We start from the raw sequence: 71,334 nt of genomic DNA, 5'->3' as shown, positions 1-71,334 counted from the left end.
TTTAAACAAACTCCGGATATGAAGAATGATTGTGGTATACGCGATGGTACGTAACCACGATGGTTCTCAACAAGAACTTTTGTACTTTATGTTATCATTGTGAAGGTTTTGCTTATTATGAATTGTTTGATGTTTAGCAATATTTAGACCCACTACAATAATTATTTTTAAATGTGTTATTTCAGATTGGATTATACTTAGAACTAGTTTCACAACAACTTTTGCACCAGCAATTGAATTTGCATGCAAACTCTTTTTTCAATATTGACTTAAAATTCCTTAATTTGGTATGATTTTTTATCATCAACATTTTTATTTAATTTTAATTTTCGTCTTTATTTTCAGATGGTTGGAGCTGTAACTACATACCTAGTTATTTTGCTGCAATTCAATGCGTAATATGTTCAACATAAATATCTGAATTAGCTTTTCTAGCGTGATTAAAAATGCTATAAACTAAAAAACTAGCCTTGGTTTTGATACTATATACCAGAAAAGCGTTGTAACCATGTTGGTAACATTGAATGTAAAAAGACTACAAAAAACGAGGTTGCCTTCATAGCTGGCGAGCTGTTCCGCGGGCAATTCAGGGCATGATCTCCTAGATGTACTGAGCCCAAATCCCAAATATGAGCTTGATTGGTTGCGAAAGGACTTGGCGCTTTGACTTTGAATTTCAAATGGAATTTAATCCGTAAAATCGGTGCGTTTTCTCTCTCTCTCTCTCTCTCTCTCTCTCTCTCTCTCTCTCTCTCTCTCTCTCTCTCTCTCTCTCTCTCTCTCTCTCTCACTCTCTCTCTCTATCTCTCTCTCTCTCTCTCTCTCTCTCTCTCTCTCTCTCTCTCTCTCTCTCTCTCTCTCTCTCTCTCTCTCTCTCTATCTCACTCTCTCTCTCTATCTCACTCTCTCTCTCTATCTCACTCTCTCTCTCTCTCTCTCTCTCTCTCTCTCTCTCTCTTTCTCTCGTCCGCTTCTGCCGCCCTAAATAAAATACGTCGTTGCTACTGCGATCCGCATCTACAACTGGTTGTCCTCGTAGAACGCCACTGGTTCAGTTGTTGCATTCTTGCTGCTGTTTTCACTGGCGCTGGATTTCCCGACACGACGACGATGGTCCACTCGCAGCGCTTGTCCATAAGTTCTACTGTGCGCGCTGCGTTCTCGCCGTTTCTCCGATTCTACCATCAGCAAATAAACTTCGGAAGCCTTGTCGTGGTAGGCTTTCAAAGCATTCCATGCTTCTTTTGCTATGGTGCAGTTCCGAACCAGGCTTGTCTGGTTGTCCTCGATGCAAAGTCCAATCGCCGCCCGAGCATAGGGTTCGGTGGATTCTCGGAAATGGTTTTCCACGTTTTCTCCCGGATCAGGTGCATCTCCATTTTGAATTTCCACGCTTGATAATTGTGGTTATTTAATTTAGGCAAACTTGGTCCCGCTAGCCTGGGCCCATAACCTATGGGCAGGTTACAGCGCAGTAGACCAAACTAACCGGCGGACAACAGAATATCCGGACAAAGTAAAAGAACGCAAGCTACTTGTTAAACGTACGTTTAACACGTGTTTTATTCTTGTGTGTCTCTCGCACGAATGCAAGTCGGAAGTGACTACTGTCACTGCTGCAACGATGCATTCGCGAACGACGTTACGGACGTAATATCACAGACATCTGTGTCTGTGGAGATGCTGTGGATTTAACGGTCTCAAGCGGTATCAACAAGTATATAGCGAAAAACTATGTGCTTGATGAGTCTGCAACTTCAACTATCGGACTAACATTCCTCCCTTTCGTTGAACTGCAGGCTTCTTGGGAGGGCGTCGGTATTGACCTGGGTGCTGAAAAGACAGAATGCGTAACGTGATTTTCGAATGCTCCCTACTGCTCCTCACTACTACAAATGCAACACAGCTGTAAACATAAACAAAGTAGAAGGCTATGTTCAAGCTCAAGCGTGACATATTTTTTGCTGCTGAAGTGACTTGTTTTGAAACATTTTGGATCTGTTGAGTTTTTGCTGAAAAATTAAGTGCTTCGCGCTTTTTTTTGTTCGTAGACTAAACGATGGGCGGCCAAAAGAGGTATTTTTTGTTTTCCACGTGACGAAAAATTGCGTCATAAGTGGGTGAAATTTTGTGAATCAGAAGAGGAACCGAATGGAAGTTCCGAGATTATGTATCTTTGATGCGCAGCGATAATATCGGAGTAAGATTATTCAATATTATTTGGCAGGTGCCATTTATAATTTTTGAAAATCCGTCGCTAAAATTTTAAAATTATTATTGAAATGTTAGCTACGAATTATGCCAATCTTGATTTCAACCCTCTTCTTAAGATTTAAATTTCCCAAATATAAATTAATTATAAAATCAAAATAAATTATAGATCGATTACAATACTTCCCACTTCATGGTATCATTTTGCGAACAGTAAATTGGTTCCGCTTTGACAGTTCTAAATTGAGGCCGCTTTGCGAACCACTATTCTGCACCCAGGTATTGACTAATAAAGTAGGGATCTTCAGAGGTTAAACAGTGAACGGATGGTTGGCTCCCACTGATCATTTTTGATTCATTGTTTAACTTCAGCTGATCCGTCAATAACGGAGTAGCAGCTCATTGGCAGTCAACCATGCTCATGCTCATGCTCATGCTCATGCTCATTTTTCCTTCGAGGCAACACTCACAACCGCTGTTGGAACCGCAGTTTTCCACCTTCATTCCGTCGGCCAAATGCTTCGTGATGATCTCGCGCACCGCATCCGGATCCCGGTGTCCCAGCCGCCGATGCCAAGTATGCAGACAACACTATACGTGTGCGGCGACTCGACGCTCACCATCGCTTGCTTCGGAACGCTCAATCGGTACAGGTTCCCGTACCACTCAGCAACAGCGCAAATCAATCCTCCAGGTCGTTGAATCAGACACTTATTTCCATTGACCACAACCTCAAAGTTCTTCGCTAGAGTACTGACTGACACAAGTCCACTCGTCAGTTTCGGCACAAATAACACTTCCTTCATCTGGATCTAAACTGCATCCCCAGCGCCATCCACTCCTACGAAGATTCCGCGGCCAACTCCGGCCACCTCCGCCATTTCGCTGTCCGCCAACAGCACACTTGTTCGCCGACCTGCTCCAGCGCCGTGAAAAACTGTCGGTTTCCCGTCATATGCCAAGAAGCGCCACTGTCGGCAAACCAGCTGGCCGGTTCGCCGTTGCTCACCATCCACGCGACTGGCTGATCCGAAACATCTTGGACCTGCTTCGCGTTCGGTGCTCGATGGTACTTGCTCGGCTTCGACTGCGGGCAATCATTCTTCAAGTGACCAGGTTGTTTGCATCCGTAGCAGGTTCTCGTTTTCACCTTCTTGCTGCTGTTTTCGCTGGCGCTGGATTTCCCGACACGACGACGATGGTCCACTCGCAGCGCTTGTCCAGAAGTTCCACTGTGCGCGCTGCGTTCTCGACGTTTCTCCGATTCTGCCAGCAACTTTGACTTCACCAGCTGCACGGTGAGCTCCTTTGTCGGCCGCTGCTCCAGGGCCGTCGTCAAATAATCGTACGAATCCGGAAGAGAACAAAGCAGCAGGGCTACTTGCAGTCTCTCCGGAAGTGCATCAGCAAACCTTCTGAAACATGGCCCAGAGATACTTGACAGTCATATGAAGCAAAAAACCTTATTATCTCGAAATGCATATTTTTTAAAGTGCTGAAATTGTATCGATTTTATGGATTTTCTTTGAAAAAATCGGAAATAACATTTTAAAATGGCTGTATCTCGAGAACTACATCAGCAAACCTTCTGGAACTTGGCCCAGAGATACTTGACAGTCATGTGAAGCAAAAAACATCATTATCTCGAAATGCATATTCTTTAAAATGCTGAAATTAAATTGATTTCATGGATTTTCTTTGAAAAAATCGGAAATAACATTTTAAAATGGCTGTATCTCGAGAAATACATCAGCAAACCTTCTGAAACTTGGCCCAGAGATACTTGACAGTCATATGAAGCAAAAAACATCATTATCTCGAAATGCATATTTTTTAAAGTGCTGAAATTGTATTGATTTTATGGATTTTCTTTGAAAAAATCGGAAATAACATTTTAAAATGGCTGTATCTCGAGAACTACATCAGCAAACCTTCTGAAACTTGGCCCAGAGATACTTGACAGTCATATGAAGCAAAAAACATCATTATCTCGAAATGCATATTTTTTAAAGTGCTGAAATTGTATTGATTTTATGGATTTTCTTTGAAAAAATCGGAAATAACATTTTAAAATGGCTGTATCTCGAGAACTACATCAGCAAACCTTCTGAAACTTGGCCCAGAGATACTTGACAGTCATATGAAGCAAAAACAACTTTATCTCGAAATGCATATTCTTTAAAGTGCTGAAATTGTATTGATTGTTTTGGTTTTCTTATTAAAAATCGGATGTAACATCTTAAAAGGGCTGTATCTCGAAAACTACATCAGCGAATGTTTTTATTTTTTGCACAGAGATGTGCTATGGTGTAAGGAATCGATAGACCCCAAAATCTCGGAGTGCATATTTTTTTTCATAATAACGGTATTTTGTGCATGCCCCGGAGGGCGTAGTGCCAATAGTTTCGTTTTTTACACGCAATACATACGCACGTAGAATGCTCTATTTAGCTTTTACGTGTGGAACACGTAGAACAAACGTGAAATGATCTGGCCAAGCAAATTCCGTTTCTGCTGGAGTCTCCTCGTAGAAGTTACTTGAAAACCTCGGTGAAAACTTTAGTGGAAAAATACATAGTGTTTCACGTAACTTCATCCTGAATGTTTTTTTGAGTGTTTGTAATCTTCTTGCTATAGAGTTATCTACGTGCGCATGTATTGCGTGTACGTACACGAAAAAGATTGAGGTTAAATTTTGTACCCGCCAGCAAAACAAATGGTGCGCTAGTGTGCGTGAGATCGGGCTTAGATAACTCTATATATACAATAGGTAAACAAGACACAATACTTCGTAAAAATGATAATTAGGTTTTACAGCGTGACGTCACGAGCGCACACGCACACACATTTTTACAGAGACACACGTGCAAAAAATGTAAACAGTGCAGCCAAGCTGTCAAATTTCTAACCTCAAAACCGAGTCGGCGTAAAACCTAATTTCGCGAAAGAAAATACTTGGTGGGACAATTATGTTTTACACCGTGACGTCATTTGACAGCTCGTGTGCACTGTTTACATGGTCCATGTAAACAGTGCACTCCTTCTAACCTCCAAATCGAAATGTTTGACTTGGTGTTGTTTTCAATGAGTTTCTGAACAAAGTCTAGGTCTTGCCTTAAACCGGATTCATTCCGGCGTTGCAGAAATAATTTTTCTCATGGTCCTGCCGGTCCTGCCTTACCTTAACTAATCTACATACCTTGGACCATACCTTTGCTAAACGTCGTAGGCTGCCATCACAATAACAAAAACAACAGCTGCAGCAGTCGAAATTTAATTCGGTCTAAGAAAAAAAATATCAAAATTTGATTAATTTTTCAAAGGTTTAGAAAATATTTTCGGTGAGTATTCAGATATTCTGGAGCAACAACTGCGCAGTTGTTTTTTGGCAAAGTTCACGCTCATCTCCATGTTTGTTTACATTTTTCGCAGTAGTACGGAAAGGCAAGGGAATCGATTGGATATTACGCAAAAGGAAAATGTCGTTTCGGCTGCTGACGACTCGATTCTTCAAACATGGTCGATTGTTGGTTCAGAACTATCTTAAACGAGACATCCACGTCAACATTTTGGACAACGGCCGAAACCGGGGCATCCTGACAGCTGAGCTGAAATCCGTGGCCCAGCAGCAACAGCTCCGAACATCAAACAGTTTCCTGCGGAATCTGGGACGTCGCCTCTTTGTCGACAATGTACTGAACAGAGTCACCAATCCGTACTCGGTGAGTTTCGAGAGATGTAACGGGTTGGATCACGATAACTAATTTCAAATGCTGTCCTTTTAGGCGGAACTCCGAGAAAAAACCAAGAGGTCTATGTTTGGTGGTGACGCGGCACCATTTTTCTCGTTGATTGGAGTCAGTCTAGCTTCCGGCGATGGAATGCTCACTAAGAATGACGAGCTCGAGGCAGTTTGCTGGGAAATCAGGGTAAAATCCACAGCTCTTCAGGTTTTCAGGCACTTTAATCAACTTTGACCACACTCTAGAATGCCGTTTCGCGCTTCCAATCCAAAGCTTGTGAGCTGGAGATAGAAAAACGTCTGGACGAGAATCTGGGATTGGACAAGCTTGATGTTGGTCCCCCGTTGGCAAAGGGTTGCTCCGCCGTGGTGTATGCCGCGGCTTTGAAAGACAACAGTGCCCATCCGGAAAACTCTAACCAGGGAACGACCACGGAAGAGCAGTTCAATTTTGTTGCTGAAACGGGACAGCTTCTTTCTCCGAGCCATAATGTGGATCGATACATGCAGCACTCCTTCGGGGGCAGCGTTGATAATATTCACAAGTATGAACCTCGGGTTGATTTGCCCATGCAGCGAAATTTGAGAGAAATTGCCATCGACAGTCTGCAGCAACGTGCACGATCGACCGAATCACTGGCCGAGGCCAAGCCCGAGAAGAGGAAAGCAGGACGAGTGCGGTTCGACAGCGGTTCCTTTGCTGTACAGCAGAGAAGTAGACTGCTTTCGGACGCTATCGAAGAATATGTGGATACACAAACGTCAGACAGCGATGTTGCGACCACGGTATGACTTTCCAATGAAATACATAACTGAACATCACTCAGCTAATGGGTTTTTTTTTTTCTCAGCTTCATCAGTACAATGCTGAAGCTAGTATTGAGCAGTACCCACTAGCCCTCAAGATGATGTTTAACTATGAAATTCAAAGTAACGCGATGGCCATCTTAAAGGCCATGTACAAGGAAACAGTGCCAGCCAAAAGACGGAATTACTCCGAGATGGACGAATGGGAGAAAGTGTAGGATTGTGTTTAAAGTTACCATCTGAAATCATTTCTAATTATTTTATTTTTATGTTTCAGTCTTATGGAGCGAACGGCATTTTTGCCACCCCATCCGAGCATTGTGGAAATGTACGGCGTCTTTTGCGACCAAATTCCTGATTTGCACATGTCGACATCACTGTATCCGATGGCTTTGCCACCCCGTCTCAACCCGCAAGGTTAAGTTATGAACTAAAGTTTACATTATTTAGCTTCAACAACTTATTTTCTCCAGGTTATGGACGCAATATGAGCCTATTTCTTCTGATGAAAAGATACAACTGCAGCCTGAACGATTACGTTACGCAGACAACAAACCTGGACATGCGCTCGCGGATCCTCCTCTTCACCCAGCTGCTGGAGGCAGTTTCTCATATGAATCGCTACGGTGTGGCGCATCGCGATCTTAAAAGCGACAACATTCTGATTGAAATTCGTCCCGACATGCCCCCGTCGCTGGTGCTGTCCGACTTTGGCTGCTGCATCGCTGACAAAGTCAACGGGCTCAAAATACCGTTCACGTCCGGTGAGATCGACAAGGGCGGCAATACGGCGCTGATGGCACCGGAAATTATCAGCAAACAGCCGGGAGCGTTTTCCATTCTTAACTATACCAAATCGGATCTGTGGGCGTGCGGTGCAATCGCGTATGAAATTTTCGGATCTCGTAATCCTTTCTATGGCAACAAAAACGATCCGAACATCTTGAAGAATGTCAACTATCAAGATTGCGATCTGCCACCACTCAATGAAGACGTGCCTCTTTTGGTGCAGAAACTTGTCCAAAATATGCTCTGCAGGAATCCGAATGAACGCCTCAGTGCGGACGTTGCCGCCAACGTAATGCAGCTCTACCTGTGGTCTCCTTCGTCCTGGTTAAAGGCCAGCTTCAGCCCATCCAGTAGCGAAATTCTGCAGTGGCTGTTGAGCCTCACGACCAAGATACTCTGCGAGGGACGGCTGCAGCCCACCGGCAACGAAACCATGGGTCGCCGAACCTACATGGAGTATCTGCTTATTTCGAGCTTTCTAGTGCGTGCCGGAATTCAACGAATCAAGCGGGCTTTGAATTGGATTCATGCGCAGCAGCAGTAAAGGGAGCATTCAGTGTGGCTTGTATATTTTGTAAATTTATGCGTTTATTATATATTTGGGTTGCATACATTGTTACAGAAGTGTTAATTGTCCTAAATATTTATTTTAAAATTACTCCCACATTTAGAGATTGCTGCTTGAAATTATCATATTTACTGTATCAATGTAAAATACCTGGCTGAATGAAGATCAACCAAGTTTTCTTTATTTAATCTAGCTTTATACAAAAAAAACCTGGAGAATGAATTTAATCCTATTTGTACCTACCTGTTCGGCTTTTTTGTATTCCTCGACTTTTTTTTATTAGGTCCTATAAACCAATGTAAACATTTTTATTAGGTCCTATAAACCAATGTAAACATTTAGTATCCCTTTCATACCTTATGTCAATGTCCATCGGAGTAAGCGGGATAAGTCAACGTGCTTGTCGGCGGGTTCTGTGAGGTATTTATAGTACAGCGAATGGTTCAGAGAGACCGATTGCGTTAAGGCTCTCAGTCGCTAAGTCGAAATTGTTTGCGATCTGCTTTGTTATTCAATTCAATTCGATTCGGTTTTATTGTAATTGTAATTTGTAATTTATTGGAAACGATAGCCTGTTAGTATAACACTTTGTACCAGGTTAAGGAAGGACGTTGTGATGATTACTTTGGATCCAAAATAAAAGAAACAAATTAACACCTAAATCTAGTTTTGTAAATGACTTCTCAAAGCACTTTTGAATGCTGATAAAGTTGGTTTGACCTTAACTTCTGTTGGTAGATTGGTTACAATTACTTCATTCGCAGTAGGGGAGAGTGGGGAGACTTGATCCCCGGGGACAGTTGATCCCAAGCCTGTATCTCGTCAGCATGTGGGTAAAACAATTAGCTTTGTTCTAGAAAGTTGTGCGAAATTGACTAAAACTCATTGTAGAAAACAAAACAAAAATGTTTAGATTGAGTTACACACATTTTTCGAAGAATTGCTGCAAAAAACTTCCAAGAGATCTTTTTTCTTTGTTTTGATAAGTATAGAAAACACTCAAAAATTATTCAAAAAAATATTTTTTAAACATGATTTGTTTGATAAACATATCAACTCCAAAACCTTTACGCATTTGATGTTAAATTTATCGTCATACTATTTTTTCAATCAATTGTTTAAAAAGTGCGTTTAGGGAGACTTGATCCCTGCATTTTTACAGTCACTCGAATCAGCCTCAAGATTAAATAATTGGGCTGGGTTTTCGTACATAGTTTCCCTTAGTATAGTTGTTCAATTTGCAAATTTCAATCCTTTAGTATAGTTGTTCAATTTTGCATTAAAAAATAATGTCAAATTGTTTTTGCATCAAACTTCGATTTTTTCCTAAAATCACTATTTTTTCAAAAAATTATGAATTTTCGGCGGCAGATTTTTTGACCATGTTTCTCTATGGCTCAAAAGTTGCGGATTTTTGTCCCCTAAAACATAACAAAAAATCTTGAAATCTAATCTAATCTAATCTAATCAGACCCTAGCGCAGCCAATCTTTCGAAGGGATCCTGGAGAGTGCCTTAGGTTAGATGACGCCTAGCACTCTTCTTGTCATTTATTAACATTTGTAGTGCGCCATTGCATTAGAATGCATTGAAACATCACAAGCGTTAAAGCGGCCAGGCCTACTGCGTAAAGCCGTATCGCAGAGATGACTCGTAATTGGGTTGAGTTTGAGCACTGAGTGTTCGAACAACAACACAATTCTGAATCGACAGGGAGGAAGAAGCGTGGGGACACACCACCATACGCTCCGAGATTTTGGTAGTATTCGTTGGGAGCACCATGCTAAGAAGGTTTGGTACTCCGGGACCCTCTGGGATGGGACATTGTATTTCCACGAATGCCCTGGACACTATTTGCCGTGGTTATAGCGCCACAACTCGCTCTCTGTAACAGTATTCCTAATTCTAGTCTACGCTCACCAAGTCGTCATGGCCTAGTGTTTAGCATTTTTGCTTACCAATCCAAATGACGGAGGATCGAACCCCGCCTCGAGCGACTTTGATTTTTCGTTCATATTCATCATTTCAATTTTCTGTGTTCTTAACTTTCTCGTTGGAAGCAGATGGGCATCGAACCCAGAACCATTCGCTTACAAAGTGAACACCGTAACCAGTCAGCCACGGTTGCTCCCACATAACAAAAAAAATCTTGAAAATAAAAAAAAATACGTATTTTAAGAAAATGAGTTTTAGTGAAAAAAAAAGATGATTAAAAAATCTGCAAATTTACTTTTCCGTGTACCTATTTTTTCTCAAAAGTCCTCAACAATACCTACAACTTTGCCGAAGAAAAATTAACTCAAAAGTTACAGTTGTTTGAATATTTACAGTATGTAAAAAAAGTATTTACACCCCTTGGGCACTATGCACATTTTGTGATGAAACATGTAACAATTTAAAGTTTGACAGGAACCTAGTACTATGTTTTGTTCAGAAACTCATGCCGAACATTTTGCTACAAGAAGCTCATGAAAAGATGTTTTCTATAAAAAGTTATATAACAATAACTATTACAAAAATAAAAAAGGTGCAAAAAAAGTTTGTACACCTTTCGAAAAATTAACATATATAAAGTTATTTGTTGACAAATCACCATAAATCCAGTCTCCCAACTCCAAATAGGCTTCCTTGACTGATTAAAAAAATAATTTGGATTAAATATAAAGTTTACTAACTACTTAGTATAAAAGTTTATATAACTCTGGAAATTCTATATAAAACTTATCTAAACTTAATTTTGCAAACTTTCAATTTTACTAAATGTCAATATATTACCATAAAATTGCTATTTAAACATTCTGGAGTGGGTATAACACCGTTTTGGGGGTCTTTGTATCGCTAGAATAGATTTTTCGTTGGAATTTCGTACCAACCCGGAATTACGTCGTCGGAAAATCCGCCGGCATCCGAACCGGTCCACAATACACAAGTCAACCTATGTGGCATCGGAATGGGCATAAATGGGCCGATCTTCTGATACCCATACATCCAGGTTTTGTATAAAACCTACGTTTTTAAATACCTAGGTAAAAACGTTGTTATGGTTTCGTTTGAGCAACCTGCCAAAAATGTATGGAATTTCGTAATTTTTGTTCTCGTGGATCAAACTTACTTTTTGCCCAGGTATTTAACAACGTGGGTTTTATAGAAAACCTGGATGTATGGGTATCAAAAGATCGGAAATCTTATGCCCTTTCCGATGCCACATAGGTTGACTTGTGTATCGTGGACCGGTTCGGATGCCGGCGGATTTTGCGACGACGTAATTCCGGGTTGGTACGAAATTCCAACGAAAAATCTATTCTATCGATACAAATACCCCCAAAACAGTGTTATTCCTACTTCAAAATGTTTATTTAGCATTTCTATGGTAATATATTGACATTCAGTTGAATTGAAAGTTTGCAAAATTAAGTTTAGATAAGTTTTATATAGAATTTCCAGAGTTATATAAACTTTTATACTAAGTAGTTAGTAAACTTTATATTTAATCCAAATTATTTTTTTAATCAGTCAAGGATGCCTATTTGAAGTTGGGAGACTGGATTTATGGTGATTTGTCAACAAATAACTTTATTTATGTTAATTTTTCGAAAGGTGTACAAACTTTTTTGCACCTTTTTTATTTTTGTAATAGTTATTGTTATATAACTTTTTATAGAAAACATCTTTTCATGAGCTTTTTGTAGCAAAATGTTCGGCATGAGTTTCTGAACAAAACGAAGTACTAGGTTCCTGTCAAACTTTAAATTGTTACATGTTTCATCACAAAGTGTGCATAGTGCCCAAGGGGTGTAAATACTTTTTTTACATACTGTAGGGGAGAGTGGGGAGACTTGATCCCCTTTTTTTGTATCGCACATAACTCTGTCAATTTCTCACAAAACTATGAACTTTTTGCATGCATTGAAAGCTTAAACATTCATCTATGTTTGGCTAGTAAAGGTATTTCATCAGATGAACTCTTCGAATCTTGCCAAGCGTTTTAAAAAAAATTTTAAACCGGCATTTTAAAAATCTTAGGGGTAACTTGATCCCCCTTTCAACATTTTAAGCAAAATGTTTCTTATTCATCCAAACTTTTAATTTTCTATGAGTTACAACAATTTCACATAAAACCTGAACGTTTGTGTTCAAAATATAACAAGTTTAGTATGTAAAATATTTAAAAACTTAAAATATTATTTTTGAGACCAAAATTAAGCATGTTTACAAAAGCTGGAAATTTTTGTTTACAAAACTTTTGAAAAATGTTTCTAACTGCAGAAAGTTATGTACAACTATACTAAAGGAAACTATGTACGAAAACCCAGCCCAATTAATGAATCTTGAGGCTGATTCCAGTGACTGTAAAAATGCAGGGATCAATTCTCCCCTAACGCACTTTTTAAACAATTGATTGTAAAAATAGTATGACGATAAATTTAACATCAAATGCGTAAAGGTTTTGGAGTTGATAAGTTTATCAAACAATTCATGTAAATAAAATATTTTTGTGAATAGTTATTAAAACAATGAAAAAAAGATCTCTTGGAAGTTTTTTGCAGCTCGTTTTAGAAAAATGTGAGTAACTCAATCTAAACATTTTTATTTTTTTCTTTGTTTTGTACAATGAGTTTTAGTGAATTTCGCACAACTTTCTAGAACAAAGCTATTTTTTTTTTACCCACATGCTGACGAGATACAGGCTTGGGATCAACTGTCCCCGGGGATCAAGTCTCCCCACTCTCCCCTACATACCAAATTGTATGGAGACTTGTATGGATGAACCAATCACACAAAATAGTTTATTTGGTCATAGGGAAGGCCCTCAGAAAGTATGAGCCAAATCTAGAAAAAACAAATAAAATCCATTTCTTGTTTTGGTAGAGAATTGCTCAAATAACCTCTCCCGTGTGATGTCGATCATACTTCTCCCGTCGAGCCGATTCCGCGCTTTTGATCTTAACATTCCCATCAGCATATTCCTTCACCATCAATTGGTTCATTTAGATTCTACGTGTGAAGCACGTAGAAACGATGTGAAATGATCTCGCTAAGCAAATTCCGTATCTACTGTAGTTTACCCTAAAGGGCCGCCTCGTAGAAGTTACGTGAAAACTTTATTGCAGGCCTGCCCAACGTCCGGCCCACGACGGCTTTTCAAAATAGTTCTATGGCCGGCCCTCAAGCCTGTTCATGAAATATTAAATAAATGAATTGATTGTCTGAATTTAAAAAAAAGTAAGCTTGAGATTACTTTTTAACATATTATAACAACATTCTTCAAATTATTCGCTCTACAGCATTGCCTTGGCGTTCTCGATTGCGAGATTTCTACTCGAAACTAGGCGTCCGAAGGCTTTATTGTTAAGGCAATTGCAAACCTCTTTTTACACCTTAGCTTCCATCTACCCCGGAATTCGAACTGACGACCTTTGGATTGTTAGTCCAACTGCCTACCAGCAACTCAATCGAGGACCCAGGGAGACGACTCTTACACCTGGATTAAGCTAACGACCTAACCTTTTTAGGTTGGCCAACATTTTCTTCCCCGTCCGACAGAAGGCGTGATCAGACAAATCTCGTCTCAAAATTTGCCACCGGGACCTTCTGGGATCGAACCCAGGCCGACTGGGTGAGAGGCAACCACGCTTACCCTTACACCACGAGTCCCGGCTTCATGTTTAATTTAATTCTTATAATTTCTATACTAATATTTTTAAACTGACAATGGCGCAAGAAAACAGAATTGTCCATTTCGTAAAATTGTGAAATTTATGAAAAAAAAAACTTGGATTGTTGTCTAAAAATGTACAAAATGTAACCAAAATTTAAATTTCTTTCAGTTTTAACTGTGTACACACACATTGTCACATTGAAGTTTTTTTTCTATTTTTTTTTTGCCTTCCTGTTCCTCATCTTACTGAGGAATGGCTACAAAATCACTCAAAAATGAACTTCTTAATTAAACCTCCTAGACCCACCTTATTGTATACCTATCGACTCAGAATCGAATTTTGAGCAAACGTATGTGTGTGTGGTGGGATGTTAATTAAAAAATTGTCACTCGAATATCTCGACACTGGCTAAACTGATTTTGTCCGTTTTGGCGTCATTCGATCCGTCTTGGGGTCCCATAAGTCGCTATTAAAAATTATGCAGTTTAGTTAAGTACTTGAAAAGCTACGCTAAAAAAAACGATTTTGACTTAAGTTCGGAAGATTGTAAAAGGGTGGTTTTTGTAAGAACAGAAAAGTATTTTCCAACGCGTCCAACGCGTCGTTGAAGATCTAACAACCCTATCAAAAGCTATAATTAAGCCCTTAAGTGTCATTTATGCACTTTTAAGAGGTCGGATCACTAAATCGCACATGCTGCTTGGATACGCTGACGACATCGACATCATTGGTATCGATCGTCGTTCAGTGGAGGAGGCGTTCGTACCTTTCAAGCGGGAAGCTGCGAAGATCGGACTGACCATCAACACTGCCAAGACCAAGTATCTGGTTGCTGGCAGAGCGCGCAGTGCAGGTGATGGTGTTTCGGAGGTGAAAATAGATAGAGAAAGATATGAGGTACCGTCAGTGGGGGTGACTTTGGGTCAAAAAACGATACACCTCTCGTATTTTCTTAATAACAAAAACAATTTAAATAACATCGAAAATCTTTCAACGTAGAATTATTCTTGGATAGTTTACTAACATTTTCCCAAAATATGGTGGATTTTTATGAACACTACCCTAAATGCCAATAGTTTGAAAATTGACCCAATCTCACCCCTTAGAGGGGGTGACATTGGGTCAAATGAAACTAAAATGATTCTCAAATACAACGATATGGTAAAAACAAGTCATCCAACAGTGTTTCTTGTTCGAGAGAATCGTATTGACACGCTACAATGTTCGAAGTGGAGATTTTCAAACATTTGGGTAGTTTTCGAGCAATTCCAACAAAAATATTAGAAAAATGATTTTTCGAGAGGTCATTTGGTCACATGGTATCTCCCGTGTTGGAATATTGTAACCGGATGAGAGTCTAGTGCTATTATACGTTTAATTACAGAATATTTCTAGATTTGTTCTAGGAACGAGATTTTTCAGCGAAGTGATCTCAAGATGTCCCCTACACAACCCTTTTAACAGAATTCAGTTTCATTGAGAAGAATATGAGAGTTGGTAAAATCCGTAAAAAAATACTTTGACCCAATTTCACCCCCCAGACCCAATGTCGGTAGTGGATGAGTTTGTATATCTTGGTACACTTGTGACGTGCGACAATGATGTGAGCTGCGAAGTGAAACGGCGGATTAGTGCTGCAAACAGGGCTTTCTACGGTCTTCGTACCCAGCTAAGGTCCCGCAGCCTAAGGAACGAAAACGAAGTTGACTTTATAGCTGTCGGCCACCATTGCTAGGTACCAACCACTAGTGTCTTCCTTTTATCTACAAGGACTTCGCCGCCCTGGGCTTCTAAGTGTATGAAAGTATGGCACGGAGCGACGGCGCCGAATACCCATATTTACACAAAGAATTTTAGAGCGCCCGCCGCGGGATTCGAACCGTCGACCTCTGGGTTGTGAGTCCAGTGCGCGGTCCGATTGATCCACACGGGCGGGACAGCCTAAGGACGCCTACGAAAATCACGCTGTACAGGACCTTGATACTCCCTGTAGCTCAGGGGTGACCAAAGTATGGCCCGCGGGCCAAACGTGGCCCGCGAGGTTAATTTTTGTGGCCCGCGGACCCATTTCGAAAGATTATGTAAAATGGCCCGCTGATCACTTCTAAAGTGATTTTATGCTTTTTCAAAATTAAGGTTTATTTTAACTAAACTTTTTTTTATTTGTTTTCAATAAAACACATTTTAGGGCACAAATATTTTGTTCAAAAATCTTAATAATTAAAACAATTTTACTCGTTTCAATGTGAGTGGAACTACTAAATATCGTCAAAACTTTCTTCAAACATTTTTGGAAATATTTAGAAATTTGTATTAATTGCAAAAAATATAACTATTCTATATTAATTTGAAAGTCAAAATGACCCTTTTACGAACTTCAAGCTTATTGAGAAACCTTCCCTCGGGATTCGAACTCATAACAGTTGGATTACGAATTTGATTGACTACCATCTTATTCAGGCAGACAAACTGTTGAAAACGAAGAAATAAAGCTCTTGCAATTATTTTACAATGCTTTTGTTAACCAACCCTCCCTCCTTGATTATTAAAAAGTGTGAAAAATTAGGTAAAAAATATTTTTTCAAAAAACTTCAAAATATTAATAAAAATTTATGTGGATTCAGCTTTATTATTTTTATTACATTTTACATTTAAAAAATATGATTGATATTCAACTTCAAGGGGGGCTTAAAACCTTTTTTTACATTTTTTTTCATTAAAATGAGGAAATTTGGGCTCTCAACGATTTTTCATTAGTCACAATTTATTTAAAGATACAATTACGCGGTTACATAAATTGTCACCATTTTCGAAATATAAAAAAAAAACTGTGAAATTTTATTGAAAACACAAGCACTTTCAGTTCAAAACATTTTTTTCTCAAATACTTTAAGCAATAAAATCAACAATACCAATAGAAAACTGCCATTTTGTTTTTCTTTTATTTTTCTCATTCAGAAAATAACAGATATTTCAAAAAACTTTTGCAGATAGATGTATTTTCTAGTATTTTTTAAATTAAAACAACGTAATTTTTTTTTAAATAACCTATTTTGTAAATTTGGCCCACAAGCTCATTTGAGCTTCAAATTTGGCCCGACCCTTAAAAACTTTGGGCACCCCTGCTGTAGCTCTTTACGGTCACGAGTCGTGGACGCTAAAGGAGGCTGACCAGAGAGCACTTGGGTCTTCGAGCGGAGAATCCTGCGTTCTATCTTCGGCGGCAAGCAAGTAGGAAACCGGTGGCGCAGGCACATGAACTTCGAGCTGTACCAAGACTACAAACATGCTGATATCTTAACAGTCATCAAGCACGACAGGCTAAAGTGGGCTGGAAATGTAGCCAGAATGTCGGACGATCGGGCGGCTAAAACGATATTCAGCAGCGAACCTGGACGGGATCGTCGGCTTCGTGGAAGGCCTCGTACGCGTTGGCTGTGTGCAGTCGACGAAGATGCAAAAGCGGCCAACATTGTGGGCGACTGGAGACGAGCGGCCCAAGATCGAGCATCCTTAAATCTTCGATTAGTTCAGCGTTGGGTCGATAGACCTGTTGCTGATAAAGTAAAGAGGTCGGATCTCAGATATTTTGATGAAAACGTTGTCCGGATCTTTTATGCGACCTATCGTTGGATAGGTAATTAAAAGATCTTTTCAATGAGTACGAATTGGATTGGAGATCTGACTACCCTATAATAAGTTGTAAGTGACGGACTTTTGTCCGGAGTGCACAACGGATTACAGCGACGAGACGAGAATCGGCGAAAGGAAAAACCTCGGGAAAAACACTCGCGTTTAAGGTGAAACGCCTCATCATCGTGAGGCGTTTGTGTTAGTGTGGTGTAAATGTATTGGTTACGATGATGATCATAGAGTTATCTACGTGCGCATGTATTGCGTGTACGTACACGAAAAAAAGTGAGGTTAAATTTTGTACCGTCCAGCAAAACAAATGGCGTGCTAGTGTGCGTGAGAGCGGGCTTAGATAACTCTATTGAAATATACATGTATTAGTCATCACGTCAATCGAGTATAAATGTAGTAGTGATGTTATGTTCTGTTTATTTAGCAAAGTAAACAGTAACAATTTTGGAAAAAAAAGTTAGAGCTAATAAATTTCTAGTTATCTTCCCATTAATGTCGCAGTGATGCATCGTTAAATGAACAACTTCACATTGTTCGATCACGCAGAAAAATGTTTTGTAGAATCAGCCTGTACGAGGTTTGAATCAACAAAATATTTGTTGAATAAAATCAACAACAAAATTGCGTAGAAACAAATCTTGATTTTCTCAATTCCACAAAAGTCTTTTGTTGTTTTGAAAAAGCTGCTTTGACGTTTAGCGTTGATTCAACAAAAATCATGATTTTCAAATCAACAAAACGTTTTGTTGATTCAATTATGCCTTATTTTTCTGCGTGATATTATTTTAGAAATTTCAGACTCCTCGCTTTACAAATTTTCGACTCCTCGCTATCCGGCGCAAATTTTTCCCTTTTCATATTTTGAGAGGGCCAGTCCGTAGATCTTGAGCTGCTTCCCGATGGATCGTTCTCCTTGCTGGCCACATCCGGGTCGGCCTGATCTGGCTGCGACGCAAGCTTTTCGGTTGACGTGAGTTGATGAGGGAGAGGGAGGATGTTCAAGCCGTGGATTTAGAGCTGCTGCTCGGAATTGAATTCATTTAAATAAGTCGAGGGAGTCCTGAGATGTTCGGTGCAAACTTTAACTTAACTTGTACACACAATATATAGCTCTAGAAAAATCAATTTTGATAGTGTGTGTGGTTCTTAGAAGGAACATAACTGTAATTTTAATGGTTTGTTTTGCTAACCGATGTAAAAAAAAAAAACTTAATTATTTTGAAAAAGAAAAATAAAGACAAGGGCAATGAATCCATGGCGCAGAAGTGATAAGAAAAACAGTAAAAAAAACATAGAAAGATCGATGGAATCAGGCAAAGAAGTGATTCAATGAAGAAAACAGTTTTACAAAGGAAAACTAGCCAAAACGAAAAAGCAAGGACACAAGAAATAACAAGCCAAAAAAGAAACGGCGATTAACTCAAAAAAAAACTAGCCAAAAAAGAAAGGGCAAGGACACAAGAAATACAAGCCAAAAAAGAAACGGCGGTTTACTCAAGAAAAACAAGTCAAAAAAGAAAGGGCAAGGACACAAGAAATACAAGCCAAAAAAGAAACGACGGTTTACTCAAGAAAAACAAGCCAAAAAAGAAAGGGCTATCAAAGAAGAGATTGAATAAAGAACAAAGTTACACAGTAAAGTAAAGATCAAATCTAAAGTGATTTTTTTATAAACACATATGCGCCATGGGTTTTATGACTCTATAAATAATTAGTTATTAAAAATAGGTAAAGGTAAAGAAGTGTAAAAAAAAAATAATAAAAGCAATAGAAGAGGCATCATATTTGTGGTTATGATTCGTGTTGATGATTGAATTTCTTGGGAATCTGATTAAATGTGTAAAATAAGTACAAGTAGTTCAAGAATGGAGATTTTAAAAAGAAATTTCAGTCTATTTCAAGAGCAATGAGTTGAGATGTAATTGGCTTGCTACCGTATTGCCTCATATTCGTGCTTATGATTGAGTTTCTTGGGAATCTGAATAAATGTGTAAATTTAGTACAAGTAGTTCAAGAATGATTTTTGCTTGACGATTGATTGATTGATGATTTTTTATTCGGTAGGAAAAGCCACCAAAGCAGTAGCACCAAAAACCTACATCGTTTTAATCAAATATACAATAAATTTTAGTGTTTACAATTATCTTTTAAATATCCGGTCAAACTCCATTGGTTTCCACCTGTGAAGGAGTTTGGTTGATCCTGGCAAGAGAAATCTGAAATGATATAAAAAAAAGTGCATAGATTATGGCGATAAAGGCAAAATTATAGAATAAAGATAATTGTGTTGGAAAACTAACTTTTTAAACTGAGTTTTAGAAGGAAGCAAAAGTGAAAAAAAGAAAGAAAAAAATAAAAAAAAAAGATTGAAGATTTTTAGAGGAATTTCAGTCTATTTCAAGAGCAATGAGTTGAAATGTAATTGGGTTGATACCGTATTGCCTCATAGTCGTGCTTATGATTGAGTTTCTAGGCAATCTGAATAAATGTGTAAATTTAGTACAAGTAGTTCAAGAATGGAGATTTTTATAGGAATTTCAGTCTATTTCAAGAGCAATGAGTTGAGCTGTAATTGGCTTGCTCCCGTATTGCCTCATATTCGTGATTATGATTGAGTTTCTTGGGAATCTGAATAAATGTGTAAATTTAGTACAAGTAGTTCAAGAATGGAGATTTTTAAAGGAATTTCAGTCTATTTCAAAAGCAATGAGTTGAGATGTAATTGGCTTGATACCGTATTGCCTCATATTCGTGATTATGATTGAGTTTCTTGGGAATCTGAATAAATGTGTAAATTTAGTACAAGTAGTTCAAGAATGATTTTTGCTTGACGATTGATTGATTGATGATTTTTTATTCGGTAGGAAAAGCCACCAAAGCAGTAGCACCAAAAACCTACATCGTTTTAATCAAATATACAATAAATTTTAGTGTTTACAATTATCTTTTAAATATCCGTTCAAACTCCATTGGTTTCCACCTGTGAAGGAGTTTGGTTGATCCTGGCAAGAGAAATCTGAAATGATATAAAAAAAAGTGCATAGATTATGGCGATAAAGGCAAAATTATAGAATAAAGATAATTGTGTTGGAAAACTAACTTTTTAAACTGAGTTTTAGAAGGAAGCAAAAGTGAAAAAAAGAAAGAAAAAATAAAAAAAAGATTGAAGATTTTTAGAGGAATTTCAGTCTATTTCAAGAGCAATGAGTTGAAATGTAATTGGGTTGATACCGTATTGCCTCATAGTCGTGCTTATGATTGAGTTTCTAGGCAATCTGAATAAATGTGTAAATTTAGTACAAGTAGTTCAAGAATGGAGATTTTTATAGGAATTTCAGTCTATTTCAAGAGCAATGAGTTGAGCTGTAATTGGCTTGCTCCCGTATTGCCTCATATTCGTGATTATGATTGAGTTTCTTGGGAATCTGAATAAATGTGTAAATTTAGTACAAGTAGTTCAAGAATGGAGATTTTTAAAGGAATTTCAGTCTATTTCAAAAGCAATGAGTTGAGATGTAATTGGCTTGATACCGTATTGCCTCATATTCGTGATTATGATTGAGTTTCTTGGGAATCTGAATAAATGTGTAAATTTAGTACAAGTAGTTCAAGAATAGAGATTTTTAAAGGAATTTCAGTCTATTTCAAAAGCAATGAGTTGAGATGTAATTGGCTTGATACCGTATTGCCTCATATTCGTGTTTATGATTGAGTTTCTAGGGAATCTGAATAAATGTGTAAATTTAGTACAAGTTGTGCAAGAATGAGGATTTTTGAAGAAATTTCAGTCTATTTCAAGAGCAATGAGTTGAGATGTCATTGGCTTGCTACCATATTGCCTCATATTCGTGCTTATGATTGAGTTTCTTGGGAATCTGAATAAATTTGTAAATTTAGTACAAGTTGTGCAAGAATGAGGATTTTTGAAGAAATTTCAGTCTATTTCAAGAGCAATGAGTTGAGATGTAATTGGCTTGATACCGTATTGCCTCATAGTCGTGCTTATGATTGAGTTTCTAGGCAATCTGAATAAATGTGTAAATTTAGTACAAGTAGTTTAAGAATGGAGATTTTTATAGGAATTTCAGTCTATTTCAAGAGCAATGAGTTGAGATGTAATTGGCTTGCTCCCGTATTGCCTCATATTCGTGCTTATGATTGAGATTCTTGGGAATCTGAATAAATGTGTAAATTTAGTACAAGTAGTTCAAGAATGGAGATTTTTAAAGAAATTTCAGTCTATTTCAAGAGCAATGAGTTGAGATGTAATTGGCTTGCTACCGTATTGCCTCATATTCGTGCTTATGATTGAGTTTCTTGGGAATCTGAACAAATGTGTAAATTTAGTACAAGTTGTGCAAGAATGAGGATTTTTGAAGAAATTTCAGTCTATTTCAAGAGCAATGAGTTGAAATGTAATTGGGTTGATACCGTATTGCCTCATAGTCGTGCTTATGATTGAGTTTCTTGGGAATCTGAATAAATGTGTAAATTTAGTACAAGTTGTGCAAGAATGAGGATTTTTAAAGAAATTTCAGTCTATATCAAGAGCAATGAGTTGAGATGTAATTGGCTTGCTACCGTATTGCCTCATATTCGTGCTTATGATTGAGATTCTTGGGAATCTGAATAAATGTGTAAATTTTGTACAAGTAGTTCAAGAATGGAGATTTTTGAAGAAATTTCAGTCTATTTCAAGAGCAATGAGTTGAGATGTAATTGGCTTGCTACCGTATTGCCTCATATTCGTGCTTATGATTGAGTTTCTTGGGAATCTGAACAAATGTGTAAATTTAGTACAAGTTGTGCAAGAATGAGGATTTTTTGAAGAAATTTCAGTCTATTTCAAGAGCAATGAGTTGAAATGTAATTGGGTTGATACCGTATTGCCTCATAGTCGTGCTTATGATTGAGTTTCTAGGCAATCTGAATAAATGTGTAAATTTAGTACAAGTAGTTCAAGAATGGAGATTTTTAAAGAAATTTCAGTCTATTTCAAGAGCAATGAGTTGAGCTGTAATTGGCTTGCTCCCGTATTGCCTCATATTCGTGATTATGATTGAGTTTCTTGGGAATCTGAATAAATGTGTAAATTTAGTACAAGTAGTTCAAGAATGGAGATTTTTAAAGGAATTTCAGTCTATTTCAAAAGCAATGAGTTGAGATGTAATTGGCTTGATACCGTATTGCCTCATATTCGTGATTATGATTGAGTTTCTTGGGAATCTGAATAAATGTGTAAATTTAGTACAAGTAGTTCAAGAATGGAGATTTTTAAAGGAATTTCAGTCTATTTCAAAAGCAATGAGTTGAGATGTAATTGGCTTGATACCGTATTGCCTCATATTCGTGTTTATGATTGAGTTTCTAGGGAATCTGAATAAATGTGTAAATTTAGTACAAGTTGTGCAAGAATGAGGATTTTTGAAGAAATTTCAGTCTATTTCAAGAGCAATGAGTTGAGATGTAATTGGCTTGCTACCGTATTGCCTCATATTCGTGCTTATGATTGAGTTTCTTAGGAATCTGAATAAATTTGTAAATTTAGTACAAGTTGTGCAAGAATGAGGATTTTTGAAGAAATTTCAGTCTATTTCAAGAGCAATGAGTTGAGATGTAATTGGCTTGATACCGTATTGCCTCATAGTCGTGCTTATGATTGAGTTTCTAGGCAATCTGAATAAATGTGTAAATTTAGTACAAGTAGTTTAAGAATGGAGATTTTTATAGGAATTTCAGTCTATTTCAAGAGCAATGAGTTGAGCTGTAATTGGCTTGCTCCCGTATTGCCTCATATTCGTGATTATGATTGAGTTTCTTGGGAATCTGAATAAATGTGTAAATTTAGTACAAGTAGTTCAAGAATGGAGATTTTTAAAGGAATTTCAGTCTATTTCAAAAGCAATGAGTTGAGATGTAATTGGCTTGATACCGTATTGCCTCATATTCGTGATTATGATTGAGTTTCTTGGGAATCTGAATAAATGTGTAAATTTAGTACAAGTAGTTCAAGAATGGAGATTTTTAAAGGAATTTCAGTCTATTTCAAAAGCAATGAGTTGAGATGTAATTGGCTTGATACCGTATTGCCTCATATTCGTGTTTATGATTGAGTTTCTAGGGAATCTGAATAAATGTGTAAATTTAGTACAAGTTGTGCAAGAATGAGGATTTTGAAGAAATTTCAGTCTATTTCAAGAGCAATGAGTTGAGATGTAATTGGCTTGCTACCGTATTGCCTCATATTCGTGCTTATGATTGAGTTTCTTAGGAATCTGAATAAATTTGTAAATTTAGTACAAGTTGTGCAAGAATGAGGATTTTTGAAGAAATTTCAGTCTATTTCAAGAGCAATGAGTTGAGATGTAATTGGCTTGATACCGTATTGCCTCATAGTCGTGCTTATGATTGAGTTTCTAGGCAATCTGAATAAATGTGTAAATTTAGTACAAGTAGTTTAAGAATGGAGATTTTTATAGGAATTTCAGTCTATTTCAAGAGCAATGAGTTGAGATGTAATTGGCTTGCTCCCGTATTGCCTCATATTCGTGCTTATGATTGAGATTCTTGGGAATCTGAATAAATGTGTAAATTTAGTACAAGTAGTTCAAGAATGGAGATTTTTAAAGAAATTTCAGTCTATTTCAAGAGCAATGAGTTGAGATGTAATTGGCTTGCTACCGTATTGCCTCATATTCGTGATTATGATTGAGTTTCTTGGGAATCTGAATAAATGTGTAAATTTAGTACAAGTTGTGCAAGAATGAGGATTTTTGAAGAAATTTCAGTCTATTTCAAGAGCAATGAGTTGAAATGTAATTGGGTTGATACCGTATTGCCTCATAGTCGTGCTTATGATTGAGTTTCTTGGGAATCTGAATAAATGTGTAAATTTAGTACAAGTAGTTCAAGAATGGAGATTTTTAAAGAAATTTCAGTCTATTTCAAGAGCAATGAGTTGAGATGTAATTGGCTTGCTACCGTATTGCCTCATATTCGTGCTTATGATTGAGTTTCTTGGGAATCTGAACAAATGTGTAAATTTAGTACAAGTTGTGCAAGAATGAGGATTTTTGAAGAAATTTCAGTCTATTTCAAGAGCAATGAGTTGAAATGTAATTGGGTTGATAACGTATTGCCTCATAGTCGTGCTTATGATTGAGTTTCTTGGGAATCTGAATAAATGTGTAAATTTAGTACAAGTAGTTCAAGAATGGAGATTTTTAAAGAAATTTCAGTCTATTTCAAGAGCAATGAGTTGAGATGTAATTGGCTTGATACCGTATTGCCTCATAGTCGTGCTTATGATTGAGTTTCTAGGCAATCTGAATAAATGTGTAAATTTAGTACAAGTAGTTCAAGAATGGAGATTTTTAAAGAAATTTCAGTCTATTTCAAGAGCAATGAGTTGAGATGTAATTGGCTTGCTACCGTATTGCCTCATATTCGTGCTTATGATTGAGTTTCTTGGGAATCTGAATAAATGTGTAAATTTAGTACAAGTTGTGCAAGAATGAGGATTTTTGAAGAAATTTCAGTCTATTTCAAGAGCAATGAGTTGAGATGTAATTGGCTTGATACCGTATTGCCTCATAGTCGTGCTTATGATTGAGTTTCTTGGGAATTTGAATAAATGTGTAAATTTAGTACAAGTAGTTCAAGAATTGAAATTTTGAAAGAAATTTCAGTCTATTTCAAAAGCAATGAGTTGAGATGTAATTGGCTTGATACCGTATTGCCTCATATTCGTGCTTAGGATTGAGTTTTAAGGAAATCTGGGGAAATGTGTAAATTTAGTACAAGTAGTTCAAGAATGGAGATTTTTAAAGGAATTTCAGTCTATTTCAAGAGCAATGAGTTGAGATGTAATTGGCTTGATACCGTATTGCCTCATATTCGTGCTTATGATTGAGTTTTTAGGAAATCTGGAGAAATGTGTGAATTTAATATCAATATCGCAAAAGTGGAAAACAATGAATTTTTATGCAATTTATGATAATTATCTTATTTGAAATAATAACAGTGGATTTTTTTTGTCTAATTTTATTTGAGCGTTACAACACAACAAAACAAAAGAAAAAAAAACATATTAAAGAAATTAAAAAGAGTAGTGGCAAGGGAGATTGTAGGGAATGAGTTGTGCTAATGTGAAATAAAAGAAACCGAAAATAATAAGGAAAAGGTAAATGCAAAATAATTAAATAAAGTTCGACTTTTTGTTTGGTCAAACCTTCTTTACTCAAATTTGGGTAGAATGCCTAGAAGAATGAGTTGCGTTCGATAAAGGTGAGAACAAGATTGTCCGTTCGACGCAGTGGTGAACGCAGAACGCTGTGCCAGTTCGATTTTTCCATCAACTGTCAGTCGAACAATCTGCAGAGGTTGCTTTGTTCAATGGTCGATGACTGGCAGGCTATGATGACAGGCGCAAAATTTTGCGTTTGCGTTCAGTCCTGACGGACAATCTTGTTCTTACCTTAAGAATTACATTAAACTTTTGAATGAGTTGTCGCGTTTCAGCGTGCATGGTTGAATTTTGACAGCTGCTTGCTCGAGAACGACAGTCATTTGACGAACGCGAAAAGAGTAGGATGTACGCGAGAAATCGAGAGGTGGATTTTGAAAAAAATAAACTGTTTTGTTTTGTTCCGTCACCACAGCATTCATTCGGCCAAATTGCGATCTTGGCTCGGAGGAATTTTACTAAGTCACGGAAAGTGAAAAGCTTCCACCGGGTGGCAGCCACATCAATCCTTTCTCGGATGCGGCCATCAAGGACTGACAATCTACGGTCTGGTCCCCTCAACTCACGGCAAATGAGAAGCTTGCGCCAGATAGCAGCCAGTTAACACTAGAGATCCTTAATAGGGAGACTGGTCGAAGTGAATTTGACGTACCCAAACAGACACGAGTTTGACGTATCCAAACGAGCATTTGCCTTTACGCCCAGCAAAACTTATCAGTGTTGCCAAGCTCAAAACATACGTTGCCAGATCGATTTAGCCAGCTTAGACCAGTCTCCCTATTTAGGGTCTCTAGTTAACACCCCACTCAACCACGACTAGTGAGATCAGGCCGTCTCAGATGTGGCCAGCAAGGAGGGCAATTCGCCGAGCAGCAGCTCAAAATCCACGGGTTGAACATCCCCCCTCTCCCTCATCAACTCAAGACAACCGAGCGTCGGATGGCAGCTAGATCAAACCGACCCGGATGTGGCCAGTAGAAGAACGATCCACCGAGAAGCAGCTCAAGATCTACGGAATGGTGCTCGACGTGTTGTATTCCTCACTGGCTACATCCGTTCTGTTCTGGCTGGCACCCGGCATAAGCTTTTCATTTGCCGTGAGTTGAGGGCAGCAAACCGTAGATCTTCTGCTGCTGGTTGGCGGACGTCCCTACCTTTATGGCCGCATCCAGAAAGGCTTGATCTGACTGCCACCCAGCGAAACCTTTTCACTTGCCGTGAGTTGAAGACTCGTCCACTTGTCGACTGTCGGGGCCACTTGTCCTCTTCGTCGGCCAAATCCGGAACGTTCTGAACCGACATTTTTCCGGCAAGATTGCAAATCTTTGCTCGGAGGATTTTGTTTTCTCGGTTTCGGGACCAAGTTGCCTGCGGGTATGGGGCAGGGGTGCCACAAATACAGATTTATCTGTATTTTACAGATTTTGAGGTTATGAGGTCATACAGAATCTGTATATAAAGAAATACAGATTTTAAGAAAAACATACAGATATACAGATTTTCCCGATTTTTTATTTAAATCAAATAATTTTAATTCTTTAAATATTGTTTTTTTTTCAATTGCTGGATGAGCCCAAACATTAAATTTTAGATTGTATAGCATTTTTATGCATTAAAAAACAATTAAGAATATTTTCAATTCAATTCAATTGGTGTTTATTAGAATTTAACAGTTCTGCTCCAGGATGTTACATTTGCAATTCAGGGATTTGGAGAACCTTTCAACTGAGATCAATTCATAAGCCTTTACAGGGAGGGTACATGTTTCTAAGTTTAGATGTTGCTAGCTGCATGCTCTTTTAGGGAAAATAAATTTTGAGAAAAAACCCTAGATCTATGTTTGGCCGTGGGCTTTGATGATGAAAGCTAGTCTTAAAGTCTTTACGCTTAGGGATGATAAGATTGGTTTTCCCAGGTCCTGTGGGTCGTCAGGACTTTGGCAGCCCTACGGCGCGAGCCTCCGGGTGGCGGATGGAGGATAAAGGGATGAGTTAACTGGAGTGACAGGCTGCAAGGGATCCGGATCCTCAGCAGTCTTCAAAACAGTAAGCTATCCTATGGGCATTGCTTACAAAGATGTTCTCTTAAGAACAAAACGACCTCTTTGAAGAAAAGCGCTCACGCGGACCGGATCATCACTCGATGGAAAGTGCTTTTACTCTGTAGTACTAGCGCGAGTACTCACAAGATAAGCTACGTTGCGAGATGATATTATTTTCTTTTCATTGTAAAAATGCTTAGCTTTTGAAGGCCCTGGGCATGAGTAGAGATCTCAACGCCGTTAGCAATGTTGGCTTAAAAATAAAATTCATTGGATAATATCACCCTCCCCCCAGCCAACATTTTTGCCATGCGAAGCGGGCCTCTAACACTGTGTCTAGGTAACACCTAGCTAGGAGCGATCAGTGGACAAACACAAGAGGTGATCCCAGGGTCGATTAGGAGTTCATGAAGCAAATTAGTCGTCTCCCACCCCTTTTAAATTGAAAATGAACTCTGAAACCAGCGTCTACTCACAACAACAGAAACCGAGGCCTCTTCTAGGCATTCTAGGGTCTAAATTACTGCTTGCCATACAATTTTGAAATCAATGATTAGAGTATTTGGGATAATTATTTTCAACATTACAATATTTATCTGTTTGTTATCTCCACATTACTTTCTATAACAGGTTTTAAAAAGAATACTTTCTGTTGTTACATAAGCCTTTTGCTTGTTCAACAGACAATTTAGAAATGTTAGGTGTTAAGCGGAATTAAGCTAGACCATTTAGAAATTTAGAAGTGCATTTAGGTTTAGGCACACTTATTTTAACCATGAGCTTCAGTTTTATTTTTATTATTATTTAGAGAAGATTTGTAGGGTTTATTCTCCCTAATGAGTTCGTTCCTTAGAAATTAGGAGAAAAAAGATACTGCCGCCACCTTTGTTTAATATTTGCAGGTACCCAGCCTCATCAGCGGAGCTGGTCAAAGGATGACCAGGTCAAATTCGTTACTGACCAATTCCGACATCAACTGGCGAAGGTGATCTAGGACATCTGACGGCGGTTGCGGGGTCCTCTCAAAAGCTAAGTAACAAATCAGTAAAGTAATCGTATTACAGGCCTGCCTATTATTGTCATGTTGAATACGATTAACTACAACACTAACCATTTAAACTTTCAGCAAACAAGACTTATGACGGACGTGACAAGACGAGGGCCTGTTAAGCTTTTAACCATTGTTTCCTGTTGTTTTCTTTGCTTCTGATAATTAATTACTTTCGTTGATTGATTGTAAACCTCAACATATAAATTCATTTTGATAACTTTGCGTTTGTTGGGATGGTTTAATAATCGGTTAGTAAAGGTCCATTTGTGCGTGGATAGTGTACTCCGTTCGCTAGGGTTCCTTGGAGTCAGTTCTGTGGGGTTTAACAGTCTCGACAGTTTAAACCTATAGCGCTGATTTTGGGAAGCTCGTGCGAACGGGGTTTTTAATGAACATTGGGGGCGGCGATTGAGCACGAAGTTTCGATTTAGCTTATTTACATCATTACACGATTACATACTCTCACAAACACAATCTCATTTTAACCTACCCAATCATGTCCTCAATCCCCGCTCCCATGGAGTGCGAGCGATCCGCATGTGATTGACACGACCATTACCGTTCCTTTACACAACCGGACTTGGACTGACTTGATCCTGGCTATCCCACCTCGATCCGCAAAAAAAAAAAAAACCCTAGATCTATGTTTGGCTTAAGACTAATATCACAGTTGTTGACGGAGGAGTAAAGTGGTTTTCGGAATGGCAGCGGAAAAACGAAATTAAAACGAATTTAAGTTCGACTACAAAATTTCCGCGTGTTTATTCGAGAACGTTTTACTTGAGAATGATGTTTGACAGCTACACTCGCGCCGTCAGGTTGGTACTACTTCCGGGGTACAGGGTTGGTTTAGTTGGCAGAGGTTGCCTTCCTAACAAGGAGTGCTTCGATGAGCGGATTCGTTGACATCCCACAGGAAGTCCTGAAGGTTCTCGTTGCTTTTTCGATGCTTGCGTCGATGGTGTCGACGCCGGCCAGCTCGTGTAGATCGTCGGTCGGGTACCACGGGTCCAAGTTGTGCACCATCTTGAGCAGCTTGTTCTGCTTCACCTGGAGTCGCTTACGGTGCGATTTGCCGCAGAATATTTTGTTTTTTGAAAAATGTTTAAAAATGTCAATACAGATTCCAAATACAGATTTTCTTCCCCCTGATACAGATATATAGATTTTTGACCCTCAAAAATACAGAATCAAATGTGGCAACCCTGGTATGGGGATCATTCATACATACATACATACATACTCGAAAAAGCTTTTGGATAAGGCTTTGTGACTTCTGTGATTTATTTGTTTATGTACTTTTTAAAAGTTTCCTTAGAAAAGTGAAAAAATGACAGTTGGCAGTGTTGCCAGATAGAAACTAGCGCCATCTGCGGGCGATTTTTTGTTTCTGGCAACAATTTCCCCCCTCCATCAATTTGGCAACACTGCTATTTATGACAGTTGTAGTTTTGTTTTTAATTTGAATTTGCGCCGTTTGCTTGCTGCTGTTGATTGCAAGTTTTATTTCTTTTTCCTTCCTTTGATATTTCGTGAAAAGCCCAGCGATGGAAGACCTGGAAAACCAAGGAGAATATTGTCCCGTTGAGAGGCGGACGAAACATGGAACAGCTTGAAATGGTTCTGACCGCTTCGGAGGAGCAGTTGAAGGAGGGCCAACGGTAAGCCAACGGATTCTTTTGTCTCGCGTTAGAGTAATTTGATAACCTTCCTTTAGCACACACGAAGAGCGTATCCAGCAGTATGATGGGCCGGACCCGTTGCAACCGTGGTACGAGTACATCTGCTGGATCGAGCAAACGCATCCGGCCAGCGGGAAGCAGGGCGCCAACAATGCAATCCTGCTTAAGTGCATCGCCAAGTTCGAGAACGACGAACGCTACCAGCAAGACCATCGGTTCATAAAGCTTTGCATGAAATATGTAAGATTATTTTTTTAAATAAATAATTTAAAAAAAAAATAAAGAATATAATTCATTATTATCGTTTTTTTTTTCGTCCACAGATTGACACCCAGTCATCCCCGCAGGAGTTGTACCAGGAACTTTACGATCGTGGCATTGGAACGCTGTGTGCCGAACTGTACATCGGTTGGGCGTACTATTACGATGCGGAGGATAATTTCTCCCAAACGGATGCCATCTACCAGAAAGGATTGGATGCTGGGGCAGTACCAAAGCAGGAGTTGGAACAAGCGCATAAGCAATTTGGATTTTCCATGTCTCAACGGTTGCTTCACAAGGATGAATGTTCGAAGCAGAAATTTCAGTCCACACTGGTCGAACGGAGGAACGCGCTGACGTCGCTCAAGGGTCAACGGAACATACACGTCGGAAGCATCCGAACGGGGCTCGCCGTACGAAGCTACAACCCCGGAATCGTCAAGCAGGAGAATGTGAGTCCGAATGAAAACAATTCATACGCCGTTCCGGTCTTTACGGGTGCAGGAAACAGCTCAAAGAGTAACGGCGCATCGGAGAATCATTCGATTGTGCGTTCGTTTGTGAACGCCAGCCGCGATCGGGAGAACGTGCGAGAACCAGGGCCGTGGTCGGATGCGAAATCCAGTAAAAGCCGAGGCCCACTGTTTGGGGCATCGCACGGGCCGCGTTTCGAAATTTCGGAAGATTCAATTGAGTTTATACCGATTCCGGTGCAGGTTGAAAACTTAAGCCGTGGAATTCAGTTGGAATCGAACCACAAGCGGACCAACTACCCACAGAAGCCGTTCGAAATTGCCCCCTGTGACGACGATAAACCATCCGGTTTTCCGCTGTACGACAAAACGTTCCTGTATTGCCGCGGCACGAAGGAGGATTTCTGTCCGGAAGAATTACGCGGATATCGCTATTTTAAGCGTCGGGGAATTCAAAACCAGATGACCGCTCGCTACGATCCGATCTGGGCGAACGGAGCGGAGGCCGGAATCCGATTGCATCCGTATCACGTGCGCGAGTTCAAGTGTGATCTCAAGAGTGACCTGAAAACGGACCGACCACCAGTCGACAGAAGCTGGGACGATATGCAAACTAGAATCAGAGAGATTTACGCTTCACCAGCTGGCGAAGAGTTGTCAATGGAGGAGCTGCGTCTGCAAAAGTGGAAGGAGGGCAAGATCAAACGGTACATCGACAAGAAGCACGACGACGACATGTTGCGCGTCGATATGGATGAAACCGTGGTCCAGAGCAAGCGGGTCTCGTTTGCCCCTGCCCGAGGTAGCATAATGCCACCGGCTCAGTTTGACAGGAAACCGGCCACGCCGCCCGTCATCCTTCCTCCGGGCATGTTGATGATCTACGAAGAACAGCCGGATGAGTTGAGCGTAGCTCTGCCAAACAGTCCGCCGAAAAGCACGGCCACTGTCCGGAAATCAGATAAACGGCGTTCGGAGGAATCGCCGGCGTTGAAATCTGCACCGAAAAAAGCATCGATCGACGAAGACGATGACGAAGAGAAGGGCTTTGCAGTTCCCAAACCAAAATCCAAGGTGACGATCCCAATTTTCGTGGACGACGAAGCAGAACCGGTCGAGAGCAAAGAATCCAACGACTACTATCCGAATGAAACGTGCTCGACGCAGGTGTTCAACATGTTTGTCAAAAGCCAGAGCACTCCGCTAGGAATGAAAAGTGGCGCTCGCAGTTCGGTGGCCCCACTACCTAGGCAGCATCTGATGCTCGAAGAAATGGAAGAACCGGCGGCCCCTCTGCAGGATGAGAACCTAGCACAAATTCACCAGATGAAGACTAGCAACGAAAACGCTGAGCCTGAGTCGCTCACGCCGTCAACATCCAACTCGACGCAGGTACAAAAGCAGCTGTCGACGATCATGGAACGAACCGAGACGAGTACCATTTCTGGGGCGTGTAGCACCAAATCATCCGTCTCGTCGCCACCCCTTGGTGAACTCGCTTCCCCAATGATCCCATCCGAACAGGAGCAATCGGTGAACCACACAGACGTAAACATGAAACAAGCCGTTAAAAATCTGGACCAACCATTAACGTTTAAAATTCCTGAAACATTTGAAAAACCCGATGAACCGAAAGCGGCTGCGATGATCAGTCCGTTTGTGATTCACATTGACAGCACCGAAACGATGGCCAAAATTCCGCTGGTGTCGAAGAACGCACTCCCGGCCAAGCTGCCGGCAACGCCAATCGACGAGAAGGAAAACCTAGAGCTGGCAGAACCGATCTCCGTTCCGGACGAAGTAACGGCCCCGACAACGACTACCTCCAATTTGCTGCTGCGCAAAAATCTGTCCCATCTTCCACAGCGCGAACCAGTTGGCGTCAATTCGATCATGAGCTTCAAAATGACGACCGAACGCACCAACACGGTTCCGCTGCCATTGGTCAAACATCCGGCAGAGAGTGCGGCGGCTCCTGCCCCGGCAGTGAAGCAAATCAATGCCGACGATTCGCTGTTTGAGCTACTTGTGCGGACACCCTCACCGAAACTGGCCAAAGCAAAGAGTCCACCAGCGTTGGTCGCAGCGACGGTCGAAAAGCAGTCCGAAGTCGCGGCCAAAAATTCCTCCTTTTTCGATTTGGCTGACTTTCAAAAAACGCCCGAGAAAAAGATTCAACATGTTCCAAACGTCATATCGAACGTGCAGGCACCCACCAGGGACAATCCGCAGCCGCTGAAGATCCAGAGCGTTATGGGTGCCATCAACCTGGAGGACTTTCCGTCGCCGCCCAAGCGCAGTTCGCTCGAGGACATGAACACGGAGATTTTCTCACTGCACATGAACAAAATGAAAAACTCGACGCTGTTGCCGGGTCGTTTCACAGAGTTTGAGATGCCGGAAAAAGTGGCTGGAGTTGACATCAGTCCTCCGAGTAACACCCACCAGGCTATAGGAGGCAAGATCGATCAGCTTGACTTTGACATCAGTATGAGTGAGAGCAAGCTCAAGAAGATATACTTGGATGATGGAACGAAGAAAAAGCAAGACGCGGACGGGTTCAAAATTCCGGCTCCCGTGTTCAAGTCCCCGCCGGCCATCATCAATCTGGATGACGATGACGACGACGACGACAATAATGGGGACGATCTGGGCAAAAGTATCTACATTGCGAAACCGGCCTCACCGGTGGAAGTTCGGCCGCAGTGGGAGGAGATTGATGAGTATTTCAACCCGGCCAACAACGAGTACATGAAAAAGGAGGTCGACCTGGACGGCACGATGCAGTTCATTTACCAGCAAACCAACTCGGAAACCGACCTCGACCCGTTCGATCCTAAGCTCCAGGAGGCGTTTCTCGAAAAGATGGATTTTATGAGCTACATTGAGGAGCTGGGCACGTGTTGTATGGTCAACAAGGTGCAACCGTTGGCCAAGGGCATGATTGAAACTGTAAACGACGTCAAGTTTTCCGTAACGAAAAAATTGGCGAAGGCACCTTCGGCACGGTCTACAGGTAAATTTTAAGTATTCCTTAACTTGATATCGATCACGATCAAGTACATTTTTTTCCTTCGTTTCAGCGCCAAGAATCTGAACACCGGTGAGCAAGTGGCCATGAAGCAGGAACGTCCGGCCAACCTGTGGGAATACTACATCTGTCTAGAGCTCCGCGCTCGCATCAATCACGATGAAATCGTAAGTGTGCCTAGTTACCAGTTCACGGGTTTGCAGTTTAACTTACATTTATTGTCAATTCCGCCGCCAGCTGCCCGGTCTGATGAGCGTTGACTACGCGATCGTCGGAAACAACGCCAGCGTGCTCGTGTCGCAGTTTTCTCGCTTCGGAAACATCCTGGACGTTGCGAACCTGATAAAGCGAGTCACCACGAAGAACATTGACGAATTTATCGCAATGATTATCACGACCCAGATACTGTCGATCATTGATCACCTGCACAGCTGCATGATCATACACGCCGACATCAAACCGGATAACTTCCTGCTCATGTCGCCGTAAGTAACTCTAACACAAAATGTTTCCATTGAAGTTATGTACACAATTAGATTTATTCACGCTATCTAGAATCAACATGCAGTCCAACATTCCCTGCGTGCAGCTGATCGATTTCGGAGTCTCGATTGATCTCAAACTGTTCCCCAAGGGAACCACGTTCAAAAAGGTAACAACGCCCACCAAACCAAAACGGGAATCTTCTGCTTAACCCACGCCTGTCCCTCTTTAGATTGTAACGACGGAGTGCTTCACGTGCATCGAGATGCTCGAGAGGCGCCCGTGGACGTACCAGCCGGATCTGTACGGCGTCGCGGGCACGACACACGTGATGCTGTTTGGCAAGTACATGGAGGTGCAAAAGGACATCATCAACTGGAACATAAAGGCGCGCATGCCGCGCTATTTCCGCAAGTCCATGTGGGACAATTACTTCGTGACGATGCTGAACGTGCGCGACTGCAACGAGATGCCGAACCTGCAAACGCTGCGCGGCATGCTGCTGGCGGAGATCGAGGAGAACGATAAGTACATCCGCGACAAGGTGAACGAGTTTAACCAGGCGTTGCTGTCGGCGTAGTTTGTATTAAAGATGTGCGTCCAAATATTATAATTTGTATCGAAGCGACAGTCATGGATTTTGACCGAAAGCCCTTTTTCAGAAAATAACTAGTTCTTCCAAAGTGCTTCATTATCCAAAAAAATACTATATCTCAATAATCAAAAGGGTTCGTTCAAAAATTACGTCCATGAATAGGGGGAGGGGGAGGGGCGTCTGAGGTTGGTGACAGCCCATGTTAAAGGTATAGGAAAAGGGTTTTATCCCATATTCCCGAATCCCAATTTCCCGAATCCCATATCCCTGAAAATCATTTCCCCGAAAATTCCACATTCCCGAAAATCATTTTCCCGAAAGTGCCATTTCCCCGAAAATCATTTTCCCGAAATTTCCACATCCCCGAAAATCATTTTCCCGAAAATTCCATATCCCCGAATGTCATTTACCTGAATGGCCATTTTACCGAACTGTCGTTTTCCCGAATTTACATATACCCGAATGGTTATTTCCCCGAAAGTTCCATTTTCCCGAATGATATTAACTTAGATATAAACTAAATTGGTTTTAAGGGTATTTTTACAAAAGTATGACCTTAATATTAAATTCTCCTACGTATGTTTTTAAATATGAAAAAAAAAACAACAAATGACCGTAGAAGGCCATACATAAACCACGCGGAAACTTCAAGAAAGCGAGGTTTTGAGATCATCCATGTTCAATAAAAAAGATTTTTTTTTGTATGGACAATTTTCAGCAAAGCACAATTTTCCAAAACGGTATCCACGTGGCAAGGATTGCACAGCACCGATATCTTTAAGCGACGACTCGAAACGCAGGAATCAGTTTGTTCTAGATTTTGTTTAACTTTTTAGTGAAATCTAAATAGTCGATTATTGAATTACAAAATGCATTTTTTTTAATATTTCATCACCGCCATTTTGGGTTTAAAATTACTAAATCACTTAAAAGTAGTTTAGGGGTTATAACCCGAAGTGAACTTTCGACAAGGCCTTTGGATATCCGAGTCTGGACTGTATTTCGATTTTCAACTAAATGCAAAAAAGCGAAATGATCAATGTATCAAATCGACGCTGTCGTGCTATCTTGTCGTTACTCGCTTTTTACGTTTCGAGAAAAATGCGTGTTTGACCTTGAATAAACGAAAAATAAAGCATGCTATGTAAACAATAACAATCACGTTTTATTTTGTTGACCATTCTGTGCATTGTCCTGAAATTTGTTTGGATTTGGTTGCTGAGATCCCCCCCCCCTCCCTATTTTCGTAACATTTCGTAACATACACTGACACCCCCTCTGCCCCCTAACTGCGTTACGTAATAAAAGAACGCTCCCATATGTACTCTGCTCAAGATGATCTCCTTCTCTACATCATTTGTCATATTCGGAGTTTTGTTGGATTCGGCGGAGACAGTTCTTTTTGAAAGGCAGTTGGAGTAACTAAATCTCAGAATCCGGAATTCGGATCCTTTAAGTCCACAGCCTTAGAAAATATTCAAAACTCAAGTGGAGCTGGAATAAAACGCTCGTAAAAATCTCGGAATTTTTTGAACGTTCAATTGTGGACATGATACTTCATTGATCGCCACTTCCCCGAACCCGGTCAGGGGGGTATGCCCGTTGTCCAGAACCGCGCGCGTGGCAGCCAATTTTCGTCCCAAAGCAATGTTTTACATGAGTCATGCAACAATCACCATGCATTCAGGTCAACTCTACTTGATTTTCACGCAGCATACACTCACACAACTAAATGTCACGTGAAATTCATGCCTAAAAATTTGGAAGCGTGGCTTGCAGTCAGCTGCTTGTTGGTCTCCATGATAATCATGCAACACCTGCATGGAAACTGGATTGGAAAAATCCATACACCTTTTAGCAAGCAGATTACGCACTTCGGAAGGAACCGGTCAAGAAAAAAATCAAATGGGCAGCAGCGGCAGCGCAAGCAAGTCAGAGAGGGTGAAGAAAAGCCCCAAGAAATTGCTCCCTCTCCTTTGTTCTGCTGTTCGTAAAGCTGTTTCTTGACCCCTTTCCTTCCGATCTGCATACTAGCCTTTTCATGCAACTTTGTGGTGAAAAGTTTTGTGTGTGGGGCTGGTTGAGATGCTGCATGAATTTCCTGTCTGAAAATTTTATGCCGAGCCGCTGAGCGTGCAAGTCGAAAGAAGCTCAGTTTGCTGCTGATTCTCATCAACTGGACATGGTTACAGCTTTTTCCGGAGAAAAAAAGCCGGAAAATTAGTAACACTGGTTGTTCTCCGACTCCGATGGCTCTAATTTTATCGAAGTTAGTTCTCTGCGTACATTAGTAAGTATTTGCCTTACAATTTTGTCAAAATTTTTGATTAATTTTAAGTGTTTTTCTTCTAGGCCACTGAGCCAGTAGCTCCAGTACCAAATCCGGCGAGCAACTGTTGGTGCGCTAACCTGCAGCCGGAAGGCGATGTCCAGAAGGTCCAGGACATTGAGGTCAGGGAGCCAAGACACGTGCGTTTCTACCCTCCATATCTGGCACAGAGAAGGATGAATCTTTATTCTGGCTGGCAATTGAAAAATCTGGCTCTCCCAGATTTATCTGGCAACCCTCCCAAGTAACCGTGGGACTCTAAAACGTAACATTAAATCAACTCGATATCAACAAGTAAGTAAGCTTATTAGAGTTCCATTACTCTATAGATATATTCCTTTTTAAAGTGAGATAAAAGCTAGGATAAAAGCCAAAAGTGGCGACTGGAACGGCGGATAAAGAGTTAAGTGCATTGGAAAATTACCTTAAAAATGTCTAAAATAAAAAAAGCTTTTCTTCAACGCCATCTGTTGATTATTTGAACGGTGAACTTATTCAAACACAGATGGCGCACATTAAGCTTGTTAGTTATTTTTGCTCCAAATTGTACAATCCAGTTTACGATGACGATGTTATTTTTTTCAACTGGTCAGTGTTTATTTGGTACAATTTTTAAAAGCTATTCTACAATTCAAGTTTGAAATTATCTACACTTACGTTAGAAATAGGATTACTTTCAACAGAATGCAGATATTTAGCTACAATATGTTTGGTTCTTTGGGCTACTGGCGCTGATAGTCCTTGTAATGATGGAAACATAAAGTATTCGTGGATCGAGATTCCCTAACAAAGAACGAACATAATTCCATACAGTGCGAACTGTTATGCATCTAAACAATTTATGCTCTAGTGTTTCCGCTACGCCTGGGCATTCGTTGCAGTCCGGGTTATCTCGACGTTGTTGTCTGTATAACAAATCATTATGCTGAATCTTCTCGTGCACCAGTTGGCACGCAAGGTTGAAGCCAATCGTTGATCAGCTAGATTTTTGAAGATCCGTTTCCACTGCCTTCGAGTTTCAAGTATCGGTGGGCATTTTTCGAGCATTTTTGGTGTGGAGACAAGACGTGTTCAGCCAGCGGAATCATTCTGTTTTTTATCACTCTCGTTAAAATTTTGTAGTCAAAATTTAATAGAGTCGCTTTGGTCTGTACGCTTTCACTGTGTTTCCGCTCTGCTTCTTTTTTGACGAGGACCACAACGCCGTTCATAAAATTTGAATCGGTATCAGGGTTACGAAGAGCATCATTGTTAACGAAAGTGAATTCTTGGCTGATAATGTTCCATGTTTTGTAGTAGAATTTCCGAGGCAGTCCGTCGTCTCCTGAAGATTTCGTGGGACAACTGATGCACAGGAAGATTTCGTTTGCGTCCGGGGGTCGCAAGAGGTCGTCGTTAGCTGCAACGTTGTCAGGGATTCGTCTTGCTGGCTCATATCCTGCCACAGGTGACCGGTTTGGAGTGGCCGAGAAAAGGGTTTCGAAGTAATTCACAATGTGTTGCTCTATTTCGGTTCCATTGTTGATAACATTTCCGTCCACATCCAGATCATTTATCGTGCTGCCCTGTCGATTCTGCATTTTCTGCGCCACGTGGAAAAGACTTCCCAAGTAACCATGTAGCACTAAAAGAAATCATAAATGAGTTGCTAAACAGCATTCACCAACTAATCAGTCATAAAACAGCTACGGTGATTGCAAATTAGCTGTAAAACAACTGCTCTAATAATAGATGGAATAGAGCTGATTTGATGCTGCTACTAGCAACACTGCAACCAAATATTTCATCAAACTGGCAACACTACAATATGCCGTGTAAGAGCGAATGAGAGAGTACACCAACAAACAGATTCAAAAATATTCTTTTCTCTCTCATCCATTAAACCAAAACAAATCGAGCGGGGAGAAAAATGCAGTCAGATTAGAAGATTTAGTTTACGCAGCTGTTGAAACCGTTTTATTATGTTGGTAAGTTTAATTTCATTATTTTAGTTTCTTGATGATAAAAAAACTTCTACGACCTTTGCAGTAACCTCCACCAGCTGACATGAAATTACGGCTACGGAGGAAAAATGGCAAATTTATGCGGAGATTTCATTGCGCGAAAGCAACAACCGGCTTCGAACGCCCAACATGGGCATTTCCCGAGGAACTTCCAACACACGGCTGATCGGTGCGGTGAATAATATGAAATTAAACGGTTTAATAAGTTAAGAGAGCCTGTGGAATGATTGCTTTCAAATCATAATAAATTCATCCTGAATCCGCAAAAAAAATGTGTTTTGAAAAATATAGAGAAAATTCCTAGTGGCATGGTCGATTGGAATATGCTCCTTTTACATCGAGAAATTAAAAGTGAGAGTGTGTGCAACATGGAGTTAAACTTTCTGTGAAGTTGCTGTGAAGATTACCATAGCACTTTGAGCATGAGCATGAGCATGAGCATGGTTGACTGCCAATGAGCTGCTACTCCGTTATTGACAGATCAGCTGAAGTTAAACAATGAATCAAAAATGATCAGTGGGAGCCAACCGAGGGGCGTGACATTGGCCTTAACGTATTAATTTTTGCATTTAATATATTAAGGAATTAAATTCCCCGCGTCTTTTGATATTTGACAGCACCACACCTGCTTTGAAAACATTGATTTGCCTCGTGTCGCGTTCGCTCGCACAACTGTCAAGTGTTTGTGTTTTGATTTAGTTTTGGGAAATAAAAGTTTCGCTGAGTTTTTGCGGAAAACATGCAGTTTGATTGGAAGTCGCTGCTACATTTCTTTGACTTCTACACGTGGTTGCAGCTGGATCTGAGCGTGTGGATGATGCCGAGCATGCTGGAAAAGCCGGGCCGCAGAGGATAAGAGGGGTGCCAATAAGGAGACGATTTTTGAGCGATGGAAAAGTTTTAATTTATTTTATGTTTGATTTAGATGGTACGAGCTGAATATGAACAATAAGTAGGCGCAGCATTTCATGCTTCCGCCACCGGAGGTTCCCAAGCAGTTGCAGACAATTTTTCTTCACCGTTGAACATGGTTTCCCCGTTGCCGCCATTCCACCTGCTCCAGGCGAAAGTTCCGTCTCCAATTCCAATGAATGTGCTGCCGCCGAACTTCCCAGGTAGTGAGACCTACACGAATTCACCAACGGCAGCAGCAGGGTCAGAATCGCAATCAGCAGCAAGATCAGCAGCAGCACAAAAACCGCAAAATTGCCAACAGAACCAGCAGCAGATGCAGCACCAACGTGGCAAGCTGAATCGCGCCGGGGAGTACGACGTGTACGCGAATCTGAGAGCGAACGGGACAAGAAGTGGATGCAGCAGCATCACATCACACCTTACTTCAACAACGATTTTTTTTTTGCGAAAAAACTTCTGTTAAAAGTGAAATTACTTTTCCGAATGTGATAAATGAATACAAGTTCTTTTAGACTTCAGTTTATATTTCTAAGCATTTTTTTTCACAATTTTATTATTAGCACTCCAAAATACTATCAACCTCGTCTAGCACGAGGAAGCGAATGTTGTCCAGGTTACAACCACGGTTCAACTCGCGCATCTGGTCGGAGCCAGCTCAAGTCTCAGTGGGTACTGTTTGCGACTATTGAAGGGACGATTCTAGGGCGGCGGAGTGACGCCATGCTTGTATTTTTTTATAAAGGATCTGGACCAGGAACGCGACAGTCTTTCCGGAACTGTCCGGGGGCAGGCCATCACATCGCATTCGCTCATGACAATCGGAATGGCGTTCTTCTGGACCGGCGTAAACACGTCGTATTTTGTCAGCTTAAAATTCATCGTCATCGAAAGTGTTTATGTGGGATGGAACGTTCTCGCTAATCGCCTCCACGGGAATATCTTTGTACTTGATGTAATTGATATCGGTATTACCGTGTTGAAACAATTCACTTCCCATCCGCTCAAAGCTGTTTAAAATCATAGCTGCGCCTCTTCCGCCGCAGGCATTCTAGCGTCCACCAATACGCATTGGCCTCTTTATTCACCGTCACCTCCACCCTCCTTGGCCGGGGGCTCCTGCCAGATGTCGTTCTCCGGCTGACGGATATCCCAAAAATCTCTTGAACCGCTCGAGGGCCATTGTTCCAGATACTACCAGTAACTGGTGGTGGTGCTGTTCCGCAGTTAAAGTTAAAGTCAAGCAAAACAATTTAAAGGGGCCAATGCGAGTTTGTAAACAAAGAGTCTATCCTGCTCACGTCAGTGGATGTTCACATTAGAAGTGAGCAGGATAGACTCATTGTTTACAAACTCACATTGGCCCCTTTACATTGTTTTGCTTGAAGTGATCGTCACCAAGCGCACCAGGCTCGCCGACGGGAAGGCTGCCACCACCATTCCTTGGGTGGCTATTGATCCTGGAAGGAGTAAACATCAATTTTATACACGTTTCAATTGGTTATTCAGAAGTTAGTGACACAATCACCTACCGCAACCAAACGCTCACCTGGGAAGACAGCTCCCGCTGCAGGTGCTGCTGCCAACCCGTGTGTCTACCGCCGCCATCGCCGTCGCGATTGTATTAGTCACCACCTCAGTTATGCTTGCGATCGATGAACCGGCCACCGCCGCCGCCTTCACGGTCAGAGTTGTGCCTCCACCGTCGGAATGTCCACCGGAGTGATCTCTCCGTCACGATCGTTGCCACCACGCCTGGATATTGGACCACCACCGAGAGAAAGCATTCTCCCGTTAAGCCGACTTTTTGGCGACAAAAAAATTACACCAAACACAACAACAACAATCGTGCTTCGAACGTCGTCGGTCGAACTGTCAAATCAATGTGGTGTAAAAAGAGGTGGCAATATTTTGATCGTAAACAATCGTTAATTTCTCATTAATTTGTTAATTTCGGCAGTTAATTAATTAAATTATTTAATTTTTTACTATTGTCGCGCCCCTCGGAGCCAACCATCCGTTCACTGTTTAACCTCTGAAGATCCCTACTTTATTAGTCAATACCGGTGCCCTCCCAAGAAGCCTGCAGTTCAACGAAAGGGAGGAATGTTAGTCCGATAGTTGAAGTTGCAGACTCATCAAGCACACAGTTTTTCGCTATATACTTGTTGATACCGCTTGAGACCGTTGAATCCACAGCATCTCCTTCAAGCATCACGTGATTATTATTTTTGGGTTAGTAGGATAAGGTATTGGCTTTTCGATGCCTCCCGAGCTACGATGCTATGGGGAGGACTTTCATAACAGACCCGTCGGCGAGCCTTCCGAGCAACGATGCTATGGGAAGGTCTTTTTGGTTAACACACAAAGTCACTCACACACAATTATTTCACTCCACTATTAATTAATCCAAAATGTCAGTGCGTCTTACGATCATTATATAGGAATGGCTTTTGCACCATTAAAAATAAAACCTTATTTAAAACATTATACACAATTTACCCGACGCCGTGCCTTCCGATCAACGATGATATAGGAAGGGGCTTTGAAAATGACAAAACAATTAATTAAGATCTCAAAAAAAAATCACAAAAAAACACCAATTACTCAACGAAAATTACGCTGAAGACACAAATAATTCAGTAAGTCATGGTATATATATATATATATATATATATATATATATATATATATATATATATATATATATATATATATATATATATATATATATATATATATATATATATATATATATATATATATATATATATATATATATATATATATATATATATATATATATATATATATATATATATATATATATATATATATATATATATATATATATATATATATATATATATATATATATATATATATATATATATATATATATATATATATATATATATATATATATATATATATATATATATATATATATATATATATATATATATATATATATATATATACATACAGCAATTCCATTTGAAAAGAGCCTAAACCAAAAAAAAAGTTCTCCGATCGGGCTCAAAATTTTTCTGGGGGTTCCTTGGCCAAAATAATTAGACCCGTATTTTTTTGTTTGGCCATTAAGGTGGCCTACATCGTGCTAGGGTGGTTCAAAAAATGGCAATTTTCGTCATTTTTCGCAAAAACCACTTTTTTCTAAAAATCATATCTCCGCGCCATTTCATCCGATTTTAGCTGTCTTAGACGCAAAAGAAAGGTGATGAGTTTGGCTATTTGGGAAAAATAGTAAAAAGTTCCAAAAATCTAGCTTAACTATTGAAAAAGTCGTATAAAAACTTAAAATGGCGTTTTGACCGTGTCTGGACCAAAGAGCCTATGTCTGAAAATATTTTTATCGGATTCCTCGGAAAATTTCACATAACATATCAAAAAATTGGCGATGTCGAACCGTACGTTTTGGAGATACGATTTTTTGAAAATAAAAACTGCGTTTTTCGACGCGCCACGCGCAAAAACGGGAAAATGACGAAATGATTTGATTTTGATTTGATTTGATTTGATGGGATAACCAACAGGGCCACAAGGATGACCTATGTAGCGGTTGCCTAGAATTACAGTGGCTCAGACTTAAAGGGAGCATCTTCAAATTACTGCCGTATGAAGGGCCAAAAGGGGGTGGTTGGACGCGAACAAGCAAAATCACTCACGGTGTCCTCAGGGAAGAGAATCTCCTTCCGACAGTAACCTCCAATAACTCCGAAAAAGTCTGACAAAGCTGAAAAACAGGGCTCGCACCCTGTTGGGGGCCTAAAGGGCGCGGCAGACAGCTGGAGACTGACAGGGGTCAATAGATGTAGTAATTAGACAATCCTTAAGAATTGTACAATTAATACGCTATTTTCCCCTTGTGACGTAGTTCTGGTCTTCCACTATCTACATCCAATCTCCGCCATTACAGCATACCGTCCACTGCCCTGATGCTCCCTCCCCGATCCCCGGCTTTGATTCTAACTACTAATAAAAGGGAAAAACATAGATGAGAACAGGTCATTGCGGATGGAGAGCAAATCGAGCTCAGTATCCCCTCACAAAGACTGGTAGTAAGTGTTAAAAAGAGTGAAAATATGAAGAAAGATAAGAAGAAAAATGAAAAGATAGTATGTCAATGCGGATGGATCGATGATCCCCTCACAAGGACATTAAAGAAACAGATGGTAGAAAGAGCAAAGAAGAAAAGAATATCAAGAAAAAGATATATAAAATAAGGATCAAAAGACATCAATATAGAGAAATATTCAACAGATTACTTCAAATATTGGCGTGGATTATCTTAAATGGAATGTGTGTATGTCAGTGTAAATGAAAGAATCTTCTGATATTTAAAAGGAAAGATCTCACCAAATCAGATATCTTGGGCTTCAGTCCATTTGATCGTCTGAATCTTCGAATTAGATGGAATCTCAAATTTTAGTCATCTGCAGTTCCTGCAGCTCTTCTGGTTCTGCACGATCGACAGCATCAAGTTGAACCACCCGACAGCACCTAATAGAAGGTCATCACTCGGCCAATTCGTTCTGGTGGTAGGAATCGTGGCCGTGCTCAGCGCTTATCAAACGGGAAGCATTTCTTCGGAATGGGACTGCTGAAATCATTCCTCAAACACATGCAGTTGTTCACTGGATTCGGGCAGGATCAAGTGAGAACCACGAAATTCCTTCGCCGATGGTCACTTTGTATGTTTCATTTTTTCCGCTGTCTCTTCCTTTCCGCTGACGACAACCATGAGTCACAATTTAAAAATTTCACCGAAATTACCAAACATTTCTTATTGCCACTACCGGTATGCGGTATGGATGGCCACCGGAACGGACAAAGGAATTTCCGTAAATTCACTTATTTGTAATAACAAAATAAAGATTATCAGAAAAATTAGAGAATTTTGAATCGAAGAAAAAACATGACGCAGCAAAAACTTTTCGCGCCCGCACGCACCGATTACTACGATCATCAAAACGGGAAAATGACGAAATCGGCAAAAAATCAACTTTTTTCACTAAAACTGCGATAACTTTAAAATTTCAGCGATGACCTATACATGTCTGGGTACCAAAATTTTCGTAATTGAGAGACGCAACTTTTGGTACCATAACATCTATAGGTCATCGCTGAAATTTTAAAGTTATCGCAGTTTTAGTGGAAAAAGTTGATTTTTTGCCGATTTCGTCATTTTCCGTTTTTGCGCGTGGCGCGTCGAAAAACGCAGTTTTTTTTTTTCAAAAAATCATATCTCGGAAACGTACGGTTCGACATCGCCAATTTTTTGATATGTTATGTGAAATTTTCCGAGGAATCCGATAAAAATATTTTCAGACATAGGCTCTTTGGTCCAGACACGGTCAAAACGCCATTTTAAGTTTTCATACGACTTTTTCAATAGTTAAGCTAGATTTTTGGAACTTTTTACTATTTTTCCCAAATAGCCAAACTCATCACCTTTCTTTTGCGTCTAAGACAGCTAAAATCGGATGAAATGGCGCGGAGATATGATTTTTAGAAAAAAGTGGTTTTTGCGAAAAATGACGAAAATTGCCATTTTTTGAACCACCCTAGCACGATGTAGGCCACCCTAATGGCCAAACAAAAAAATACGGGTCTAATTATTTTGGCCAAGGAACCCCCAGAAAAATTTTGAGCCCGATCGGAGAACTTTTTTTTTGGTTTAGGCTCTTTTCAAATGGAATTGCTGTATATATATATATATATATATATATATATATATATATATATATATATATATATATATATATATATATATATATATATATATATACCTTATAAGGTTGAATGTTGCGTTAATTCGATGCAGTGCCACTAGATTGGCTGATGGCTGGGGAGCGGTGATGTTGGTGTTGAAATCGCCCACTACGTACAGCCTGTCAAAACCAACGTCCAGGAGGTCCAGTAAGAGCTTCTCGTAGCTGGGCGAAGTTGGGGTTCGTACTGAGCGGATTGTAAAGCGCAACAACGCAAACGTTCCAGTCGTTGATTCGTATCCGGATGTCCAGAAACTCGACGCGCTGGTTGATGGATGTCGCAGGATCAAATGCTGACTTGTTCATCGTGGTAGCTTTTAATCCCTTCCGCACGTAAAGTCCCACACCGCCGCAGGTTTTGGCACCTCGACCCCTGCCGGAGGGGAGCGAGTGCTTAACGAAGTCGTATCCGGGTATGCGTATTGGTCCAATAGGTGAAGAAGACTTTAGTTTGGTTTCGGTGAAGGCGAACATGTGGTACTGCTTCTTGTCGAGGATGATCTTCACACCGTCAATGTGCCGTTCAAGTCCACGGACATTCAGATGTCCGATACGTAAGTTCTGGAAGTTTCTGAGCATGCTATTTGTGGAAAACGTCAGCAGCATGGTGCGTCTAGCAGCGTGATGATGCGGAAAGTTCCGCTGATGTGGCATCGAAGAAGATCGACGTGTCTTCGCCATCAAGATCGCCTCCGGCGAGTTCCAAGACCTGCTCCAAGGTCTCGATGGGAGCGTACTGCTTCTGTCCCGGGAGTAGCCCGGATACCCTATCGTTCCGAATGAACACGGACTTGACCTGCTTGCGCTGCTTGAGACGAAGGGCCAGGTTGCGGATCCGAAAGGTGTTGATCGACATCGCTTCGTTCAAGGTGAACCGATAGTCCAGATATGGTCCGCCTCGACGGTTGCACAGCTTTGCCGTCTGGTGTCGCTGGAAATACTGCCGCAATACTACTCCTCTCGATTCGGCGCTGTTGAAGATCACCATGATTGTTGGGGTCAAGGAGCGGTCGGTCCACTTAGATGTCTTCACGGGAAGACGGAAACATTTTACGACGTTCGACATTTCGCTTTCGCAGTCGAGGAGACGGAGTACGTTTCCGACCAGGTCTCTGACGTTCTCGCCTTCATGGTATGGGATCTTGTTCACAGCAAGTCTGCAGCAATTCACGGTACGGGAGCAGGTTTTGGCCAAGGTGGCACACTTTTCAATCGCCTCAAGCTTCTCGTTGATGTTGCTCGTCAAGCGATCTCGTGCAACATCCCAATGGTCCTAACTGCTCAGCTTGTTCTGGATACGGTCGAGTTGCCTCTTGCAGGTGGCTCGTGACGAGTTCAACTCTGCCTGCAGCTTGCACAGCTCCGACGACAAGTCTTGAATTAGCTTGGCCAACTTGTCGATCTCTTCGTTGTGGGGAGGATGTTGGACCTGCAGTTTGGGGACAAGGCTTCCGCGTACCGAGCAGGAGTCACAAAAAAAACTCGTAGTTTGCGATTGACTCCATCTGTGCATCACTGATTCGCATACATGCCGAGTGGAACCACCGTGAGCAGGAATCGCAAAAAAAATGGTTTTCCCCATACAAATTTATATGGAAAATTGAATCGCTTTGCGCAAAGTGAGGACTAAACCAATCGGTCCCAAACTTTGAGGAGTTGTTTAGGACCCCAGAAGGAACTAAAAAAGTGCTGTGCTCACTAAATTTGGACAACTTTATTTTTTTCCATACAACCATATTACACCCTAGTGGGACATAAGAGTGTGTTGAAATCTAATATGAAAATTAACGTGCAATCCTGCTTCTTAAGACTTTATCAACTGAACTACAAAATAAATAATAAAGAACTATTTCCGGTTCCGAAGATAAAAATAAGAAAATGAAACATCACCTAATAAAAAAAGAACTTTTTGCAATTCCGTCGTGAAACTACTTACTTTTCCTGTCATTCTTGAACGACGAAACAGCCTACTTTTCTGTACCAAAAATAACAGAATCGAATAGTAACACTTTACAAAACAAATGCTGAAAAGTTCTATTTTCAGCACTGAAATGGATGCTGAAAAGTTGAACTTTTCAGCACTTGTTCGGAAAAGTTATACCTTTCAACATTTTTTTGATTTGAACGATTCATTGACTCAATGCATGGACATTTGTCCTATAATTCTGTCCAAAGGGTGTTTTTCGGAATTGCAAAAACGTTGTATGGAACTCGTTGCAAAACTTGATTTTTCATCACTCGTCGTATTTATCTAACTCGGTGAACCTCGTTAAATAAATGTACGACTCGTGCTGAAAAAATCCTCTTTTTGCAACTTGTTGCATAAACTACTATTACCACTTATGTACAGTTTATTTTTCAAACAATTGATCACAGTTATCGAAACATATAGGGCAACTATACAAATTATCATCTTGCTACCGCCTACGGCGGTCTAGGATGACCAGTCTGGTTGCAATCACCAAACTCCCACCGGCAATCCAAGACTACCTACTTGCCTTCGAAACATTCACTCCTGCACTGGTTCTAAAATCGAATCCACCGTCCCCACCCGAATCCAATGCCCAACGCCCATTCCAACCGCTCACAAAACCGTGGCGCTGCACGCGTCAGAACGAAGCTTCTTTAGGGAAGCACATGTTGTTTGGGTTCTCCGTCAAGCGGTATACGCACTTCGGAAGAAACCGGTCAAGAAAAAAATCAAATGGGCAGCAGCGGCAGCTAAAGCAAGCCAGAGAGGGTGAAGAAAAGCCCCAAGAAATCACTCCCTCTCCTTTGTTCTGCTGTTCGTAAAGCCATTTCTTGACCCCTTTCCTTCCGATCAGCGTACTAGCCTTCAAACGGAACAAGCCTACACCTCTAGCGATGACGTTAGGCAGAGGCTGCTCCAGAGCCAATTTGTACATGATCCGGATGTGGGGAGGACGTGATTAGATTAAAGTGATATAAAATAGAATAATTAAAGAAAACGTAATTGAATTAACCAAACTGACCGATTCTTAGCGAAGCTACACCAAAATGTCACATTTTTCAATTTTCAATGTGATTTTTAATATGATAAAAATCATTTTTATTATGATGCAATAATTGCAATGTGCTTTAAATGCGTTTTCTTACCTTAGAAGCCAAGAATATTGACCAAATGTGGTCTGCAAGCCATTGAACGGGAGAGGAGTTTTTTCATAAATCTGCTCCTTTCGTTGTCCCGTCACGAAAAGAAATGGCTGGCAAAAACTCAAATTTCAACCAATTCTTTCAGTTCAAGGAGCAAAAGATTCTTTTTTTAATTTGTGATAATGTGTTGAAGAGCAAAAGTTTTTTTAAAAATCAAACTGGCAAAACTGTAGCGACTTTTGTAGTGTTCCTTTTAAAAGTCCAGCTTTACGATGTTGTCCCGTCACGCTACATTTTTATTTCAGGAGAAGCACAGGTACTAAATGGTTAATTCTGCATGATATTTCTTTTTAGGAAAATCAATTATCTTTCCAAATATGTTATAACATTGGGGGTTTCTTCTTCTATTTTGCCACTACAGCCAAAACGCTGAAAAAAACTTGGAATTTTTTTGAAAAGGAGCCGAAGAATCGGTCAACTTAAGTTTCGTCCATTTTCTGTCAACAAACAAAAGTCATTGTTTATGTTTTTGACATTAGTTTACATGAAGAATAAGGAATACTAAGATGCAACTCAACAGAATGGTTGATCCAAGTAAACTGCCGTTCTACGCATAATTGTCCCATGTCAGTTTTGGACGATTTTGACTTTATGACATTTTTAAGTTTAGTTTGATGTGTACTTTAAGAAAAACACATAAAATCTGGTACTTTGTTCGTAAACTCATTGAAAACAACACCAAGTCTGTTTGTCCCATCGTTAAACTTCTACGCATAATTGTCCCACCAAGTATTTTCTTAAACGGAATCATTAGTTTTACTAACCATTATGTCTTGTTTATCTATTGTAAAGCAACAGAATCACAATTAAGGGTGATAAACTGCTAACTGGGGCGATTAGGGTTACATAGGGCGAATAGGAACCCACGGGACAATTATGCGTAGAAACACAGAAATCGGTAGAAAAATTTCAATCGCGTTTTTCTCAGTTGCACCCTTACCAAAAATCATGATTTTTTGAGTTCCAAATCCCACTTTTCATACGAATTTTTTAGTTCAACCCATATAACCATTTTTATGGTTGTAGTACCTGAACTCAAAAAATCGTATGAAAAGTGGGATTTGGAACTCAAAAAATCATGATTTTTGGTAAGGGTGTGCACTTTTTTGAACATGGGACAATTATGCGTAGAACGGCAGTAAACCGGAGGCGACATTGTTTTGATAGAGGTTTGTCAATCATCTTTCACGTCTTCGGGGTGGCCTGGCGTTTAATATCTCCGTCTTTTAATCACGAGGTTCCTGGTTCAATCCTGACTTAAATATTTTTGAGTTTTTTTCAATTTTATTATCAAAATTAGTGATTACATACATTAAAAAAACTTCTTCGAACCTGCGACGCTCTGGTCAAAGGGTTAAAAATTAAATGGATTTTTGTAGTGGAATAGAGAAAACGTTCTGTATTATGCAGGCAGGTAAATGAAAATGGCTATTTCAGGATTATATGCACTAGAAGTTAGAGTTTATATTTCATGACACTACGAAATTCTATTCCTAAAGAATTATTCTGAACAAATAAAAAACATTCAAAAAAATAAAATAATAACTGTCGAGATTCGAACCAAGAACCTTTAAAATACTTATGCAGTGCCTTTGACAACCACACCACTAAGAACTAGCTTGCTAGGTATCAAGAGTTCTAAACTTCTCCCGTGTGGTAGGCGCAGAAACCATGTCAGTTTTGTGTATGTACCCGATCCACACCGCCGTCACACCAAACTTTGGTGTCGGTGCACCGATCAAGCTACAACAGGTCAAAAGGTAAGTCTGATTGCAGGACACAATTGATTGATATTTTTTGTCAAATTCAGTTTTATTTCGTGAAACGGAATGGGGAAATTAACGATTCCCTCGATTGATAGTTTTAATTCATTTTGTATAATGAAAACAAAAAAAAAACAGGCGCGTCCAAGTAAAAAGAATCCAATTGTAGACGCAAGCTGAGGCTAGAAATTAGATAACAAAAAAAAAGTAGTCCAGCGAATAATTTCGAATTCAGTCAAGGGTTTAAATCGAGATAAACCAATGTGCTATTGCTTGGTAAACTGGTGCTTCCTCTTGTGCTCCGGCCAGTCGTTCTCCTGGCAGGTGCGCGAACAGTACGAAACATTAAAGCAGCAGTGGAGTACAGCTTCGAGATCACAGATGTTGCACTGGAATAGTGGTAAGGAAGAAGAATATTAGCACCCTAATCGAAAGGAGACAAAACAGGTCGGCTTACCCAACGCTTGCGCTTGATGGCATCAATGCGCAGCGTGTACTCGTTGACGACCGAGCGAATCCTATGTGAGAAAAGAAAAGCAAACACAAATAAGTGTCAAGTTGGTCATTTGTGACCTCCGCTGCGGTTACTTTTTCTGCCACCGGTCAATATCCTCCTGCAGTGCGTTCACAGCCAATCGCTTCACCGTTTCGATGTCGTCAATTTCGTCCATCAGTTCCTTAAGCTTGATCGCATCCTCCGAGTACTGTCGCTTGAGTTGCGCTTTGATGCGTGGACTGCGCGGTTTCGGCGCCGCTTCGTTGGACGGTCCCGGCAAGGCAAGCATGGCCGAACTGGTGCCGAGAGCATCTGCTGGATCGCTGCGAAAGGGTGGCGTTGGATTGCGAGCCTTAACTCGCTTGGTCGGCGTCGTTGGCTCGCTGGGCACAGCTGGTTCCAACGTACGCTTCTGCCGCTTAGTGGGCGTCGTTGGGTCGCTGGGAACAACCGGGTGCGGATCCAAAGTACGCTTCTGCCGGATGTTGTTGGTGTTCTGCGGGGGTGAAGGACAAACTTCCAGTTGAGGAGCCACCTGGTCCAGCGATTCGTCTGTTTGTTGAGGAGCTGATGAGTTGGAAGGGGCACTGGCAAGGCTCACGTTGGAACGATGTACCTTTGGTTTGCGACCTCGCTTTTTGGGCGTCTTCGGAGCCGGAGTCAGTTGCTGTACCGGCATTGGTGAGATCTCGACGCCTGCACTCTGGAGCAACACGCTGATTGGAGGAGTCTTGCTTCCGTAAGCGTAGTACTCCTTGTCCTTCGGGAGGCTCATCAGTGCCTGGTGCTTGTGAAGTTCACCCATCGCGAGTTGAAAGCCCGCTTTTTTTGGGTTTATCTTGAGCTGTTCGAAATCGGAATCGATCGGCTTTACGTAAATGGCATCGACGACTGCTCGCGTGTGCGTTCCCCCAAAGAAACGAACGTCGTACTTGTTGTTAACCACCCGGACCACCTTAGCCGGCCAGTACTGGTATCCCTTCTGCTTGGCAAAAACTAGCTCATGGCGTGTGTGACACGGCCGCGCAAACCAGTCCGGTTCGGCTTTTTCGTTGCTGTGCCGGAAGCAATCCCGGCACTGTCGTATTTCGTACAGATCGTACGTACAGTCGGTAATGAAGTACATCGCAGCGCTGTACTCCAACGAACCAGCTCCATGAATAACGGCAATATTGTGCGCTATGTCCTGCGTGTCGGCGCTGAATTCCTCGAGCGTTTCATACTGGCCATGTTCGATTTTCAACATAATGGCGTCGAGATCGATCGAGAAACGTACCAGCATTTTTTTGCTCAGCTCCAAATTTTCCACCCGCTCCGCCGAGCGCGGCTGGTTGTTGAACAGCCTGGTAAGCGAGTAGGTATCTGCCGGGAGCCAGGATTTGTACTCGTCAACGATAAACTTGAGCAAATAGTTCAGCTCGGATTGGCTCATGTTCGGAGGTGTATTGTACTGGTTGCCTTGCACCTGTCGGCAAGGGTAGCAAAACTTCTGCATCAAATCTTCACTGTCCATAATACTGGGTCCATTATCCTCCGGCTTCACCGTCGGTGTGTTGAGCCGCTCTTCCAGGCGCCGATCCGGTGGCCTAATCAAGCCAACAAACTGTGGCTCGTCAGATGTCAGCTCTTGTTTGAGATCTTCTTGCTTCACGTCGATTTTGCTCTCGTTCCGGTTGGAATCGATCATCGGAGTTGGCATCCGAATTTCCATAACCTCGGACTGGCTAGCCACGGACGAAGCCGGTGAGTTTACGGATCGTGTTTCATTTGTACCCGCAGCCGCCGCCACGACACCTGTCCCGAAGTCAGACATGTTGATCCTTTTTTTCGTGGTAAACCGTTCCATTACCACCTGCTTGGCTTCAGTTGTTCGTGCGCAAGAAAGGTGGAAAACTCGCAAACAGCTCGAACATTTGGAGACGTTTCCTTCCAGGTGGCACTCGTAGCAATATGGATCCGGATGATCGTCCGGAAACGAAAACTTGTCAGCATCCGGGAGCGCATAATGATAAACAGATTTGGGTTTGGGCCTTTTCGGTTTATCCACAACCTGGATCAGCCCGTCGACCACTGCGTTACTCACGAACGATTCAATTTGGTCTAACAATTAAAAAGAAAAAAGACGATTACATTTGCATCTAAATAAAAACAACCCCAAAACAAAACCCTACCGCCGGTTGCCACAGGGAACTCCTTTTGCAAAATTTTTACCAGCCTGGTGTGTTCGGTTTCCTCGTCATCGTGCCGGATGATCGACCACATTTTCTTGACCACCTCGGCGGGTTCGTTCCGGTGGTAGCGTTCCATGTTTGCCTAAAAAAAAAAACAAAACAAAGCAATAATTGTTTTGCACAAACAAAAGCCACCGATTTGTTGTACTCACATACATCCTGCCGTCCGGAAGCGGAAATTTGGCCTGATTTGATCACCTTTTTTCGACGGTTACATCGAGAGCCACAAGAACTGCATTGTTCGGAAGTTGGCGGGAAGAACTCAAACTTTCTTGTTTATCAAAAATCTTTGACAGCGTGCGTGCGAATCCTTCGAGAGAAAAATGTAAAATGAACGTCTGGCTGTGTGCGGGTGCGTCCGTAAATTACGTAAATTACTGTGAAAAGTTCTAGAGTTTTTTTTGAATAGGTCCTATAAACATATGAAAGACAATAGCTTATAGGAACTTTTCAAAAACAATCTCTAGAGTTGAAATACACAATAGAGTTATCTACGTGCGCATGTATTGCGTGTTTGTACACGAAGGGTTTTTAGGTTAAAATTTGTACCCGCCAGCAAAAACAAATGGTAAGCTAGTGTGCGTGAGATCGGGCTTATGGTACGTTCGTTTGAACAGCCGCACTCGTCGGTGTCAGTTTTGGTTCAATAGAGTTATCTAAGCCCGAGCTCACGCACACTAGCACCCCATTTGTTTTGCTGGCGGGTACAAAATTTAACCTCAATCTTTTTCGTGTACGTATACGCAATACATGTGCACGTAGATAGCTCTATCGAACGTCATCTGTCAGTGTGCTTGGAACTCGCATGAAACATGAAACTGAAAATATATCGAGCCTGGTTTGAATCAACAAAAAATGCGTAGAAACAAACCTTGATTTACTCAATTCTACAAAAGTCTTTTGTTGTTTTGAAAAAGCTGCTTTGACGTTTAGCGTTGATTCAACAAAAATCTTGATTTTCAAATCAACAAAATGTTTGGTTGATTCAAATATGCCTTATTTTTCTGCGTTTTCTGGAGTTTGTTCAGGTTCAATAAACCAAATTTTCATTTGTTGCCGCCTTTAGTCGGGGTATTCAAAAACATCCGAAAAGCAAAATATAAAAAAATGGTATTGGAACTTTTAAAAAACTCCAAGATTGGATTTTTATCACGATTTTCATGCATGGAAAATAAAACGATGCTGAAATCTTAAAATATGTGCGCGGGGTTTAAGGATGAACCCTTGATTGCACAAAACAGAAAAAGAGAAAGAGAAAGAGAGAAAGAAATGGAACACACTCAAAAAAATATTCACATTGAAGTTACGTGAAAAGCTATGTACACGGATTTCACACAAACTACTATCCAGGTTTTTAAGCGAAGATGGCGTTCAAATTGTGAACGTCCGAAATGTCAGAATCGCTCAGTAGCACCAACATTAGAAAAAAAATGTGGCTGTCATGCCATGGCACAGTTTATTCGTAATGTTGGTACCACTGCATGGCTTTGACATTTCGGGCGTTCACAATTCGAACGCCATCTTCGCTTAAAAATCTGGATACGTTTGTTTTGATAGTGTGCGTAAGCGCCGTGTAAAAAGTGACAGTTCGTCACTTTTTAGTTTGACTTTGACCAACCAACGGGGTACAAACTAAAAAAGTGTCAAACGAAAAAGTGACCAACCACCGGGGTTGAGTGTAGTATTTTTCCACTAGAGTTTTTACGTAACTTCTACGAGGTGACGTTATTAGAAATGAAATCTGTTTGGCCAGATCATTGCACGTTGTTTTTACGTGTTTCACACGTAAAAGCTAAATGAAAAAACCGATGATTTGTACATGTTTGTTGTATTTAGTAAACGTCTTTTTATAATATCGCGCAAAATATTCCACACGTAGATGCTGTTGAAATCTGCAGTTTTTTTTTTAATTTATATTTATTCAAATTTCTTTTCCATGTACATTCATTCAGTTAAAATATTATTGAGTGTCCAATCACAAACGATGACTTTTCACCTCAATTTTAAATACTAGCAACTTTCATTTATTCATGAAATATTGTAGCTTTCGCTATTCAGTGATTTCAAATGTAGGAGGTCCTACATGTACAAAAGGGAAAAGGGATACCTTAAAACTAACTTATAAACTATATAAAGAGCGGATCAATGCAGCTGAAGACTGCAATGATTTTTGTCGAAATGCATCAATTATCTTATTGGACATAACATCCAAAGTGTCAACTTCGGCTAATTGATGAAGTTCACTGGTGCTGAACCAGGGAGGAAGTTTCAGAATCATTTTCAGAATTTTGTTCTGAATCCTCTGAAGTTTTTTCTTCCTGGTTAAGCAACAGCTTGTCCAGATCGGCACAGCATAAAGCATGGCAGGTCTGAAAATTTGTTTATAAATTAACAGTTTATTCTTGAGACAAAGTCTAGAATTCCTGTTTATAGGGGAACGGCATCTAATTCCAGCGTGCCTCTAATGTTGGCAGGTCAGAACTTTGACATTCAATTAAAGCTAATTAAAAGCGTTTTCAACTGAAATCGAGTGATAAATAGCTCAATGAGAAGCGAGCAAGCAAGTTTCTATCAAAAGTTTTGCAAAATTAGTTGTTTAAATAGTGAAAATCAGCAAATTGGATGGAATTAGGAGCGAGTGATTAACCTGCCAAACATACGAGAATTTCCCCTAGGTGGATTCAAACATTTAATATATTTGTTACATTTAACCTGGATACTTTCAATGTGATCCTTGTAAGTAAGGTTTTTGTCAAAACCAAGTCCAAGATATTTCACTTGATCCTCCCACTTTAAATTTACCTCATTCATCTTTATAATGTGATGACTTTTGGTTTAAGAAAATCAGCCCTTGGTTTGTGAGGGAAAATAATAAGTTGAGTTTTTGCAGCATTTGGAGTAATTTTCCATTCTTTCAAATAAGAATTGAAAATATCCAAGCTTTTTGTAATCTTCTTGTGATGACACGAAGGCTTCTGCCTTTGGCGGAGATGCTTGTGTCATCAGCAAAAGTGATTTCTGACATCCTGGGGCAAATCAGGCAAGTCAGAAGTAAAAATATTGTATAAAATTGGACCCAAAATGCTTCCTTGAGGGACGCCAGCACGTACAGGTAGTTGATCAGATTTGCTATTCTGATAACATACCTGCAGAGTACGATCCGTCAAATAATTTTGAATAATTTTCACGATATAAATCGGAAAATTAAACCTTTTCAATTTCGCAATCAAACCTTTATGCCAAACACTGTCAAATGCTTTTTCTATGTCTAGAAGAGCAGCGCCAGTAGAATAGCCCTCAGATTTGTTGCTTCGAATTAAATTTGAAACTCTCAACAACTGATGAGTAGTTGAATGCCCAAGGCGAAATCCAAACTGCTCATCAGCGAAAATTGAATTTTCATTAATGTGCGTCATCATTCTATTAAGAATTATTTCAATTTTCAATTCGGTTTTATTGGTGAATAATCAAGATACAATAAGTTATTTTGAAGTGCATAACAGAGTTTTGGAGTTCCTTACAGCTGTGTGTTGCATCATAATCCATTTAGGAACAATTATTTCTTTAACTAAGGCACTAGCAAGAGTAAGAAAAACTATAAAAAAAAACTTACAGAAATTGCAAAGGAAAGGGGATAGAGGAAGAGAAAGCTTATATCTAGATCACAGGTAATTTATCCTTTGTAGATGTATTTGATCATCAGTTCCCCAAGGGCCAGGAATTGTTCTGCCTTGTTCCGGCAGCTCCGAAACCGCGTCATCATCTCCCCCGCGAGAGCAAAGAACTCCGGCAGGGTGAAGAGATCTTCTCCGGTGACTTCTTGCTGGGCCGTACTGCCGCTACCGGCAGCGACCACGCTGGCGAACGAACGCCCCCAACCAGGAGGGAACGCTGAGTTTTCCGCTGGAACCGTACGCTGTCCAGCTGCAGGAACGGCTGCGCTCGTACTTCGCTGAGGAGGGTGGAACGCTTTCTTATTCCTCTTTTCCTGCTCCTCGAGGTAGGCCTTGCGCGCGACGCATCCGCGGTAATTGCCGGTATGGTTGCCGTCACAGTTCGCGCACTTTACGCGCGGCTTGGTTTGTTCTGCCTTGTCCCCCAAGTCCGCCTTTCGTGGCAGTGCGCACGCCTCCGAGAGGTGTGACTCACCGCACTTCACGCAGCGGGGCCGGAGGTTGCAGTTCCGCGAGCCGTGGCCGAATTTCTGGCACCGGTGGCATTGCGCTACGTCCGTCGGGTTTTTGTGTAAAACCGCCAGTTTACCCAAAACCGTCCAACGTTTTAGTCCGCCGCAGGTCTTGGATCTTGACGGTGCCGCGGTCGAAGTACAACAGGTACAGTGTGTGTGTACCTGTTACCGTTGTCTTGCGCGAGAGCACTTTAATCTCCCGCGGTTTTATTCCGGCGTCCGAAAGGTGACCCTTCAGGTCGGAGATCGGACGGTCTTGATAACCCTGCAAGACGACCTTAACAGGGGGCTTCTCGGGGTTGTATGTGTAGAAGTTGAAGTTGCTACGCTTCAATTCTTCAAACACCAGGTCGAAATTCTTTTTGGTCAGTGTGATCACTTGCACTGCCGACTTACCGATTTTCAGACAATATCCGAGGCCTTCCAGCAACTCGTCAACATCGTCCGCTAACGTGTCCAAAACAAAAATTGAGGTGGTCTACGTTCCGCTGGAGAGTTGTTCTTTTTGACGTCGGCACTTTTTCCGTGCACGACCATCATCGTCGTCGTCGTCGTCGGTAGTGCTGCTACCGTCAGAGTTGTTATTTTCTTCGTCGTCGCTCAGCATCTGGAACTCGTTCCTGATGGGGATGTTGGCGGATGTTGATGTGCCACTGGTTGTGGCACCGGAAGTACCGGAACGGGTTCGCACTGGTGATCTTGGGACATATCCGGGATGTAGTAACTTTTGTCGATGCCTTCAGCGCTGACGCTCCCTGCGCGATGGCGGCCGACACGGCGTTGGTTTGTTTACCTTTTGCACACGGCCGGTAGACGAACTTCGCGGGTTTTCGAGGCCGCACTCGAACTGCCACGGCCACGGCCGGCTTTTGGCATGCTGGAGAAGCAAACTCGCGGGTAACCACAATCAATTACGGCGAAAAAAATCGAAAAAACGATGGAGCACTGAGCACTAGCTGCATGCTCTCGTGCGTACACGTATTAAGAATTATTCTTTCGAATAATTTACTAATAGATGAAAGCAAACTAATGGGCCGATAGCTTGAGGCTTCAGCAGGATTTTTATCCGGTTTCAAAATCGGAATAACTTTGGCATTTTTCCAACTACTGGGAAAATATGCCAAATCAAAACATTTGTTGAAAATTTTGACCAAGCTACTTAAAGTTGCTTCTGGTAATTTTTTAATTAAAATGTAAAAATGCCATCCTTACCAGGGGCTTTCATATTTTTAATTTTTTTGATAATAGATTTTATTTCATTCAGATCCGTATTAAAAACTTCATCTGATGAAAATTCTTGTTCAACAATATTCTGAAATTCTATTGAAATTTGATCTTCAATAGGACTCAAAACATTCAAGTTGAAATTATGAGCACTCTCAAACTGCTGAGCAAGTTTTTGAGCTTTTTCGCCATTAGTTAATAGAATAATTGAAATCTGCAGTGTTCACCTTCTTTACACCACCTTGGTGTGCCGTTATTGTGCTAACCTTGCTAGCATAGCCTTGGTGGTTGTGACAGCTCATTCCCGCCAAACCAGTCGACGCGTGCGGTTGCATGTTGTGTTTGCTCGCCAAATAAAAGTTCTTTCGTGGAAGTTTCTCGCGTGTTCTTTCTTTCCTCGATTCCGATCCGATTCGCGGTAATCCGCTGTGCGTTCTGGACGGCAAATTCCGTCAGGTTATGGGCCCAGTTAGGACGGTTTCGGGAAAGTGCAAAGGGACGGTTCCGCGTGGAGGAAAAGTTTAGTTTTTCGCGTGGTGAACGAAAAGTGTGCTCGCTTTTGTTTACCGTTCGGTGGAGGAGCACCAACGGAAAAGTGAGGTTGTGTTTTTCGCGTGTGGAAGAACTTTGAAGTGCGCGTGAAAAATGGCCGGAAAGTTCGGGATTGCCAAGCTCGATGGCACGAACTGGCCAGTGTGGGAGATGCGTGTGGAGGCACTCTTGGCCGTCGAAGACCTCTGGGAGGTTGTGATGGAAGATGTGCCGGCGGCAGAGAAGCAGGACGCGGCTTGGAGGAGCTGCGACCGGAAGGCGAAGGAAAACATCGTGTCACTGCTGGTGGACAGCCAGCGGTCGCTCGTGGAGGGAGAAGCCCACGCGCGGGACGTTTTTAAAGCTCTCAAGGAACATCATCAGCAGGTGAGCCGATCCGCGGAACACACACAGCGAGGGAAAGCACGGAAGTGCTTCCGTTGTGGCCAGCCGGGGCATTTCAAGCGGAGTTGCCCGGTGCGTGGCGGATTGCGGCGAAAAAGCGAGAAGGAGATCGCCGGGAAGACGGCGACGGTGTCCATCGAGGGCACGGCGGCGGCGGCGGCTGCCGGAACCTTGAAGTTCAAATCGCCGGGTGCACGGAGATCGAGACCGCTGAAAGCGACGAACAGGACGTCGCGCTCACCACCGGAGTGGGGAGATCTGCGAATTGGGTGATTGACAGTGGTGCCAGCGCGCACATGAGCAACGACAGGAAATTTTTCTCGTCGCTGCGGGAATTTGCTGGTGGTTATATCACGGTGGCCAACGGAAAGCAGACGGAGATTCGTGGTGAAGGAAGCGGGGTAGTGTACGGCATTGACGGCGAGGAAAAGCCGAAGAAGATCGACATCGGTGAAGTGAAGTTCGTGCCAGGACTAGCTACGAACTTGCTCTCGGTCGGGAAGTTGGCAGAAAAGAACTACAGTGTTGTGTTTGAGAAGAAAAGCTGTTCGATTGTGAGTGCCGAAGGTGAAGTGGTCGCTACGGGTAGACGTCACGGAGGACTCTACTACCTGCGCCAGACGAAAGCGGCGGTCAAATCGATGGCGGCTGTGGAGGCTCGACACAACGAGGGTTGCCAGCACCAGTGGCACCGACGGCTCGGTCATCACGACTGGACAGTGGCAGAGCGGATCTACAAGGAGGGGCTTGCCACGGGGATGAAAGTGACGGACTGTGGACAGCGTTTGGTGTGTGAGTGCTGCGAGGAGGGTAAGTCAACCAATTTACCTCCTATGCTCGGCCGGAAGTCGAAACAATTGCTAGACGTGGTGCACGCTAGCGTTTGTGGGCCGATGCGAACCGTTACGCCAAGCGGAAATCGATTCGTCTTGACGATATTGCGCGTATTCCCGTAGAAGACACGCGGCATACCAGTCTCGAAACGACGCGCCGCACTTTCGGCAAATGCGCGCTGTCAAATCCCATACTGCGCGTTTAGTTTTTGTTGATCTTCTTCTTCGAATTGCATGGCATTGTTGCCGGGTATGTTTTTTATTGCACCAAAAGTGCAAAAAATCGCTGGCAACAATGTCTGCGGCACATTCTGAAATGCCGCGCGGCATGTACCTTTGAAAGAAACGGACAATAATCGATGACTTCAGTAGGTTTACGGTCACCTACCTGCTGAAGCGGAAGTGCGAAGCGGCGAGTGGGATCAAGGAGTACATCCAGTGTGTCGAGAGCCAGTTTGGGCGCAAGCCGCGAGTGGTGAGGTCGGATGGAGGGGGAGTGTTCAACAACACAGAACTCCGGAACTTCTACAAGGTGGAAGGGATCCAGCCTCAGTTCACCAATGTGCGTAACGGCATCGCTGAAGGGAAGACCAAGTCGCTGATTGAAATTGCTACGTGCATGCTGAGCGACGCGGAAATGGACATGCGATTCTGGGGTGAGGCCATGCTCACGGCCACGTACCTCCAGAACAGGATGCCGATTGTACCGGATCAGAACACGCCCTACGAGCTCTGGTGGGGACAGAAGCCAGACCTGGAACACCTCCGAGTGTTCGGTAGTAGAGCATATGTCAACATGCCGGAAAAGGAGCTGATCTTCGTCGGGTACGCCTTGGACCGAGAAGCGTACCGGTTTGTCGACCTGGAGACGGACAAGGTCACCGTTAGCCGTGACGCCAGATTCTTCGAACTCGGCGACGGCACAACAACGGTGGAGTGGCCTTCGTCGGAACCAGCGGAAGAGATCCAGTTGAAGCCGATCGTTGTGAAGGAAGAGTTCGAGGAACAAGAAGTCGGAGACAACGCGGCTGGAAGACGAAGAAGCTGAAAATGAGGCCAGCGAAAGTGACGACGAAGAGTTCTTCGAAGCAGAAGGAGACGAAGGCGGACCGAGTCTAAGCCTTCGACGCTCGGGAAGGTCGAATCTGGGAGCAAGACCGCGCTACCTGGACGACTACGAGGTGAAGCACGCTGTCGGGATCGCGGTGAGCGCAGTCGAGGAGACTGCAGGCCGCATGGAGGAGCTGAAAGGACGGAAGTGGAGCACATTTAAGCGGTGCATTCAAAGGCTGTGGCTGTGAGAGGAGGGGGAGTGTTGAAATGTGCAGTGTTCACCTTCTTTACACCACCTTGGTGTGCCGTTATTGTGCTAACCTTGCTAGCATAGCCTTGGTGGTTGTGACAGCTCATTCCCGCCAAACCAGTCGACGCGTGCGGTTGCATGTTGTGTTTGCTCGCCAAATAAAAGTTCTTTCGTGGAAGTTTCTCGCGTGTTCTTTCTTTCCTCGATTCCGATCCGATTCGCGGTAATCCGCTGTGCGTTCTGGACGGCAAATTCCGTCAGATGCTACGTTAAAAATCCTGTAACCCCCATTTTCCTCTCCATACGTCCTTTTTACATGACACACGTAAAAATAATGTGAAAGTTTACCGGCAAAAAAATGATTTCATGTTGAAGTTACGTGAAAAACCTTATAGTATTTTTCCACTTAGTTTTATCATGTAGCTATTATGTAAACAATGTAACTTCAGTATGACTCGAGTGCGGCATTCTGCCAAATTTCTACGTCTATACATTTTTTTGATTAGGTCCTATAAACAAATGAAACACAATAGCTTATAGGACCTTTTCAAATAAAACTCTAGACGTGATTATTTTAATATGAAAATTGATAGCGTACGGTGAAGACCTGTGCCAAACTATGCTCGTTAAATTTAGTTGAAAAAGAACGGAACGGTAAGTTAAATTAAATTTGAATAATTTTATATGTAATTAATAAAAGTTTTTGCAGAAGCTGATTTCTAAAGGCCGAAACTTAAGTTTTTTCGGCGGCCATTGGCACCAAAACTGGTCATCACATTCAATCTCCAGTTGGCAAAGTTCGGGAGCCCATAAAATTCGATACAGCTTGCTACGCCGGGACTTCACTAAGGTCTTGGCCATCAACAGCAGAATTATGAAGAGGTTAGTTTTCCAAAATCTCAAAAATTATACAAACTGTTACTTTATGACCCTTTCTCTTTTGTCTAACTACAGATCGCTGAGCCATAGACTAATAAAAGACTACACAGTAAGCTCTGAACCATGACTCAACCTTTTTATGACCCCTCGGCACGGCCGGTTCACTGTCAAAAATGACAGATCGAAATGTCATCAACTGGCAGCTCTGACGTTGACATGACATTTCACGCAATGTTATTGTTTATGTTTTGTTTTGAATTAAACGGAAAATGTTCCAGATGCGGACGGTAATTACTAGAGTGAACCATCGTTCGGGGGGGGGATCCTGAGGGTGGTCGAATTTCTAGCGATTCCGTGTGTCTGCTGAAAGATAGACACGCCTACGCCTGAAGGTCATTCCGGGATTCGAACGGCAACATGGGCCTCACCATCGAGGGCAAGAAGTGGCTCCCGATCGAGATCATTTCGGGCTGTCAATCGTCATCCTCCCAGAAAACGACCACGTGAACACCGTCGGGTTTACCAAGCAAAGCGGCGTATCTAGTCGTGGCCCGCCTCCGGTTGATACTGCCGGGGCAAGACTGACCTTCTTCAAGCCGGGATCTTCATCCAGAAAGGCAAGAAAGTCCTTGCAGACGCCATCTGGGCCTCGACGTACTGAATCTACTTCAAAACTTCAACAGGCCCAAGATCTTTGCCCCGAACTGCCATTCCGAACCCGGGGCATGAGCTCGAACCAGCAACTTGGAACTGGCAACGAGGAAGACGAACAACGCAGCTTGTCAGCAAGCAGGTGCAGGGCATGCGCATCCTTAAAGTTACTAGCGGAGGTCAGCACAGTTTGTCCCATGTAGAGGGAGACTTAGAGGAAGCCACCCCGTCACGGAACCGAAACCCGCCGCCGCCGCTAAGTCCAAGAATGTAGAATGAGAATAAATTTTACTACCAAGAAAACAAATACGCGGATACTTTTTATCATGTACTTCAAATTTTATTTTCAATTGTTGGTTACAAATATTTTCAACTTGATCTAAAAATTCACTTCTTCTTGACCAACTCCTCGCCCTTCTGGATGTTTTTCTTCAGCTCCTGAATGGCCTTCTTGGTAATATCCGAGCGGAAAAGACCGGAATGTTGACCTCTTGTGGGTCGACTCCGGCACGGTCAATGTCCAGCATGGAAATGGCCAACACGCGCTTTGGGTCCAAAACTGCAGCCTTGGGCAGAGTGTCGCAGGCAATCGGGACCGTTGAGTTAACCGGATTCGAGATGGGGGCACGCATTGGCACATCCGGCGGCGAGGCCGCGGGCGATCAAGGTGTTCGTGTTGAACAGATTTGGCTCGCTGAACAATAATCCCTGCACTGCTGATTAACTTATTGCAAAGCAAAACAACACAAACAAGATGCGCGCGTAAATCAACACAAAACGAAATCGAAAAAGCCAGCGCTGCCAGGTCGATCTGTCATACGAGGGGCGAGCCGATATGGGGTTCAACGTTGTACCCGCGGTTCACAGCTTATGAGTCATACTTTTTGGAAAATTTTGTTCGGAGTGAGTAGTCTTTAATTAGTCTATGGCTGAGCGCTGACATCAATAGAGCTTTATGACGTTTCACGTACGCACACTAGCGCACCATTTGATTTGCTGGCCGGACAAAATTTAACCTCACTTTTTTTTCGTGTACGTACACGCAATAGAGTTATCTAAGCCCGAGCTCACGCACACTAGTACCCCATTTGTTTTGCTGGCGGGTACAAAATTTAACCTCAATCTTTTTCGTGTACGTACACGCAATACATGCGCACGTAGATAGCTCTATACATACGCACGTAGATTACTCTATAGCGGCCGATTAACCTGGTAACGTAACCGGCCATCTCCAACAACTCCCGGTTGGCTGCAGTCATGGACACGGAAAATCTCGACAATGCTGTTATATGTTATAAGAGTTACGGCCAAGTAGAAGTAGTAGTTAACGTGGTGCACAAAGCACTGGCCATCGGTGGCGATTTTGCACGTGGCAAATGGACTGTACTACTTGGAGGTCCTTGGGGAGGTGATCGTGACTATTTGGTCAAGCACATTGTCGAGGCAGCGCCGAACTGGTGGAAAGGTCTCATTGGTGTTCCCAGCTAATGTAATTTTTTTACAATTAAGCTACTTATGGTGAGATTTTTCTAAATACTGGTTAAATAAAACAAGTTTATGCAAATTTAACTGACTTCATTATTAATTCTATTCGAAAAAATAAAAAAAAGTGAAACAAAAACCAAATTCTACTACTACAAAGTTCATATAACGTTTACTAAAACAAACACGTAGATATCATCGACATTCCATTTAGCTTATACGTGTGAAACACGTAGAATAAACGTGAAATGATCTGGCCACGCAAATTCCGTTTCTACTGTAGTCTGAATTAACATAAAAACTTTAGTGGAAAAATACCACATAGCTTTTCACGTAACTTCAACGTGAATGTTTTTTGTGGTATTTTTCCACTAAAGTTTTCACGTAACTTCTACGAGGCAGCCCTACACTGAAAGCCCAACCATGGTAGTTTTAAGAAAATTTGCTAAAAATGCTGGAATCCAGGTTTTTAAGCGAAGATGGCGTTCGAATGGTGAACGCCCGAAATGTCAAAATCGCGCAGTAGCACCAACATTAGAAAAAAAAAATGTGGCTGTCATAGAGTTATCTAAGCCCGAGCTCACGCACCCCATTTGTTTTGCTGGCGGGTACAAAATTTAACCTCAATCTTTTTCGTGTACGTACACGCAATACATGCGCACGTAGATAACTCTATGCCATGGCCGGGGGGATGGCAACCCTATTCCGACCAAAGCAAACTGACAACAGTCGACATTAGCACGGTTGTCAAATGAGAGCCCACAACAAAAGCACTAGCTGTCAAATGGTCAAATTTCCCGCAATTTAAACGATAAATACTCGACAAAACAAGTGAATTGTGTTGCTGATGGCAAATTCTATCATATCCTTGGAGATTCCATCCCAAGATTGGCTGAAAATTCATATCGAAAAAAGTGATTTTTCTGTTTACCCATTTTTTGCTTTTTTTCTTTTGGTCGATCAAACAGTGCGCCCGTACAATGTGAATCGGCATTACACATTTTTCAGTTTGGTTTTACACATTTGCATGGGACTTTTGAGTTTAACCAGGATAACACACTTCGTGTTACCCAAGTAATATGAATAATACTGATTCTGAGTGTTTGTTATCTGAACTTCCAAGATGGCGGCGTCGTCGCTATGTCAAAATCGCACAGTAGTACCAACATTAGAAAAAATATGTGGCTGTCATGCCATGGCACACTTCTTCCGTAATGTTGGTACCACTGCGTGATTTTGACATTTCGGGCGTTCACCATTCGAACGCCATCTTCGCTTAAAAACCAGGATTGTCGTTGACGAAGGCCTTTTATGCCACGTTGACGTGGCCGCACATCACCCGGGAGAGGTTATTTGTAAACAACTAGGCAAATCAAGTCGGGTGTTAGGTTGGTCGGGACGTTTTACCCAGTCACGACGTTCTAACAGGATTCTAGCAGAGTTCTCACAGAGCTGGATATTCTTACAGCATTCTAGCAAAAATGTTCAACCGTTCTAGCAGGATTCTGGCAGAACCAGCTCTGCTAGAATATTTCGTGACTGGGTAGGTTTACGTCGTGCGTGGCCTGGAAGAAGTTTGAGAGCTGGGCGAATTAATTTATGATTTTTCTTAGTGCTGGATGGTTAGTTACTTGGGTTGGGTCTTGTAGACACTTTTTCTTCTTTCTTCTTTAAAAGATAGCCCAACGTCTCAGTGTAGGATAAATTTTGCACGAAAGTAAATTGTAATCGTAAACGAGGCGAATAAAATGTCACTGAATAAAATGATGTTCAAATATGCAGCTCAATTGTTTAATATTGGATCTATATTCCACAAAGTTTTTTGCCCGGAAATAGACGCAAAAATTACATAGTTTGATCAATGTATTCTAGATTCTCTATCTAACAATCCACTTCTGTGAGAATGAAAGAGAACACACAATCATCGATTTGAGATTTTTTTTTCGATAGTGCATAATAAAAAATATGGGAAAAATTTCGGGGACTGCAGCCCGGTAGCCCCCTGGCTACGGGCCTGTGCACTAGGTTCCCGTCGAAAATGCACTGCCCTTACACCTACATCTCACCCTTGCTCTGAGTCAGTACGAGCAACACGCTAGAACACGCTTAGAGTGTTCGTGCCAGGCATGCACGCCTTCTTTCCGGTTACGCGTTTTAACTCGGCCGGGGGTGGTACATTGCGTAAGGGTTGATGTAAGTATAAGCGCCTAACCATTTAAAGTGTGCCTATCAATTTTCATTAAACCAAAAACTGTTTTATTTTTAGTTTGAATTCAAAAACTAGTTGTTATTTACAGTCATCCCACATATTCGGAACACTTTTGTGATTTTTTGTCAATAGTATGCCAAATGCATTTTTTCTGGCGCCCCTGCTATTTTTAGGACCTTTATTTGGACATTCTTTTGCTATTCCACTAGTAAAAGTAGTTCTTTTGGGACAAAAAACTGCATTTCGAGACTATTTTATTCAGAGCAGCAAAACACTGCCTCCAAATTGCCCGTTCCATAATTGTGGGATGTTATTGTGCCTCCCACAATTGTGGAACACCTGAATTTTATTGATATTTTCACAAAAAAGTTATCAGACCATTCATAAAACATCACTAAGCTTGACTTTTATTGAATTCAGGGAGTGAAGTCATTATTTTGTTAAAAATATGTACTCCAAGAGAGAATCGGTGGTTTGGTTCCGTTGGCAGATCGGTGATACGTTCTCACGGTATGAGATAGAACGGGGTTCAATTCCCCGGCGGAATACAGTGCACAATTTTTTCGCTAATCAACTTCTTTATTCAATGTTTATCACTTTCCAATGTTTCTCACCATGAGACATGTGTTGCTCTAATTTATACGGTTACCCTCCTTCTGGGTCAAAACTCAAAATTACTGAGAGAATCAAAGTTTGTTTACAACCGTAAGAAAAAAGTGTTCCGAATTTGTGGTTTTCGTGGGTCAATGTTTTTCTTTAAAAACTTGATATAAAAGTTAAAATTTGCAGTTGTTCGTTACAGCTTTCGAAAGATCGCTAGAATAGCTTTCAAATGAAGGTAAAAGCTAATCATTATGTTCAATTATCGATTTGCTATGATTTTTTTTTTCATAAAATTATTTTTATAAGGTCCTTTTCGGTGCTGGGACCTGGTTAGGCCCGAGTCGGCTTTTGTAATTACATTTGGCTTAATAATTACAGAGGATTTTGTGTGTAAATGTTAGTGGGAGGGGAGCCGATTACCCGCGGCCTACTCGGGGTTAGTAGGGAAGGGATTGATGTTAAAGACAAGGCGTGGGAAGGGAAGGGGGATTGTGTAGGGGTCTTGGTTGGCTCTTCTGGCCTTTGCGTTTTGTCCTCAGCCGCAACTCGGTGTCCAGCTGCTGGGGCGGTCTTGCTTTGCTTTCGGTGCAATCCAGAAACGACGGCTTTGTGCGAAGGCGAGTTATACTAACAGAGGGAAAACTAACTGAAGGAAAACTAACTGGAAGAAAACTAAATGGATATTTTGGAATCTGAGAGGAACTGATAGATAGGATAGAGAACATCAAGGTCTAGTTGAGATAGCGCGTCTCGCATCGGGATTTCTGGTGGTCTTCCTCGGGCCCTGAGGGTATCTTTCAACTTAATTCTGTGAGCCTGGTGATCTGGACACGCCCATACGAGATGGTCGATGTCCTGATAACCCTGCCCAAAGTCGCAAAGATTCGTATCACTCATGTTGATACGGTAAAGATGAGCCTTGGACGAGTAATGGTTCGACATAAGGCGGGACATCGTTCTGATGAATCCACGCGTCAAGTCCATTCCCTTGAACCAGGCTTTTCTTTGCACCTCGTCCTTTGGTGTCGTCGTCCCATTGTGTTTGCCAATCCAGAAGCGCACGCTGCCTCGGAAAACCGTAGCATTCTGGTAGGCTAATTGGCCTTTCAAAAATGTCTCCACTCTCAGCACCCTTCTTGGCGAGCAAGTCCGCTTTCTCATTACCCGGAATCGAGCAATGAGCGCGGACCCACACCACCGTGATGCTGAAGGACTGAGCCGCCAGGTTGTTTAAAGTCTTGCGTATTTCCGTGAGGAAAACGCAGACTCCTGGTCGGCTTCAGAGACCGGATAGCCTCAACAGAGCTAAAGCTATCGGTGAAGATGAAGTAGTGGTCAGGTGGCATGGTCTCGATGATTCGCAGTGCGCAGTAAACCGCGGCTAACTCTGCGACGTAAACCGAGCTTAAAGAACAGCAGCTTAAAGAACAGCTGATAAGATTCATGATAAACACCGAAGCCCGTACAGCCGTCGAGCTTGGAGCTATCGGTGAAGAATCTGTTGTTTGGAGGAACATGGCTGTACTTTGATGCGAAGATCGACGGTACAACTCCCCGCAGAAGATGGTTTGGGATACCGCGAGTATCGGCTTTCATGGACGTGTCAAAGCCAATCAGGGTGCTGCTGGTTAACGGAGGCGTGCGCTGTACCGTTGTGCTCGGGCTCTACTCCCACGATGACATATAGTCATAATATAGAAGCATGCGCCGAGACTCAACGTGAAGGTTTAGCAACGTTTCAAAGTTGTCAATTACCAGTTTATTCCTGTAATCACACCGGATCAGGAACCGGTAAGACAGTTCGTAGTAACGAGTTCGCAGAGGCAATACTCCCGCCAAGACCTCGAGGGTCATGTTGTGAGTTGAGTGCATGCATCCCAAGACAATGCGAAGACTTCGGTACTGTATCCGCTGGAGAACCAACAAGCGTGATTTCGCAGCTGATTGGAAGCAGAAACTGCCATATTCCAGCACTGAGAGTATCGTTGTCTTGTACAGTCGAAGCAGGTCAGAAGGATGAGCACCCCACCGGTTGCCAGAGACGCTGCGCAGAAAATTAGTTTTTTTGCAGGCACTTTTGCTTCAGGTAGTTGATGTGCTTCCCCCCATGTTCCCTTTTGATCGAAGATGGTACCCATGTACATGAAGTGGTCTGACTGCTCGATAGTCTTTCCCGAGAGAGAAAGATTGAGCTGCGGCGGTTCATGCTTCCCCGTAAAAACGACCAGTTCCGTCTTCTCCGGAGAGAATTCAATACCCTTTCCAACTGCCCAACGGGTCAAGTTGTTCAGGGTATCTTGCAAGGGTTCTTGCAGATCGACTTCCTTCTTGGCAGCGATTGAAACCACTGCGTCATCTGCGTACTGTATAAGGGTGCAGTCTCCGGTCAAGCAATCGTCGATGTCGCTGACGTAGAAGTTATACTTGGATGGACTAAGGCGTGAGCCTTGTGTCAAACCCATGTAACTTATCCGGGTGATTGCCAGAACACCTTGCACAAAGTGCATGTATTTTTCTGACAACAGGTTGATGAGGAAGTTGCACATCGTCGGATTGAGACCGCTCCGCCGCAGCTTTACTCCCAATACCTCGATGGAGACTGAATCGAATGCACCCTTGATGTCTAGGAAGACAGAAGCCATTTGCTGTTTTTTACCACGGGCTATGTCGATTCCTGTGGCCAGCAAGGCTAAACAGTCGCTTGTTCCCTTGCCTCTCCGGAAGCCATACTGCGTGTCTGACAGCAAGTGCTCTCGTTCCATCCATGGTTCGAGGCGGTCGAGGATCATCTTCTCCAGCAACTTGCGTAGACACGACAGCAAGCTGATTGGACGATACGAGTTGTGGTCGGACGCCGGCTTACCGGGCTTTTGAATGGCAACCACCCGGACCTGTCGCCATTCGTGTGGAATTACGTTCTGCTCCACCAACGTGTTGAACAGTTTCAACAGACGCTGCTTGGCGACGTCCGGAAGATTCTTCAGCAAGCTGAACTTGATCTTATCCGGACCAGGAGCAGTGTTGTTGCCCGTCAATAGA

The 71,334-nt window shown here is 41.8% G+C and overlaps 4 protein-coding genes and 1 long non-coding RNA gene across 8 annotated transcripts in view; 4 read left to right on the top strand and 1 right to left on the bottom strand.

The window, feature by feature from the left end:
* LOC119769019 (putative gustatory receptor 28b) overlaps positions 1-399 on the top strand; it is a 1,410-nt gene extending 1,011 nt beyond the window's left edge. Inside the window, exons 4-5 of the mRNA XM_038260899.1 lie at positions 186-287; positions 346-399. Coding sequence (XP_038116827.1) covers positions 186-287; positions 346-399 — 156 coding nt within the window. The remainder of the gene's footprint in view (positions 1-185; positions 288-345) is intronic.
* A 4,931-nt stretch (positions 400-5,330) lies between these two features.
* LOC6041874 (serine/threonine-protein kinase pink-1, mitochondrial) lies at positions 5,331-8,779 on the top strand. Of its 2 annotated transcripts, none has more exons than XM_038266179.1 (7): positions 5,331-5,552; positions 5,647-5,933; positions 5,997-6,140; positions 6,200-6,739; positions 6,805-6,974; positions 7,038-7,177; positions 7,234-8,779. In XM_038266179.1, exons 2-7 carry the CDS (start codon positions 5,691-5,693, stop codon positions 8,091-8,093), a joined length of 2,097 nt encoding a protein of 698 aa, XP_038122107.1. In that variant the 5' UTR covers positions 5,331-5,552; positions 5,647-5,690; the 3' UTR covers positions 8,094-8,779. The 2 variants fall into 2 exon arrangements, with proteins under 2 accessions (XP_038122107.1, XP_038122106.1); XM_038266178.1 differs by having other exon boundaries at positions 5,332-5,552; positions 5,644-5,933.
* Positions 8,780-30,204: 21,425 nt separating this feature from the next.
* LOC6041876 lies at positions 30,205-35,312 on the top strand. Its single transcript, XM_001851022.2, is given in 8 exon segments — positions 30,205-30,419; positions 30,476-30,680; positions 30,764-34,154; positions 34,157-34,190; positions 34,258-34,372; positions 34,443-34,690; positions 34,761-34,857; positions 34,921-35,312. Coding segments are annotated over 8 exon segments (4,497 nt in total). The 5' UTR covers positions 30,205-30,360; the 3' UTR covers positions 35,269-35,312.
* Positions 35,313-37,347: 2,035 nt separating this feature from the next.
* On the top strand, positions 37,348-39,887 carry LOC119770748. 3 transcript variants are annotated; one of them, XR_005278973.1, is made up of 5 exons: positions 37,348-37,573; positions 37,636-37,906; positions 38,909-39,096; positions 39,160-39,579; positions 39,641-39,887. It is a non-coding gene; the product is annotated as an uncharacterized LOC119770748 (long non-coding RNA). The 3 variants fall into 3 exon arrangements; XR_005278974.1 differs by lacking the exons at positions 37,348-37,573; positions 37,636-37,906 and adding an exon at positions 37,914-38,200; XR_005278975.1 differs by lacking the exons at positions 37,348-37,573; positions 37,636-37,906 and adding an exon at positions 38,140-38,200 and having other exon boundaries at positions 38,912-39,096.
* An 11,396-nt stretch (positions 39,888-51,283) lies between these two features.
* Positions 51,284-54,328, bottom strand: LOC6049660 (zinc finger MYND domain-containing protein 11). Its single transcript, XM_038266177.1, has 5 exons — positions 54,139-54,328; positions 53,927-54,068; positions 51,848-53,855; positions 51,717-51,777; positions 51,284-51,648 (listed from the first exon to the last, which is right to left on the bottom strand). The coding sequence occupies exons 1-5, from the start codon at positions 54,142-54,144 to the stop codon at positions 51,526-51,528; spliced, it is 2,340 nt and encodes a 779-aa protein (XP_038122105.1). The 5' UTR covers positions 54,145-54,328; the 3' UTR covers positions 51,284-51,525.
* Between the last annotated feature and the right edge of the window lie 17,006 nt (positions 54,329-71,334).

Source organism: Culex quinquefasciatus, chromosome 3 (assembly GCF_015732765.1).
Source record: "Culex quinquefasciatus strain JHB chromosome 3, VPISU_Cqui_1.0_pri_paternal, whole genome shotgun sequence".
NCBI classification, from domain to species: domain Eukaryota; kingdom Metazoa; phylum Arthropoda; class Insecta; order Diptera; family Culicidae; genus Culex; species Culex quinquefasciatus.
The sequence above is the reverse complement of the archived record's forward strand: the minus strand, read 5'-3'. Positions and strand labels throughout refer to the sequence as shown.

Coding starts and splice junctions, on each gene's coding strand:
- LOC6041874 (XM_038266179.1), top strand. CDS start 5,691: ATGTCGTTTCGGCTGCTGACGACTCGATTCTTCAAACATGGTCGATTG. Junction 6,141..6,199: donor CAGTTTGCTGGGAAATCAGG/GTAAAATCCACA, acceptor ACCACACTCTAG/AATGCCGTTTCGCGCTTCCA. Junction 7,178..7,233: donor ACCCCGTCTCAACCCGCAAG/GTTAAGTTATGA, acceptor TATTTTCTCCAG/GTTATGGACGCAATATGAGC.
- LOC6049660 (XM_038266177.1), bottom strand. Junction 51,778..51,847: donor ATTGACCGGTGGCAGAAAAA/GTAACCGCAGCG, acceptor TTTCTCACATAG/GATTCGCTCGGTCGTCAACG. Junction 51,649..51,716: donor CCATCAAGCGCAAGCGTTGG/GTAAGCCGACCT, acceptor CCACTATTCCAG/TGCAACATCTGTGATCTCGA.